This window comes from Hetaerina americana, unplaced genomic scaffold, assembly GCF_022747635.1.
Source record: "Hetaerina americana unplaced genomic scaffold, ioHetAmer1.1.p SCAF_88, whole genome shotgun sequence".
NCBI lineage: Eukaryota > Metazoa > Arthropoda > Insecta > Odonata > Calopterygidae > Hetaerina > Hetaerina americana.
Genome location: NW_027287516.1, coordinates 1,299,508 through 1,371,596, shown reverse-complemented (window position 1 = coordinate 1,371,596; position 72,089 = coordinate 1,299,508). Strand labels below are relative to the sequence as shown.

The window sequence follows — 72,089 nt, the reverse complement described above, 5'->3', positions numbered from 1 at the left end:
CTCCTGCTTCAATGACCACGTTTCCCCACTGTACATAGCTTCGCTCCATATCAAAGTTTTTACTAGTCTTTTCTTAATATCCTTGCTCAACGTCCCTCTCATCAACTCCCTCCTCCTTGAGAAAGCCTCTTTGCCTAGCGCAATTCTTCTCCTTACGTCCCTACTACTTTGACCGTGTTGGTCCAAAACAATTCCGAGGTACGAAAATGTTCTACCTGCTCTAGTTTTTGCCCTCTTATTTTAATGTTTAGCTTAGCCTTTTTCTTTCCAGAGAAGCGCATAACCTTTGTTTTATTAATATTGATTTTCATCCCATACCTGTCGCATTGAATATCCAATTCACTAAGCAATGCTTGCGGCCCTTTGGCTGACTGACAAACTAAAACTTGGTCATCAGCAAACCTAACTGATTTTACGAATTCCCCGCCCACTTTCATTCCTACCTCTAGTTCTTCCCATGCCTCTTTGATCATTTCCTCTGCATACAGGTTGAACAGCAACGGTGATAATGGGCAACCCTGCCTTAGACCCCTTCCTAACACTGCCCATCCGGACTCCCCGTTCCCCACCCGCACTCGTAATCATTAGTTATTCTCAATTCTCTCTACTAAAATCCTTTTTCGAAGTCTACGAAACAGGTTCTAATTCTATTCTTTATTCCTGTCGCTTAGTGATCTCATTACTGCAAAGGCATCGCCAAACTGATCATATCCCTTAGCAATTTCTTTGCCCTCCTCTCCTTACCCTCAGATGGAAGATCCTTATTACGGCTATTGCTTCATGTGAAATCAATATGGTGGTTGTGCAGTCCTTGCGTTCGACTTCTTTTTCCTTTTCTCGCTATTTGAACTAACAGTGTCCTAAAGATTTCTTTCTAAAAAAATTAAACCCCATGTTATTGCTATGGGTTAGCTAAAAATATGTAATAAACCCAAAAATTAAATTGATCAAATGCTTACAAATGTTGTTAGCTTTATATTTTCTTAAATTGTGTTTCTCTCACGTTAATTTTGAAATTTATAGGAATTCACTTATCGTCGACAGCGATTTAACTTCTGATGGTTTAAAATGAAGGAAAAATTTGTAAACATTATTACATATAACATCGTCACACTGAAATAATCATGAACAGATAATTGTGCTACATCTAAATAACGTAAAAAGAAATCGATGAGTCGTGTCTTCAAAATTAATATATCGATTAATTTTTACATCAATCGATTATTCATTTATTATATCCATTTATTTCTGTGTAATTTGAAATAATATCAATTCGATATATAGTCATATCGCTCATTTCTATCTAGTAAAACTCGAAAGGATACCGCACAGACACACACCGTGTTATGAGATTTGCAACGGTTGGGACCGAAGTGCTTCGAGAGGAGGATTATTTTTACGTTTTTTGTGTGTGAGAATGAAAAAAATAGGTTAAAAAACCTCCAGCCAGAGGTCATTTCGGGTGACAGTAGGTGGGTAATCAGTTTTTCGAGAAAATGTTAGTTTCCGACTAATCTATGTGAATTTCCTGGAATTTTCTGAGGGAATTCTATGAAATATTTCTCCTGTTAAAAAAAGCTATTCGTAAGTCAGTTCCTTTTCCTTCTTCTGGTTAATGTACGCGAGATTTCTGCTTTCTGCTACTACGTGCGACGGACGGAATGTCTGCATCTGGCGGCTGGATGCAGCGCGCGAACGGGAAGATGTTTACTCTAGACGGGGAGAAGGTTTCCAGGGAGGGGGAGTGGAGTTATCGGAAAGCTCACAAACCCCTTCCTCTTTGGGCCTCCATGAAACACTCTGCCACGGTGCTGCCATCTCTTAGAGGCCGTCGTCCATACAAATCAGCTCTTAGCGTTTAAATATGTCGTCTGCTGACGATGCAAATTTCGATTTTTAATCCTTTCACAGACATTTTTGGCCTTTTGTGACAAGATCATGTTTATCTTGTTTTTGTGAGCCTCAAGTATTGCAAATTGGCCACCTTTTTATCAAAAGCAATGGTATTTCACTTGAAATTTTTTTTGCGAACTGGTGCAATCTGGCGGTCATGAGGCGGATCTGTCTGTGCTTAGGGGATCGTCGAGCTGTGCGTTTGGTGAAAGTTATGTCATTTTCTGTTGTCCTTATTTTTACTGTGTGCCGAAAATGGAAATTGACGAAATCACGGAGAAACGAATTAACATCAAGTTTCTGGTGAAGTGCGGAGAAAAAGTTATTAGGCTATTACTGAAATATTGATAGCTGTTTACTTTGATTATGCTCTGGAGAAAATATCGTTTTAAAGTGGATTAAGCGTTTTTATAGATAGCCGGCAAGACGCTAAAGATGATGCAAGGCCGGGACGACCTTCAACCACCTGTGATGACGACAACATTGATCGTGTGCGGTCCCTTGTCCTTCTTACTGATCCTCGAAAAGCTGTCCGAATGATAGCTGATGAACTGAATTTAGGAAAATCAGCCGTGCACACTATTTTAACCAAACATGATGGATTGGTCCTTCACCATGACAATGCACGTGCACATTCAGCATTGATTTTTCGCCAGTTTCCGGCAAAAAATGTAATCACCTTGATCATTGATCACCCTCTTTATTCGCCAGATCTCGCCCCATGCGAATTTTTCCTATTCCCCCAAGATGCAAAAATGAGATGAGGGGACATCACTGCGAAGATGTGGACACAATAAAGCAAGAAGAGACTGGAAAAATAAAAAGCCTAACAGCGGAGGACTTCCAAGGGTTGAGAATAAATTTAATTTTTCAGGAAAAGGGAACATAACTTTTCGAATCGCCCTCGTGTGTGTATATACTACCTTGACCAAAAAGTTCCTGGAATAAACACCGTGTGGCGCTCCCATCGTTCCGATTTGAGTTCTGTTTTTTTGTTAAATTGGTACATCTGTTGTTGATATTCCCTTTATATCTTAGTGTCATAACTTGACATTTGCAAAAGTTACAGTCGGTTTTCGGTATGTCCATCAGTGCTTCCTGCGATTTTTCCATTACTTCCTCTCGGCTGCTAAAACGCGTTCCCCGTAATGGTTTTTTAACTCGATTGAACAGAAAGAAGTCACAGGGAGCCAAATCAGGTGAATTCGGTGGCTGTTGGATGGTATTAGTTGCATTTTTCGTCAAAAAATTACGAATAATGATAGCACTGTGCGACGGTGCGTTATCATGGTGCAAAATCCACGAGTTTTCTGCCCACATTTCTGGTCTCTTTCGGCGAATTGCTTCACGCAAACGTCTCATAACGCCCAAATAATACTCTTTGTTTACTGTCTGGCCTTCTGGCAAAAATTCATGATGCACTACACCGTTGTAATCCATGAAAACCGTCAGCATTGCCTTCTTTTTTGACTGAAAACGACGTGGTTTTTTTGGTCTCGGCTCATTTGGTGAACGCCATTCACTTGCCTGATGTCTGGATTGCGTGTCGTACTCATAAACCCACGTCTCGTCTCCAGTAATGATCCTTTTGATGCATGTGGGATCGGATTCAGCCTCGCAAATCATGTCTTTTGCGACGTCAACACGGTCTCTTTTTTGCTTGAAATTGAGGTCTTTTGGCACCAACTTTGCTGCTACACGACGGAAACCCAAATCATTAACCACAATGCCTTGGGCGGATCCATAGGCAATGTTCAAGTCCTCCGCTATTTCTCTGATGATTAATTTGCGGTTATTGACCAACATTTCTTTTACTTTATCAATTTTTTCACCGACTTTCGATGTCGATGGTCTGCCACTGCGTTCATCATCTTCGATTGACTCACGACCACTTCTGAACCGCTCGTGCCACTGGTAAACGACCGTTTTTTTTAGAGAATCGTTGCCGAAACACTTTTCCAACATTTCCAACGTCCGTGCGCCACTAAATCCGTTTTTTACGCAAAATTTAATACAAGTTCGTTGTTGCAAATTTAAATCCATTTCTGAAATTGTAAAAAATCGCCAACACACACAGAGATAGATGTACTCTTGGCTTTTTTTTGCAACTTTTGCAAATGTCAAGTTATGACACTAAGATTTAAAGGGAATATCAACAACAGATGTACCAATTTAACAAAAAAAACAGAACTCAAATCGGAACGATGGGAGCGCCACACGGTGGTTATTCCGGGAACTTTTTGATCAAAATAGTATATATATATATATATATATATATATATATATATATATATATATATATATATATATATATATATATGCTTTCGTCGAAGTAACACGGAAGTGTTGAATAACGAGCTTTGACAGCAACAAACAATATAAAAACACATAAAAAGAGCACTCACACGTTATTTCTTGATCATTTCGACGGAATTAAATCCGTCTTCATCGGAAGAAATAAAAGTAATCCTTACTTGAAGTAATATTTACTTCTATTTCTTCCAATGATTACGGAGTTGAATTCCGTCGAAATAATCAAGAAATAGCGTATGAGTGATCTTTTTATGTGTTTTTATATTGTTTGTTGCTGTGAAAGCTTGTTTTATATATGTATTTATATATATATATATATATATATATATATATATATATATATATATATGTATGTATGTATATATATCGATGATGTAGAAACACTCACAAGAGCAGTATAACATTTGGAATTTGGACGGCAAAACAGAACACAATGTAGATTCTCACATTGTAGATTCTTTATACATATGTTTGTGTGTGTATTTTTGTGTATATATACATATATCTGGCGCAAACAACCCAGCCTATCCTTTTCCATCTTCCAAGCCACGCCGCAGTAATTAAATTAATGATTACAATGATGACCAACAGAGCAGGAAAGGACATGAAGGGGCTATAAATACACAAATGGAGGTCGGGTCAGCCCCAAACCCACACACACACACAGACACACAAACGCGAGTGTTTTTTTGTGTGACCCAGCGAATGGCGGAATGGTCTCAATTGCGTCGGTCAAACAAGGCCCTTTCTTCCATCTGTCGACTTACAAAGAGTTCCTGGCGCACTTCCGTCTTTCCGCCACGACCCTCTCCATTTCTGTCCTAACTGCTGGGACCTCAGTGAGGGAAGGGGTCAAGGGTAAGGAGGGAGGATGGAGAGGCAGGGACAATCATATGTACAGTTGAGTGAGGGTGCGGGGATTCTCATATGCAAAATAAAAACAAAAATGTCTTTAAATATTTGTATTATAATTTAAAGGATTCATCATTTACTGGGAGACGGTGGTAGTTCAGTAGTTAGCGGTAGGCTTTTGAGCAGAGGGGCAGTGTTCGACTTCCGGAGACGCCTTTGCGCGTCTGTGATAAATGAATTGCCCTATATGACGGGCCCTATATATTGCCCTATATATATGTATATATATATATATATATATATATATATATATATATATTCTGAAGACGACAGCCGTGCTGTCGAAACGTCAAATAACAAATTGTGAGTGTCCTTTCTTTGTGTCTCTATATTCTAAAAATCTACATCTGTGTTTATATATATATATATATATATATATAAATGATATATATATATATTATATATATCCTATATGTATATATATATATATATATATATATATATATATATATATATATACATATAGACACACACACACATACTGACTCATATCAGACGGTCCCTGGGCGTTCCTCAGTGCGATAGTTCGCTTACCAATGTTCTTGACAAACCACGGCCGCATCATGGAATAAGAACCGGACCCCCACTATTGCGCTGTTCATGTGTGAATTAATCAGTATAAAATGAGATCCATCTTACCATTCCAACCAACTTTTGAGTCGCTAACTGCAGTGATCATCTTTAAAATATCATATGTAATATATGGAAGACCGCCACCAAAGTATAACAGCTAAAAATTCTCCGTTAAACAATAGCCGAATTTATGTTATACGCGAGAGACAACAAAACCAATGTGTGTGTATATATATATATAGTATATACATATATATAAATATTTATCATTTTGATTTTTCTTTCTCTAGGTTTTCGTCACATGGGCAAGCATCGAGAGTTGAATTCATGTCCAAATGTGTTCACGAATAGTTTAAGAAAACTCACAGAAGCCTAGCATGCGTCCGCCAACAATCAGTGAAATTCGGTAAATATAGGGAACTTGGATGAACTCTTAATGGACCGACACAGCTGATTGGTCCTTCTACGCGCGTGCGCACCGGCCGTTTAACAATTTCGCGTGCACGCCATATTGATGATCGTTCAATAAAAGAAATTTTAATTATATATCTATTATTTATTTTAAAAAATGAAAGATATTTTATTCGTAAAATAGAAGCAGTCTAATTTTTTTCCAAACGATTATTCTAAATCGTATATTGGATTAACCATTCGCTATATATGTTATTAACCGAGGAAGATGATATTTTTATGTCAATTACGATTGACTGAATACGGCAAACAATTTCAACCTTTTTTTCATGGATATATTCATGACGAAATGATCGCTTAGAAATATTTGCTTACATATTATTTTGCCAACTGCCTGGTCTGGGGACGGCATCGTCAATACTATTTGACCATAGTGATCGAAAAAACGATCCGACGATACGAAAAGCCGATATCTATGTATTTATTTCAGAGTTACTTTTCTTATTATGCAAACTAATACTAGCGTAAAGTAATAGTGGAGTAGCAGTACAGTAAGAGGCAGCTTGCAGCTTGATTTGAATTTTTAAAATTAATAATATATTAAAAACTCCTATTTTGCTAATTCGTACGAAAGTAAGAAAGCTTTTACAGTTTGCGCTCCGATATAAAATGGAAAATTGAAGTTCGATCTTATTGTTGGCTACACGAACACGCGAATTTTGTTTATTTTCGTTCTCCCTGGAGACGAGGCTCAGTTCCTTCGTTTTATTTTCTGGGAATCGAATTTTAGTACATTTTTACTGCACGCTTACCACACAATTTCCAAGAAAAGTGCTCTTTTGATGCGACAGAGCGCAGATGAAAACGCTATGGTCCCCCTTCTGAACAGCCGCGATACGAATCACAAAGAGAAGTTCGCTCTGACAAAGGAATGCTTTTCTGCAAACATGGCGGGCCGCGTCCAATAACCTAAAGTGCTTCTTCCCTTCAGGGTGCATTACGGCGAGACTAATTTTGTTTCTCCTCTCTCACCACTTAAACAGGTCTCGCCCTCCCCCACCCCTTCCCTTGGACCAACACCGGCTCAAAAGCTCGTTCCTTCTTTCCCCGGGATTAAATTTGAAAATATAGTAGCCATCTTGACAAACGAAGCCATGACTTCCACTACGCTCCAATGGGAAAATTCACCGAACATTTTACCCCACAAATGCACACAAAATTATGTCATCAATAGTTCTTAGGAGATAAGTGAAGTGAAGTGGAAATCAATGAAATGGAAAAAAAATCACCTTTTCTCACACACGTCACGTAGCTAAAAGACTTAAGGCAATAAATTCAATGTATATATTATCAATATTCTGCCGGATGTGGGTGTGTTTTTAACTAACCCTGACCCTACTGACATCACTGTACCCCTGAACCCTGATTAATACTGAAAATATCCTTAGAGCCCATCTAATATGATACGAGGGTTGCTATTTATATTTTCAGCCTAATAATGGAAAAACAGTAATTTAAGTTTGAAAATGGCTTCGTTGTTTTTGAAAGTATTCTCCATGATAATCAATACAATTTTGCATACGCTCCAACCGAGTTTCGTAATACTTTTTCCACTCCGATTGATGAAACGCCAAACCATGGTTTTTGAATGCATCAACGGCTTCTTAAGGCGCCGAAATAAGTTGGCCACGCGTTTTTTTTCTTGAACTGAAATAAAAAGAAATCATTTGGTGGAAAATCAGGGTTGAATGGAGGATGACCCTTCAAATTCGACGTTTTGGCCAGTCAACTAGGTAGTTGTTTCAGCCGATATGTGAGAGCTTGCATTGTCATTGTGAAGAATGATCCTTCGTTGCCGATTCTTCTTCCGTACTCCACCAAGCACTTCTGGCAAACACGTGTGCCATTCAGAATTCACGGTTATACGTTGCTCTAACGATACGGGTGCCACATGTCCAGTTACTCCGTAGAAACGGGTGATCATTTGCTTCGATATGTTTCGTGCACGAATCACTTTTGTCGGATTTGGCTCGTTTTGGAGGATCCATACAGTGGATTGCTGTTTTTTTTCGGGCTCATACGCATAGATCCAAGATTCTTCACCTGTGTAGATGTTATGCGCAGCTTTTGATGAACCGCGATTGGATTTCTTGAGCATTTCTTTGCACCAATTGACACGAGCATCTTTTTGAGCTTTTGTCAAATTATGCGGGATCCAAATCGCGAACAAATAGTTAAATGTCCATGCAATATCTTATCGATGCTCGTCATACTAATCCCCAAGGATGCCTCATTCTCACGATAAGTCATATGACGATCTTCCTTCACTAGTTCTTGAGCAGCATCAATGTTTTCTGGTACAACAATTGAATTTGGACGACCTTCACGACTTTCGTCGCAGAACGAACGGCGGCCATGATGGATTTCGTTGTACCAGGGTTTCACAGTGGCAAAGGATGGGGCTTCATCGCCAAAAGTGGAAGTAAGTTGATCGATGCACCCATGTCTTGTTAATCCACGTCAAAAATCGTAAAAAATCATCGCACGACATTGCTCACGAGTTAGCTCAATTTTTTCGCCCAGACAAAACTTTCTAAGCACTGTAAACAACACAAGTTATGGCCAAACATTAAAATATTCTGAAAAAAGTTAGCGGTAAAAGGGACAAACTTTCAGATGGAAACGTCGAATGGCGCCTTAAGTGCTTAGTATTGCCAAGACTCAACATATAAATAGCAGCTCTTGTACAACAACTAATTATTTAGCTTCGCATATTTTCTACCCGCTTTAATACTCCATTCTGCCTGCCGATTCTACTTTTCTCAATGTATTTCCTTTTTCCATCATTCCCCTCTCTTTTTTATCAATCTTCGTCATCCGAATGCCTCCCTCAGTATCCCCTCCACCCATTTGTCGTATTCTTCTCCGAATTTATCAATTTTTATTCGCCTCTTACCATTACCCAGAAATTGATCGTTGGTTTTTCTTTCTGTCCATTTAACCACCTCAATCGCCACCACACCCAATCCACCAAAATCCTACCATCTCTAAACTTATTATCCTCTTGTCCTAATAGGCCAAGTTTCCGAGCCATATAAAAAACATGCCACATGTAAGTAGGGTTTTAAATGATGGCAACATTTAAAAAATCCCAGGACATCCAACGATTGTTTGCCGTGGCTGTTAATATAACGCACGAAAAATTACCTTGCATGCAAAATTTAAGGAGTTTTGCCCTTTAATATTAAAATCGTAAAAATATATTATCGTTTCATTTTATCTTATATGAGATTTTTGAAAATAACAGTTTAAAAAAATATGCCTGCTAAAGCTCCATGAAAAATATTTTATTGAAATGTCTATTGATTTTAATGCGCGGGAATAAATGCAATCCCAGCCGTGTTTTAATCCAGTATTACATCGGATTAAAGAAGATATAACTTTGTATTGAATATGTTTGCATAAAATATCTAATTTCACCTGGTATTATTCCTTATGTGAAATAGGTCAATGGTTAATGATAAAAGATTAAAAATTCTATTCATAATATTTCCTGGATGAAACAACTCAATAAGATAGCCATCGAAGTTTGTAAATACGACACATTTATAGAGAAAACGGCATTCATTTGCTGTTTCGATGACTATCGCTATGCGAAAATATACTCTCGTGATCTTGAATAATGCGCATATAGTGTATTCTCACGTTGGGTCGATTGGAGTTGTGAAAACAGTAATGATGATTGAATTAGATTTAAATATAAAAAAATATTTTAAACGCCGCTGGCATTCGACATTATCACCCAGATAAGTAAATTTAACGAACACACTTAGAATTTCCATTACGTCAATGTGCCGCCATTTTGTGATGAGGAAGGCAGCGTTGCCGAAAAGATAAATTTTTGGAGGGAAAGTATCAAGTGTTGTATAGTGTTGGAGGAGAATTGGAATATTTTAATTCTCATATTGTTTACAGTAATTCATTATTAATTATCTCTGCGCATCAATATAACAATGAATTCAGGATTAGACCAAAAATACTACGTTATGGGTGGTACTGAAAGTTGTTTAATAAACTCGTAATTTTGCGTATGTTCCGCCATTTTGTGATGAGGAAGGCAGCGTTGCCAAATAGATAAATTATTGGAGGTAAAGCATTTGGTGATGTATATTATTGCAGGCGGATTGGAACATTTTAATGCTGGTATTGTTTTCAGATATTCATTATTTCTATTGATCAATATTCACCAATATAGCAATGAATACTGGATTAGACCATAAATACTAATTTATAAGCGATACTGAAATTTGTTTGATTATCTCATATTTTTTAATGAAATTATACCTTAAATAGCACCTACATAGTATTAATAAACTAAAAAAAACAAAAATCACCCCCACTAATATCTTTATTCTTATCAATTCAATCGTTAAAAAAGTAGGCTCCTCTTTAATGGTAGACCAACTTAATATGCTTAAGGGGATTGAAATCATGAGTACTCATTGAACGATAGGTTGGATTCATTTTTCCATTCATAACAGAGACTTCAGTGCCTCATTATAAATTGCAAATTTACATAAATATGGATCAAATAGGTACCCATCTTCATTTATCATGTTTTTCACGTAGTTCCCATCTTCCGCAGTTTATGGGGTGGAAAATTGCCTTGATATTTTTATTGTCCTTTTTTTATACTTTAACCTTAGGACTTGAGTATGCACTCGTGTTTCTTTTCTTGGATTAGGAACGCCCGAGGACTTCCTTCCTTACATTGGCATCGCGTTAGCTTCAATCTTCTACCGCTTGGAAAATAGGACCGCGGGACAATTACAGAAGCCCGACGAAAGTGGTTGGTGACTCGAATTATTCGGGCAGCGAGCAAATACCTTCAGCGCCCTTTTGCGATGAATGAATGCATTCCAAATAACGGGCCCTTGTGTAAAAAATGCACTCATCGCTATTTGCGTATTTATTTGCGCCGCATTTAATGAACGAAATTCCCACTGATCAATAACCTTTCTCCTTGTATCTCTCGATCACGGGCATTGAAGATGGAATGAGTAAATTTTTCTTGGGAAACTATATACAGCTGCCGTTTAAATTAATCTAATTTGCTGAGCTTACGTACGTGCGTTATGTAAATATATATATATATATATATATATATATATATATATATATATATATATATATATTTTAAAGGTAATCTACCGGTTAAGGTAGGTTTTTAAATGGACACAACTACCAAACAAACATTTCATTATTCCTAACAAAACAAAAAATCCATCATCCTACTCTATTTCAGGTCCCTCTTCATCTCTGAGTACTTTCTTCCTCCCTTTCTTCCTTCCTGGGAAACCATAACCGGCACAGGGAAAGGTCCCCCTACCCTGATGTGTGAATTTCACACGCCGTAAAGGGCTTAGTACTGGGTGAACTCAACCATCACCTACCAAACCGACCTTCGGGTTGATTACTGTGTTTATGGTTATATATATATATGTGTGTGTGTGTATATATATATATATATATATATATATATATATATATATATATAGTATTATTATTAGGTAATCTACAGGTTAAGGTAGGTTTTTGGATGGACGTAATTACTAATTAAATAATTTGTGGCCCCTAGCAAAACACAACATCCTACTCTACATCAGGTCCCTCTTCAGCTCTGAGTACTTTCTTCCTCCCTTCATCCTGTCCAACATCCCTATCCTGTTCCTTCCCTTTCCTCTTTTGCCCAACAATCTACCCTCTATCACAGTCTTCAACATCCCAATGCCGGTCATTACCCCCTTCATCCACTTTTCCTGCCTACATAGGATTTCTCCCAACAAACCCCTCTCTTCGCCCACCATACCAAGTACTTCCTCATTTGTTTTCTTCTCTGTCCATTTCACCTTCTCCATTCTTCTCCACACCCACATTTCAAAAGCCTCCAATCTGCGTCAATACTCCTGCTTCAATGACCACGTTTCCGCACCGTACATAGCTACCGAGATACGTAAACTGTTCTACCTGCTCTAGTTTTTGCCCTCCTATTTTAATGTTAAGCTTAGCCTTTTTCTTTCTAGAAAATCGAATAACCTTTGTTTTATTAATGTTGATTCTCATCCCATACCTGTCGCACTGAATTTCCAATTCACTCAGCAATGCTTGCAGCCCCTTGGCTGACTGACAAACTAAAGCTTGGTCATCAGCAAACCTAACTGATTTTACGAATTCCCCGCCCACTTTCATTCCTACCTCCAGTTCTTCTTATGCCTCTTTAATCATATCCTCTGCATACAGGTTGAACAGCATCGGTGATAATGGGCAACCCTGCCTTACACCTCTTCCTAACACTGCCCATCCGGACTCCCCGTTCCCTACTCGCACCTGTGCAGTCTGAGACATGTACAGGTTGTGGATTAGCCTCCTTTCCCTCCATTCTATTCCTATTTTCTGCAATATGCTCATTAGTTTTTCCCAATTCACTCCATCAAACGTTTTTTGAAATCTACGAAACAGGTAAATACCTCCTGGTTGTGTTCTATATTCCTCTCGATTAATAATCTCATTACTGCAATGGTATCACGTGTACCTCTCCCCTTCCTAAACCCAAACTGGTCATCCCCTAGGTAATCATTTGCCCTACTCTCTATCCTTTTGTTTATGATCCTGAGAACAACTTTAGCTGCGTGGGATATCAAACTTATAGTCCTGTGGTCCTCACATGATGTAGCCTTTACCTTTCTCGGAATAGGAACTAAAACTGATCTCACGAAGTCTTCCGGCCAGATTCCTTCGTCATAGATACAACGAATCAGCCCATATAGCCTCTTCCTCCCACATTTTCCTAAGCATATATATGTTTTGTTATATATAAGTATATTTAAATACGTATATATGTACATATATGTATATATATAAATATAAATATATATATAAATAAATATATATATACATATATATATACATATACATATATATATATATATATATATATATATATATATATATATATATATATATATATATATATATATATATATATATATATGCGGGTCGCGGTAGTCCAGAGCGTTGGACTGCTGACCGGAGGGTTCCGGGTTCAATTCCCGGGCAAGGCACTCTGGGCACCTGCAGCTCCACCTCCAGCTTTGTGATTTTTCGGGTACCAGGTCTTCCTCGGAAACCATAACCGGCACAGGGAAAGGAACTGGCTACCTACCCTGATGTGTGGATTTTAACTCGCCGTATAGGGCTTAGTACTGGGTGATCTCTACCATCACCTACTAAACCGACCTTCGGGTTGATTACTGTGTTTATGGTTTATATATATTATACATATATATATATATATATATATATATATATATATATATATATATATTTATATATATATATATATACACAGGGTTCGTCCGGAAAATAAGTGTACTGATTTTTTCCCGCCGCTCCAGGCGCGCCAAGCACCGCTCTGACGGGCTGCGATTGGAGGGGGGTATGTTGGCAAGCGACGCTGAAAAAGGCAGTCGGCTCTGAGCTGTGGCGTAGTGAGGAGCTCTTTTAACGCGAACCTCCTCGCTCGACCCACGTCACGGAACGCGATGCCGAAGTTTTTGGAGCAGCGTTATTCCATCAAATTTGCGGTAAAGCTTGGGAAATCGTCTACCGAAAATTTCGGTATGATTAACCAGGCTTACGGGGAGTCAGCCATGTCCAGAAACATGATCTTTCGGTGGCACAAGATGTTCGTGGAGGGCAGAGAAGAGGTCGACGACGAACCACGGCCTGGACGCCCATCAACGACACTCACCGACGAAAATGTGCGAAAAGTTCGCGATGTACTGAACTCTGATCGTCGTCTTAGTGTTCGGATGATAGCAGAGCAGTGTAATGTGCCAAAAACAATAGTGCACGAGATTATTAGGGAGCAATTACAGATGCGAAAAATTTGTGCAAATTTGGTGCCGAAAGTGCTCAGTGATGATCAAAGACTCAATCGTTTGGAAATCGCGACACAACTTGCGGATCACTGCAAAAATGATCCACATTTTTTAGAGAACGTTGTTTCGGGTGACGAGACGTGGATCTTTGAGTACGACCCGGAGTCGAAGAGATAAAGTGCGGAGTGGCACACCCCATCATCACCCCGTCAAAAGAAAGCTCGCATGAGCAAATCTCGGATCAAGGCGATGCTCATTGTCTTTTTTGACAAAAGGGGAGTCGTCCACTACGAATTTGTACCTGAACGACAAACTGTAAATGCTGCATTTTACGTCCAAGTGCTCGACAGGCTTCGAAAACGAGTCGCCCGCGTCCGGCCAGCGATCAAAAACATCTGGCGACTGCATCACGACAATGCGCCGTCTCACACCGCGCTTGTCGTTTCGGACTTCTTGGCCAAGCACGGCGTGGCAACGCTGCCGCACCCGCCCTACAGCCCGGACTTGGCACCACCGGACTTCTTTCTGTTCCCGAAGATAAAGAGGAGTTTGAAAGGAACGCGATACGGGACTTTGGACGCCATCAATGAGGCCGTGACGACGTGTCTTCGAGAGGTTCCCGATGATGCCTTCGCGGGAGCGTTCCAGGAATGGGAACGCCGCTGGAACAAGTGTATCGACTCACAAGGGTCCACATTTTGAGGAATATTAGCTTAAGATATTTAAAAGTGTAATACATTTTTTTTCCTGAGCTCAGTACACTTATTTTCCGGACGAACCCCATATATATGGGTGTGTGTGTATAACATAACATTTGTAATATATATATATATATATATATATATATATATATATATATATATATATATATATATATATATATATATATATATATATTTATAACGAAACATTTGAATTAAGCTATCACGTTCTTACAGCAGGCGCAATCATGCGCAACTGTTTAAATGGAGCGAACATTCCGTTTGTTCATTTAAAAGCAAACTAGAACTGCCTTCAAGGAAGTTCGTCCGTTTATCATCATCTAAATTGATTAATTGATCCATCGAAAATATTCATTTTTAACTTAAAATTCATTTATATAAAATATATTAATAGACTTAATTATTAATATATAATAATTTAAAAATCCATCCATATTTTCTGTGGGAAATACAATGTTAGATGGCGAACTTTATATTCATTCAAATAAGATTTAAATAGAAATTTCTCATATCAATGCGATGGGTATGACAACTTACGCGCGCATTTCTTAATTTTTTTGAGAGAAAAATTAATTTTTAAATATTCGTCTCAATAACAAAATAAAAGTTTTATACCAACAGATGAATAAAATTTAAGTAAATGAAACATATCAAATGATATGATATTTAATTCTGCTTACATTCTTTCACATTTTATGCCACAATTGGCAACAGACATTATATGTATAACAGAATTTGACGCGGACACGACATTTTTACCAATTAAATTCCTTTGTCTTCTCCATTTTACATTTTTTTCTCTTTTTTAAGCTTCAGATATTTGATATTTTATTTTTAAATGAAAAACTTCTTCTTTCTGTTTCTCCGCTCGTTTTTGAAGTTTTTTTTGAAATATCCGCTCTGCTCTTAAATTTAGATTGCTTCCTTTTCCAAAAAGCTTTCTCTCAATCTTAAGAGAGACAGAGAGAGAGAGAGAGTTTCAATATGAAGAGGTATTATCTGTTTAAGAATTTACACCCTTGAGGTAAAAGAAGGCTGAAATAGATTTAAAGTAATGCGAGAATAAATGCATGTACGGCCATCTGAATATTATGAGTAACTGATCGTAGAAGTTGTCCACTGGATTAAATTTATTTACGACCAGGTTTCGATGTATTACATCATCATCAGGACGTGATGTCATATAGGACCTGATGACATATGATGATGAAATACATCGTAACCTGGTCGTAAAATAATTTTTTTCAAGTGGAAAAGTGCTACGATCACTTGATTCATTATGTTCGACTACCACCACATTACGCCTAACGCTGCTCAATTTGTTCACCTGAATATCATTTCAATGCTAACTTCTCCTTCCAATCCCTCTTTTAAAATAAAATACGTCATCATTAGAAACGGCATTTGTGAAAATTTAATACATATAACTCACGATAATATTCATGCTACTCGTACGAGGTTAGGCCCATTAATACCAGGCCTAACCTTGAGAGGGCGGCAGCTGCTTGAAAAATATCACTCTATTACAAAGAATGCAATCTATATAGCATATTTTTTGAAGTTTGAAGACGCCACGTTGTTTAGTATCTGTTTGGCAGTCATGAATAGTGAACATTTTCAATAAATTTATGAAAATGGAGAAAATTGGTCATCGTTATGTGATACAATACTTTCATTTGAAAGGCCTCAGTCCTACCAATATAAAAGCTGAACTGGATTCTATTCTGGGTGAGTCTGCCCCTTTGTTAACATCAGTAAAATATTGGGTAGCAGAGTTTTAACGAGACCGTACGATCTGTCAAGACTAGCATCACATTGGTCGACCAAATGAGGTGACGACTTCAGAAACGGTTAAGAAAATCCACAAAGTGATACTGGAGGATCGTCGACTGAAAGTGTACGAGCTAGCAGATATAGTAGGCATTACAAAAAGTGCAGTAAATCGCATATTAACTGAAAATTTGGACATGAGAAAGCTGTGTGCAAGATGGGTGCTCACACTAGAGCAAAACCAGTGGCATGAAGATATTTCAATTGAGTGTGTAGCAAAGTTTCACAGCATTAAAGAAGAATTTTTGCGCCGTTTCATAACCATGGATGAAACATGGGTCCATGACTTCACACCCGAGACTAAAGAACAATCAAAACAATGGATTCAAAAGGGAGAACCGACTCCAAAGAAGGAGAAGACCGTTTCATCTGCGGCTGTCGGTTTTTTGGGATACGCGTGGGATAATTTTCATAGACTATCTTGAAAAAGGAAAAAATATCAACGGCGAGTATTATGCGATTTTATTGCAAGGGTTGAGTCGAGAAAACAAGCAAAAAAAGCCGCATTTGGCGAAGAAGAAAGTGCTGCCTCATCGAGGCAATGTATTAGCTCACAAATCCGTTATTGCACTGGCCAAAATTCATGAATTAAAGTTTGAATTGCTCCCTCATGCACCCCATTCCCCATATTTAGCCCCCATTGATTATTTTCTGTCCGCAAACTTGAAAAAGGGCTTGGTGGTCAAAGATTTTCCGACCGTGAACAAATGAAGTCGGCAGTTAATGGCTATTTTGAGCAGCAAGACAGTTCTTATTATAAAAAAGGGTATAGAAATTATTGAATATCGCTGGGCAAAGTGTTTAGAGCTTAAAGGAGATAATGTTGAGAAATAAATTCATTTTTTTCGAAAAATTTTGTGTTTTCTCTGTTGGGTCGGCTACTTTTGGGACCACCCTCGTTCTTTCATTAAAATGACACGCGTTTGAAATTGATGACGCACTTAGAAGGTAAACTCACCATTGCCAGGGAATTTGAAATAAAAATAAAATTCGCTATTTGGTAACTATTAATCACTAATTGAGAAGTTTGACATACCGATGCTATGGAAGTTTTAGGCATAAATATAATTTGCTCCGCGGTAATTTCGTTGTATTATGAATTACAATGTTCTACTGGAGCAAACTTTTCTGTAAACAGGAACAAATTAAATGCGCGACCCGTATTAAAATGAAGGATTATCGGCTTTAGGTGTCAACATAAACAGAAGGTGTGGTCGCTGCTCGATGATGTTTACATTTATTGAAGTTCGTGGCTTGTCTTTTGTTTTTCGGTGTTGCTGTAACTGTTTGGGGTAATGAATTATTGCCATTATTGATGTATTGTCATAAATGCATGAAATGAAAACACTTTCTCTCTCAATCGTATGTAATTATCAAATAAATATAAAGCATATGTTGAATTCATTGGAATTTTAGATCGAAAAATAAAACTAAATAATTATTTTTCATTAAACGAACGAAACACGCAGCGGTGTTAAGGACTACCAAATAGTAACTCCAACAGATAATTAAAAATCTGCAGTTTACTCTCATATTGGCAGGGCGTCTGTATTATTTTTATTCTTAAGATACGGTATTGAAAAGCTTGTGCACTGTTATACTAAATGACTCAATTTGAGTGGCGAATATGTAGAACTATAGTTTAAGAATGTGCCTTTCAATTGTATATAATACTCGCTGACAACACGCGGGTTTTTTTATTGTAGCGCGCATTTTTTTAACAGCTTTAGCAGTTAGCAGTGAGCAAAGTATAATAACCATAGTTTGCACACTACCACTGGAGGATGAGTACTGAATGTAGGGTCGTTTACACACCAAGATGGTGGTCCTAGCCTTATCCATCGCCCAATTAGGTCAAAACGTAAGTTTCTCTCTTGACAAGGCTGACATTAATTAAAAAATCGGAGGTTTCACAGTGCATTTAAGAAAGTTATGAAATTTTTGCTAAATGTCTCGGTTACCTAAGAGACCACTATGATAGACTCTTTCTTTCAAGTAGGATTCACTCAGAAATTGCGGTTAAGTGACGGCGTTTAAACTACAACAGATATAGTGTGTGGCAGCATAACTTACTTTTTGATGAAAGAGGTTTTGCTTTAGCTCTTTAGCACTTATAACTCTACTCATTAATGGTAAATTCCGAAAGTATTGCTATTGCTTTTTTTAAATAATATATTGAACAGATTTTCACAAACACTTAAAATTCTTCAAAGTACTTTTCTTTGGCCTCTACACATTTTTTCCAGCGACTCTGCCATGACCGGTACGCGCCCTGGAAGGCGTCTTTGGGGACCTCTCTCGCAAGGTCTTCGTCAGGGCTGATTGGATGCCCTCTATGGTTGGAAAACGGGTTCCTTTCAGGGCTGCCTTCATCCGGGGAAAGATAAAGAAGTCTGCTGGGGCGACGCCTGAAGAGTCGTTTTTTCTCCCACTCACTTTATCTGAAATGAAGTTTTGAGACATTTATTCAATTATATTATGTGTACTTCTTCAATTTTTCTTCCGGGTCTTAAGTCTTCAGAATGCAGAGAGGAGGGGAGAGAACGGTGCCGACATTGAAGAGGTGAAGTACTAGATGAAGACCTGAGACACGTAGTACGAGGTCTATGCAATAAATGCGCGAAGTGACACCATAAAAGCCTTATTTTGCAAAATTTAATCTTCATCAATTTTATCCCCTTCAGAATACTCTCCATTCGTTGCTATGCACTTATTCCATCTTCTTTTCTACTGTTTAAAGCAACCTTGTTGACGTCCTCGGTAGCAAGGCTTTTTATTTTTCTCGACGTTTCTTTTTTTATTGTGTCCACTTCTTCCCAGTGATGTCCCCTCATCACATTTTTGCATTTTGGGTATAGGAAAAAGTCGCAGGGGGGCAAGATCTGGCGAATAAGGAGGATGATCAAGGGTGGTGATTGAAGTTTCTGCCGGAAACTGGCGATCAATCAATGCTGAATGTGCAGGTGCATTGTCATGGTGAAGGGTCCATCCATCATGTCCGATTAAAATATGTAGTGTGCATTGTTGATTTTCCTCATTTCAGTTCATCAGCTATCATTAAGATAGTTTCTCGGCAATCGATAAGGACAAGGGACCGCACACGATCAATGTTGTCGTCAACAAAGGTGGTTGAAGTTCATCCCGACCTTGCATCATCCGTGGCATCTTGTCGGCCATCTTCAAAACGCTTAATTCACTTGAAAACGGATGTTTTCTTCGGAGCATTATCACCGTAAACAGCTGTCAACATTTCAGTGATTTCTTTATAACTTTTACACCGCCCTTCACCAAAAACTTGATGTTGATTCATTGCTCCGCGATTTCGTCTATTTCCATTTTGGACAAACAGTAAAAAACAAGGACAACAGAAACTAACATAACTGGCACCAGGCGCACAGCTCGACGATCCGCCAAGCACATACGGTTCATTGGGTCTCAGGCAAATAGCGCCGCTAGTCGGCGGGGCTAAAGTCCACGTCATTGCCGCCAGATTGCACCAGTTCGCGTATTTTTGGGCATACTACGTACACTCCTCACTGTTACAGCGCATGATGGTAACTTACCTGGGTAGAGGAAAAACTTTAGAACCCAGGGTGTCGAATGAGACCACTCTTACCTAGCCTCACCTTACCTACGACCTCTACAGCCTGATGGGCACGCATTTAAAAAAAGGAAGTTATACTGCCACACCCTGTAAAATGATAATTAAGATTAAGGAGGGGGAAAGGTAGAAGGAAGGAGTCTGGAGGAGGCGGAGAGGTGGTGGGAGAAGGTAATAATGGGTGATTCATCACCAAATAATCCACTTCAATTTTGATTGCTTATTAAATACGAGTTGAAAAAAACAACAATTCACATGCAATGCAGAATCTAACGTTAAAAAATAAAAGCCCAGTCTTCACAGTGGACCATCTCTCCCCGACTCAAAAAAAATCCAAAACGGATTTTGCGATCGAACGTGAAGGCGATATTGATCTTTTTCTTCGATGGGGGCGGGACTATTCGTTGTGAATGTCCCCAGAGGATAAGCAGTGAATGGACAGCACTATGTAGAGGTTTTGAGAAGGTAAAGACACGCCATGTATCGGAAGAGACCACAAAAGTGGAAAAATAAGTCTTTGTGTTTTCATCACGACAACGCACCGGCATCACTGATTGTTACTGAGTTTTGGGCCAAAAACAGCACACCGGTGATCCCCCAGCCAGCCTACTCTACGGATATTGCTTCAGCGGACCTTCTTCCTATTTCCCAGGCTGAAAATCACCTTGATAGGATTTGAATCTATCGAAGACATCCAACAAAATTGTATCGAAGACTTGAAGGTTATCCTGAGATAAGCGTTCCATTTGGAATTCCAAAATTTAGAACATTGTATTAGCAGCCAAGGGCTGTATTTTGAAGGCGATAAGCAAAATTAAAGGATAGCTAATATAATCTAGAATTTATTCAAGCAGTCTCATCTTTATTTGAACACGCCTTATATCAGCCAACGTATTCGGTGGCTACATACTAGAATTCCAACAAATTTGAACTAAACAACTAACAAAATTTGTTGTCCCAGGCGTAACTTTATGGATTTTGCATAACATAGTAAAAGTGTGTGGAATTACAAAGTCAATTATTTCATTACATTTCAATATAAACAAATAACTATCAAGGAAGTGAGTTTTTTAGTTCTATTTGTGATATTTTTACACTGTGGATATTAGGTGATGGTAATCGTATTCATGACTAGAATTATAGAAGGAATGGAATAAAAGAGAATAAAGATTGTGGATAGGAGATGTAGCGTGAAGAAAGAGGCGGAAGGAGAGATGAATGGAAGGAAGATAGGAGAGAGGACTGGGAAGGATAAGACCGTGAAATGTATTCACGTTCAATCGGATATGCAAACTTCTCAGACTTAGCCCCGTATCTCTGCATCCCTGGAGTGCAATTTCCCGCTGAAATTGGTTCGCCACCAATAGACACATTTATGGTTAAATCCTTGCCCCTTAGGGCATCCAATCTGACCCTGGAGGAGTAAAATGAGGAGGATTGCTGCAGCCAGACAGCTGTTGGATAGAAAAAAAAACAATGACCCAATTTTGGGGTCTCAAATAAAGAACGAAAGCTTTTAATGAGAAATGTTAAGCGCGAGTAATAATTAACCCAGAAAAAAGTGTCCTCCTACGTTTGGCAGGAGGTTAAGGGTAGGGTTTGAGGTATTAAAAAAAAATAGAACGAAATCAAACGAAAAGAGTTTTCCGTTGAAATCCACGCTTTATAAATTTAGATCGATATCCTTTTGGTTTACGATATCGATTCGTATATGATTAATTAAATGGATGCAATGAAAAATCAATCGATTTGCTTTTTCCTGTATTATATTTTCTAGTATATTTATTGATGAAATCAATAAGCACACGTGATTCACATAATTCTAAAATAAATATATTCCTTATATATATATATATATATATATATATATATATATATATATACATATAGACACACACGCATATTTATATAAATATATTTATACATATATTTATATAAATATATTTATACATATATTTATATAAATATATTTATATAAATATGCGTGTGTGTATATATGTATATACATATACATATATATATATACATATAAATATATTTATACATATATTTATATAAATATATTTATATAAATATGCGTGTGTGTATATATGTATATATATACATATATATATATATACATATACATATATTTATATAAATATATTTATATAAATATGCGTGTGTGTATATATGTATATATATACATATATATATAAGTATATATATACATACATATATATATACACACACCTATATATTTATATTTATAAGCCTACACCGCTCACCTATCTCGCTTGACATTTACAACCAAACCTCGTCGTGTTAATGAAACTTAAAATTTGTCTACCATGAAAATATTGTATTAAATCTTCTAAATATTTCAGCGAGAATACGTATTTTTTCCGTCTGACGTTTCCAGACCTAATCCAGTTATCAGCTTGGATACATTTCCATCCTTTCTTTAAAGAATAGACTTTCACACCTTTTTCAACACAACACTAGCACTATTCCATATTTTATTAATCCCTAATCTTTTTGAGTGTATAAAATGTAGTACATGGGTTGTCATAACGAAAGCTCTCTATGGTGACACGCGCATTGTAATCAACTGAAATCCGTGCAAAACAGGTCTCTCTTTGAAGTTGTACCTGTATGACGTATGCAAAGGGATAAGGTATGAGGTATACAAAGAGCAACGAGAGAAAATCACAAAGGATTAATTTTATGCGCGGGAATTCCTTAGTCTCCTTGTTTAAATTTATATTATTTTTTATCTCATAATTTACAATTGCGGCAATATTTTTTCCTTCCATCTGTCATGGAGCTATTTTACTTACATAAACATTTTAGTCAAGTCTCCTATAATTGTTAAAGAGTCATACATTTTTGAACTACTTTAATTAAACTCCCCAAACATTGATTCACTAGAGTGACGCCACGGGAATAAACAATGCGGGGGCTCTTATGAGAAGGAAGGAACTGGTTTTTATTTCCGAAGATTTTGAATAAATAAATAACTATATATATAGTTATATAAAAGGGTTAGAGCCCTCGCCTGGCAAGTGGAAAGATCCGGGGTTCAAGTCCCGGTCAAGGAAATATTTTTGCGCTTTACAAAGGCTAGATTCTGCCTTCCTCACCTCTCCTGTGCTTGTCCTTTATGTGTGTTGCTATCCCTTTCCCTTCTATCTATCTCCATGTGAATGAATGAATATATTGGTGGGGTTTCCTTTTATATATATATATATATATATATATATATATATATATATATATATATATATATATATATATACATACATACATATAGATGATGTCATCGAAGTAACACGGAAGTGTTGAATAACAAAATTGGACAGCAACAAACAATTTAAGAACACATAAAAAGATCACTCACACGTTATTTCTTAATAATTTCGACGGAATTCAGCTCCGACTTCATCGGAAGAGATTACTTATAAAGTTAAGGACCGGTACCCCTGTAACGTTTTAATATCACACCGTAACTGTGAAAGAAACTTCTAAGATTTAATCAATTTTCGGAGTTCTTGACGTGGGAATAGGATTCACTAACCTTTTGATGCCATGAAGAGAAAATCCCATTCGGGGTAAAACCAATGAGATGAAATAATTGAATTGATTCAACAGATTAAAAAACTCATCACTCAAAGGACGTTTGAAAGTTAGTATGATAAAGAAACTTATTAAAGGAGAGTTGCGTACTTGCAATTGAGGATATATTAAAGTCATCATTAATTTTCAATGTGGAAATATTCGTTAAAAAATCATTTGGATATTTGAATTGGAAAGTCCTCCGGTGGGATATTATATACAGCACAATCCTTGTTAATGACATCGGGAGTTTTTTATTTCGACGTTCAACTACTTCAGTCTCCCTTTTTTCTCGAACCCGTCATAAAAAGAGGAATTGGCTCTTTTAAAAATACAACCTTGTAACACTGGACTTGCTCCCTAATTATATAGCTTGGGTCGGGGTTCTGCTGAAGAGTTCGCTACAGTTAAGCCTCAACGAAAAAAAATGAAATACACATTGACGGTAAATACAAAAATGTATTAATGAGAATACTCTTTGCAGAAAACACGAAATTTTAAGGTGAATAAAAAACTTTTTGTGGGATCCTTATTATACTCTGCATTCATTTTACGAGTCACCTCACGAAATAATGCCGCCATTTTTATTTTTGTGTTGCAGTTTTTCATAGCATCAAATCAGAGAATGAAAATTTATGAAAAGTAAGGAATACGCGAAGTTTTTAGATTAAATGACGTAATAGACGACCTAAGCACGTAAGTACATCCGGGACTGATTGTGCTTCAAGGCTTCCATTGTTGATTTTTTGAGTCTGCGGATTGACCGATTGTTTTCTACCATGTCAAACCTTGCTGTTTTCTTCATGATGTCGAACGAAGGATATTAATGGTACCAGGAAATTTCCACTGCATTCATAGCAAAATTCATTTCAGGATGAGATTCGCGAAATCGACCAGTGTATTTTTCCATCCCATTAAGATAGCCCAACCGCGCTGGTGCGGCTCGTATCAATGTATCCCCGTTAGGGCGTCCGAGGGGATGAATCTGCTCCCCCTCAGGATAAATCTGGTTAAAAACAAATGAGATGAACCGTTGAAATGGATAGCAACAAAATATTGTATTATTTGAACTACGGGACGAACATTGAGGGCATTTAAACCGCGTGGGCCTATTGTTTTCAATGAAAACTGATATGGCAGAACCAGGTATGCAGTTTTCGAATCTCGTATTTTCCAATAAGTTAAGGTGAACAAGTGAATACAGGGTTCGTCCGGAAAATAAGTGTACTGAGCTCAGGAAAAAAAAATTATTACACTTTTACATATCTTAAGCTAATATTCCTCAAAATAGGACCCTTGTGAGTCGATACACTTGTTCCAGCGGCGTTCCCATTCCTGGAACGCTCCCGCGAAGGCATCATCGGGAACCTCTCGAGACTCGTCTCTCGAAAAAAAATGTATTACACTTTTACATATCTTAAGCTAATATTCCTCAAAATAGGACCCTTGTGAGTCGATACACTTGTTCCAGCGGCGTTCCCATTCCTGGAACGCTCCCGCGAAGGCATCATCGGGAACCTCTCGAAGACGCGTCGTCACGGCCTCTTTGACGGCGTCCAAAGTCCCGTATCGCGTTCCTTTCAAACTCCTCTTTATCTTCGGGAACAGAAAGAAGTCCGGTGGTGCCAAGTCCGGGCTGTAGGGCGGGTGCGGCAGCGTTGCCACGCCGTGCTTGGCCAAGAAGTCCGACACGACAAGCGCGGTTTGAGACGGCGCATTGTCGTGATGCAGCCGCCAGATGTTTTTGATCGCTCGCCAGATGTTTTTAATCTCGTGCACTATTGTTTTTGGCACATTGCACTGCTTTGCTATCATCCGAACACTAAGACGACGATCAGAGTTCAGTACATCGCGAACTTTTCGCACATTTTCGTCGGTGAGTGTCGTTGATGGGCGTCCAGGCCGTGGTTCGTCGTCGACCTCTTCTCTGCCCTCCACGAACATCTTGTGCCACCGAAAGATCATGTTTCTGGACATGGCTGACTCCCCATAAGCCTGGTTAATCATACCGACAGTTTCGGTAGACGATTTCCCAAGCTTTACCGCAAATTTGATGGAATAACGCTGCTCCAAAAACTTCGGCATCGCGTTCCGTGACGTGGGTCGAGCGTGGAGGTTCGCGTTAACAGAGCTCCTCACTACACCATAGCTCAGAGCCGACTGCCTTTTTCAGCGTCGCTTGCCAACATACCCCCCTCCAATTGCAGCCCGTCAGAGCGGTGCTGGCCGCGCCTGGAGCGGCGCGCCCAGCCCAGGAGTCAGTACACTTATTTTCCGGACGAACCCTGTAGGTCTTCGCGAAAGTAATGACCAATCCAACTGGTCAGTTCCAATATTACCTACCCTATTCCTACCACCCCTTCCTCGTTTCCATAACATCCTTCCCTTTATCATAGTATTCAGCATCCCATTGCCTATCAGTTTGATAGTAATGCTACTATGCTAATCTACTCCTCTCATTCTGCTTCAATGACCATGTTTCCGCGCCGTACATACAGGGTGGGTTCCGAAAGTAATATAATTATTTTTTCAAAGTAATTTATTGAAAAGATTTGCACAAACACTTAAAATTCTTCAAAGTACTGTCCTTGGACCCAGACACATATTTTCCATCGACTCTGCCATGACTGGTACACGCCTTGGAAGGCGTCTTCGGGGACCTCTCGCCAGGTCTTCGTCGCGGCTGACTGGATCTCTCCTATGAACGGGAAACGGGTTCCTATCAGGGCTTATTCATTCCGAGGGAACAAAAAGAAGTCTGCTGGAACAACGTCAGGACTTAAAGGGGGGCTGGGGCAGCGTAAGCACCTGGTGTGTGGCCAGGAACTTGCAGACTCGTAGCGCGTTGTGACAAGGGGTGACGATAGGTTGTATCTCCGACAGGTCGCGGAGATACTACCTATCATCACCCCTTAATACTTTTTCTCGTCATAACGACCCTTTTAACAAGTAACAATGTGAAACACAACAGTAGATGACAAGTTCAGTCCATTGGCAGCCATCTTGATACTCAGAGTCAGAGTCAAACAATTGTCGAACACGAGCCAAATTCTGGTCGGTTTTGATCAGTTTGTTAGTGTCTTAAAGAGATTATTTCAGTTTAGCACAAAATTTAGTAAGAGCGTAAAGTTGCTCGATCGTCGATTCCATTTTTTTGGTGACACGGTCGGCGCGCACAGGTTTACAATAACTGATGTCCTGCCACATCTACATCTTGGAGAGCACTAAGACTGGTTTCGTGGCAAAGCTCAGCGCCCACTTCACCTATTCCAAGTAGTTTAATCCCACTTTGATTAATTGGAGAGTCGCGGGAAATTTAATTGCATTACTTTTGGAATGCACCCTGTATAAGAGTCTATGAACCCTCCATTTGACCTGGCCCTCACATGTCCTAGCACCCAAGAAATGGTTGAAAACTAAGTGGATACCTTCACGGTAAGGGTTGAGTAATGGAAATGGGGCGGGGGGATGTAATGTGCAATGTGGGTCAGAAGGACGAGTGGTGGACGTTGCGATAAATTTTTCAAGAGGATGATGGAGAGGTTGGGGAGAAGAGGATGGGGGGATGGATGAAATGAATATTCTTGTTTTACTAACGTGTTCCCTGCCTTTCCTGATAAAGATATATAGCACGGTATACCAGCATTGAGCCAGCGGAAAAGTGGAGGAAATTCTGCCCCCCTCCTCACCAAGGACCAAAACGACATAAAAATTCTCTGAAAAAGGACTTTGCGAATGACACTCGACGTTGTTCAAGTCTAGAGAGAAGGGAAAGAGTAAATACTACACCTCGTCATTTGAGGGAAGGGTAAAAATATTTATTTAGACTAGACCAGATGGAACTTCGGTTCGACAGTAAAATTGGATGTGTGACTTTTACGATATTGTTCTTTATAATTTGAATGTTCTCATTTTGAAGGGTCAAAATTCATCCATTTTCCAGAAAAATTAGTTTCATATTTTTTTTACAGCTACTACCGCTTATTTTGTTGGTAATAGTGGTGAATGAAGTATCACTGAGTCTCTTACAAATTTTCTTTTTGAATCATGCAATCTTACCGAGAAAATTAAACACGCTTTTTCATCGATGATTTTCTCACTGGTAAGATTTTAATACCATGGCAGTAATATTTTCCATGTCTTCTATCTTTATCTGAATCTATTACTTTCATCAAATACTTCGCGGTACGTGTGCCATTAAAACTTATTTAACCTCATATTTTCATTTGTTTGAATCTTTCAGGTTGGCTTATTTTTTTATTCTCCAGTCTTATGGAGCATGTCCTCGTTTGTGATCCGCTCTACACAGCTCACTCTAGAACGTTTTTTTGTTCAATCGCTGTCAATTTAGAAGTCTATGGAGATTGCACACATGACATGGAAATCGTAAATGACTGATAAAATCTTTTTTTTTCCAGATATATTTCTTTTCTATGCGATGGATCTATCTCATCATCATAGTGACTTGTGCCACTTCGAGGGATGTCAATTAATCAAGTAATTCTTCTAATTTTGCTATCAATAATATATCCATTTCAGTCCAAAATAATCCTTTTTCGCTTGGAAAAGTTTCAATCCCTTCAATAATCTGTTCCCTTCCTCCTTAACGTTTAACTGCTAACCCCTCCCAACATTAGAATAATCTCATTAACTCGGTTGTCTTTAAGATTTATCTCTCCACCCCATTACTCTCTCACGCTTATCCTTTCATTCGCTGAACCATGACAACTATCTCCCTTTGTTGACTTATCCACCGAAGAGATCTCCTTTCATCCGCAGATATAAGCAAGCGACTTAATCGTCTGTTCGCCTAAATTTCATTTCTGCGCAAATCTCTAAACATGTTACACTTTTAACATTTCCATAGAGAGTTGGATTGAACTCAATAAGGCAGAAATCTTTGAGGAAAATGGACACAATAAGAGTTTTCATTTTTTCCCAAGAAAAATTAGAGTTTAATTTAACTGCAAAATACTGGGCTGAGAAAAGAAATTTTGTTTTTTTTTAAGCTAAGTACTGCATAAAATAAAAGCACAGTAAAAAGTATAAAACATTGCAATAAAAATTTATAATGTACAAGGAAGTCACTTTTTGTTACCGCGGAGAATTTAGTAACTGAAACTTCACACCACTTGAGGGAAGTTGAGGGTGTCCAGGAAACTAACCCGGCCCCTCCGGGATGTAGTCCAACGCTTTACCCCGTGGTATGCCGCGTTCCGTCGGGTAAGATGGTTGGACCTCCGATATTTTCAATCAATAAACCGGGAGAATTCTCTTTATTTTGTAAACTTTTTATACACCATCGCCACACTTGTGACGGACCTCATATCGGTACGAGTATGTGTGGGTATCTATAAGCAATATCTGACCTTATCATTGTTATTGGTATGTGTCTGTATGTATGTATGTACAGGAATGTATGTATGCATGTACGTATGTATGTATGCATGTACATTTAAATATATATATGTATATATTTTCTTTAATCATCGAAATGGAACGCTCTTTGGCGACGCCCAGACATAAAAAGCAATAATATAGATTTTTAAAACGTAGAAACACAAACAAAGTACACTCAAATATGTAGTTTTGACGTTTCGCCGTCACAGTCGTCATCATCAGAATGCTATCAAGGTATATATATAGGTATATCGAATGCTATCAAGGTATATACCTTGATAGCATTCGATAGTCTAGGTATATATATATATATATATATATATATATATATATATATATATATATATATATATACACATATATATACATACATACATATATATATATATATATATATATATATATATATATATATATACACATATATATATATCATATATATATATATATATAGGTAAAAAGGTGAAATGGACCGAAGGAAAACAAACGATGGACTAATAGGCGGGGTGGGGGAGGACAGTGGATTGTTGGGAGAAGTCAAGAAGAGACAGGAAAGATGGGCGCAAAGCTTATTGATCGGCAGTGGGATGTTGAAGACTGTAATAGAGGGGAGAATGTCAGGCAAAGGAGGAAAGGGCAGGAATAGGATAGGGATGTTGGACGGGGTGAAGGGAGGAAGGAAGTTCATGGAAATTAAGGGGATAGTTTCTAGAGTAGGACTTTGGTTTGTGTGTTGTTGGGAGGGACCATGTATTTATTTGGTAGCTGTGTCAATCCAAAACACTATCTGAACCATAGATTAACTATTATATATACTTATATATATGTGGGTCGTGGTAGTCCAGTGGGTAGAGCGTTGGAATGCTGACCAGAGGGTCCCGGGTTCAATTCCCGGGCAAGGAACTCTGGGCACCTGCAGCTTCACCCAAGCTAAAGTGATTTTTCGGTTACCAGGCCTTCCTGGGAAACCATAACCGGCACAGGGAAAGGAACTGGCCCCCCTACCCTGATCTGTGCATTTTCACACGCTGTATAGGGCTTAGTACTGGGTGATCTCTACCATCACTACCTACTAAACCGACCTTCGGGTTGATTACTGTGTTTATGGTTTACATATATACCCTCTTTCCTCTCTTCACCCTCTTTGCCCTCTGTTCTACTTTGGTATATACCACCCTTCTTTCCCCACCGACCACGACCGCTACTCCACTTAATCACCCGCCTCCTTTCATCATTACTAACCTACACTAACACGCTTCCCACGACTAATCGTTTGGAAACCGCTTCTCTGTTTCGGTGATATAAACCCTCTCCGTATCCGCAAGCAACATAAAGGCCAGAACACGTGATATGGCCCACACATTGGCAGTTAAATCTTTCAAACCGCCCGCCCTCTACAATTATTAAATAGCCACCACACCCTCTCACTTTTTCTCCCTCAATTCGCCCCCTACAAATCCATTTCCCCTCCCTTCAAGTCTACACTCCGATCTCTCCCCGACAACGACATTCTTAAGATAAGCCAGCTTTACAGTCGAAACGTTTACCATAATAGAGAGAGATGGGGATTGAGATGGTGCAGAGGCTAACGTAAAGACCTCTCACCGAGAGGGCCCGGGTTCAAAACCTGGAGACAAGAAATTTTTTCAGTGGTATTCCGATCCCTAGTTAAGGTGCTTTGTGGAGGGCCTTTTGAGTGAGTATGTCGTCCGTCGGATGGGACTTTAAACCGCGAACCCTTTGGGGCCTTCCGATTAGAGTAGACAAATACCGACGCCGGGTTTCTCTCCACCCTTCGTCCTTTCCCGTCCATCCCTAATGGCGCAAATGACCTTAGTTGTCGGTCGCCTCCCCAAATAATCTACAACTACATATTTGAGTGTGTCCTTTCTTCGTGTAACAATGTTTAATTATATATTAAGGAGATTCAGGGGAGATCTGGCGGAAGCTCTTCATTATGAGAAACAGATTTGCACTTTTCCACAAATTTATTGTAACGTACAAAAATCAAATAAAATAAAATACAAATTGTAGGTTGTAATTAATCTGTGGAAAACTGAAAATTTTGCTTCTCATATGTTTAGTTATGCTTATAACCCTTTACTTGTATATTTTTGTCCCGCTGCTGAGCAGCGTTTGTTTAATGCTGATTATGGAACGGGAATTAAACAGGTAGAGATAAAGATAGAGAGAAAAACAGAGGAATATGGAGGAAAAAGTAGTCGATGCAGCCCCGGGGTGGGTTTGGATTGGAGTGGCAATAGAGGACACAGAATCCGTCTACTAGACGTCTGGCAGAGGGATGGAGGAAGCTTGCGGGGGAGGGGAGAGTGAGGGGGAGGGTATAAGGCTTACGGGATACGTGGCCCGAATTCGCTTCGGAGACGTATGCGGCCATTTAATCTTGGCACGCCCCTCAGGCTGCTTGTCCCTGGCTCTCAGCCCTTCCAATCCTCCGGGCGCCCTTCCCCCCCATCCCTCCCTCCTTCCCCCTGCTACTTCGCTGGCCTCTCTCCACTTTGTTATATCGCTGTCCTCCCTCCAGAGAGTACCTGGTCTCTTTCGAATTGGGCGCGCTCTCAGGAGAACGTACTCATCATTAATATTATGAAGCAGTAGTCTACCAGTTAGGGTATGCCTTCAATGGACCCAGTATCTTCTCACTGTCCCGCAATTCTAAGCCCCGTATAAGACGACGAAATAGCAACGCTTGCTCATAATCTTCAGCTTCACATAATAATAATTATTATTATTAAAAGTCACATGTGCAGATAGACAATCTCAGGTGGCACACAAGTCCCAAGTATTACAATCAAACTTGCCTTGGTAAAAATAATATGGCATCTCTAATCCAATCAATATCACTGAGGGTAATAAATAAAATCAGTCAGAAAAAAATACATGCAAAAGAAACTTCCAAGCACCAATCGCTAACACAGAAAAACAAGAAAATTTCCATCTCATTAACATCAGTTTCCACAATCAACTAGAAAAAAATCAAAATTACGCTGTTCATATCATTTTATACAACAAATCAATCAAATCATTACATGTATTCCTCACATATTGTCTTAAAAGTATTTACCGTGTTAGGAAAGGGCTCCAATAGATTTGCAGGTTACTTGTTCCAATCAACAATTGTTTAATTAAAAAATGAAAAAAAAATTATTTGTTCTTTCTGCCCGGCATTTTACCTTGTGCCCGACATTTCACATCATCTTCGGCCACCTTCATTTAGTCCAGCAAACTAAAACATTTTCAACCCTTCCAAACCCCCCCCTCTAATATCAGTTCAAACATTTATTAAATTGCCTCTCAGTACCAGCGGCATAAAAAGAAGACTTTTGTAAGGAAAAAAGCGTTGAAAAAGAGGTTGGATTTAATGATTAGCATCTTAAAGTAAAGATGAAAAGAAAGACAAACTTAAAACTTTAATATGGAGGGTAATTTTGTATAGCTCAGAAATTTGGTTGTTTATAGAGTAGGATGAGGGTAGATAGGAGTGCTTTGATATGTGGGTGTGGAGAGAAGAATGGATAAAATAAAAATGAAGGAAAGAAAAAAATAGAAAAAAAACTTGCTAACAAATTATTTACTGGGGTTCGGGGAAATGGGAAAATAATTGTTAAAATTCACTTATAAAGCATAAATACGCTTCCAAACCAAATTATCCTGGACCTAAAATATTTTCTATCAAATCAATAATTAATTTCGCCATAGAAATGTTTACAGCGTACTGAAAATAGCCATACCTGGTCTCATAAATTGACAATTAGTCTCATAGTACAACGCTGAAAATATTTACCGATTTGAATTCCTATTTAAACAAATTGTTATCCCTTTTAAAAAGTACACTCAAATGACAGGATAAAGAAAAAAAACGTTTGCATGAATAAAATAGGCATTCGAACTACGTTTGTGCGAATTCTAAAACCACAGACACAATATTACTCGCCAACAGGTTCCTGGAAAGGATATTGAGCCAGAATAACAACCGCTAAAGTTTTTTGAGAATATCCTTTGACTGACAGGGACTCATGCGCTGCTGCTAGGGTATTGCTGCGAAACGAAATAGCCGGGAAACATACGTTCTCTATTATTCCCTGAAATTTCAACGCTATGCTACTTCTGACATCTTATCCGTGGACTTTGTTTATCAAAGTGACAAATAAATGAACTAAAAGGATAAATCACGCCGTGATGAAAAACGTTGAATACAAAAAATGACAAAGTATTAATGTGAGTATTATATGAATGATCCTCGGGAAACTTTAGACCTTTGACTGAAAAAAAAACGTATCATGAAGGGCTGAGTTCAAAAACATCATTTTTCATTAAATCGAGGACAATTTTGCAGAGCGGACACACGATGTTTAATTTTAATCAAATGTGTTTGGAAAACCCGTTTGTTACTTGTCTCGAATGGCAGATATTAGTACTAAATTAAAATCTGAGGATTAACTCCTGAACTGAGCCTGAACTAGAAAGAATGGAAAAATAACTGACTAATTTATTGAGAACCATTGATGAAGATGGACAGGGAAATTAAAAGAAGTATGTAAGGAGGTTGAAAGAAGAAGGATGCAGCTGCTCAAATGAGTAAGGAGCTATAATAAAAACTTCGTTGCAATTTTCTACAGTTAAAACTTTATTTCCGACCATGGTTTCGATACACTGTATCATCATCAGGTGATGATGATACAGTGTATCGAAACCATGGTCGGAAATAAAGTTTTAACTGTGGAAAATTGCAACGAAGTTTTTATTATGTCTCGATTCCACAACATCACGCCTAACTCTTCACTTTTCGTGAGTAAGGAGCTGTTGCTAATAACCTTGATGTAAGGTGCGAACGAATGACATGGAAAAACTTTGATAAGGGACTGATTTTTTTAAGGCTCGGAAACTTGGTCATATATACTGGTGGTTAAGCTTATAAGTTTTGGTTGTAGAAGGTTGAAGGTTGTTGGGAGACGCACAAAGAAATCAGCCAAATTAAACGCTGGGCATTTTGAGTTTCACTATCGGAGGTTGCTATGAAGGAGAGAGTTGAGTAGGCTAGGTTTATCATAAGCCTAGTTTATATGTACGTCTATAGTTTATATGTACGTCTAGTATATACGAGGTGTGTCCGAAATAAAATCCGACCAGAGTTTTTTTCATTCTTATTTTTTTTATTGCGAGGGTGTTGTGCACTAAGAACTTGCTCCAAGAGGTCAGGCGATCAACAGAGAATATTACGTTAACGATCTGAAAAGATTGTGTGTTGCCGTGAGAAGAAAACGACCTTGTCTCTGGTCAAGCGGTGACCGGTCTCTTCACCACTTTAATGCGCCAGCACATTCATCGAACCTTTTGCGGCAATTTGTGGCGAAACGCAAGATTGTAGAGCTTCGCCAGCCTCCGTACAGTCCCGACATAGCTCCCTTCGACTCTTGGATGTTCCCAAAATTGAAAAAAGTACTCAAAGGATTAGCAGTTCGATCACAACGAGACGATTCAGAGTCCAAATCTGCATTCGAGGACTAATTTAAGACCGCTGGGAGCGTGTGGTTCAATCAAATGGGGACTACTTCGAAGGATGCCACGGCCCGGATGACGAAGATTAGCACCAATGCGGAGATATGATCGCAGGTCGGATAGCTTTCGGACACACCTCGTGAATAGGTTTATTGTAGCCTATTGGTAAAGGAAGTTTTATGATTTAAACACTAGTTAACCATTTCCATATTTCTAAACCCAACGTAACACGGCAATACGTGAAACCAGACATTAAAAACACCCCTTCTTCAACCCAGGAATATTTTTTGCTTCCCGTCATTCCGTATAACATGAGCAAACGTTAAGGGGCCACGTCCAGAAAGTAGACGCCATTGGATTTCAGTTTAAATTCTCTAGATTTCAACACAGGAGCACGATTTTAAAACCATCCTACCTTAAAGAGATTAATAAACAAACCGTTCAGAATTATTTGCTCGAAATATTCCTTTCCAGCGTATCGTTAATTCACACAGATTTGAAACAAGGAGGGCTCTTTAGTGTTTTAGTTTTATTTAGTAGCCTGCAGGACACAGCTAGTGTGTATGGATGGCATGGGTTGTGATTACACAACACACTATCCTTCACCCACAACTTTCCTCCTAGCACCTGTTGGACAATTGTTAATTTATAATGATCAGATGGCCCTTAGACGTAACACACCACGTCCTTTCTTCCAAATGCAAGGGCTCACAGACTAATCTTTGTGAAACTCTTGACCGAAGACTCAGCTAAACACAAAATAGAACACTATCAAATTAGAAGTGATAAGACAAGATATATGACAGAGCATCAAGGAGAAGAAACTTTTTCTACGAGAAATTTCGCTTGGTAGTTATTTAGTCATTTAACAAAGCAGCCAAAAACGGCACAAAGACTTTTACATTGGCTGACAGGCAATACACATCATATACATTAAGAGAAAGAAAGGGTAAGGGCAATAAACAATAATGAAAAATTAACAAACTAAACGCCAAGAACAACTATAAGATAGTAGGAGGGCACATATGCAAGCAGAGAGGGCTAAGTTACTACGAACGTTGCTATTTATATTTTCAACCGTGACAACACGAAGTGACTTAGGAGCCATCTAACGTTTCCATCTGAAAGGTTGACCCTTTTAAAGCTAACTTTCTTTAGAGCATTTTGTCGTTTGATCATAACTTGTGTTATCTCGTACAGTGACTCAAAAATTTTGTTTCGGCGAAAAAATGGAGTTAACTCGTAAACACTTTTAAGCAAAGATTTTGACGTGGATTATCAAGACAGGAGTGCATCGATCAACTTACTTCCACATTTGGCGATGAAGCTCCACGCTTCTGGCGTTTGAGGAAAAATGAGAACTAAACAAAATGATCCTAAAAATGAAAATTGAACTTTAACTGAAAGATAACTTAAGTACCAAAGCAGAACAAAGGGAAAGCGGGAACCTCCTCACCATATCTTGTAATACTCTATGTATGCATAAATGCTTTTCTAATAAGCATGGGGCGGAGCGCTCAGTGTCCTCCCTTTTCCTTTTTTTTATTTTTTAGTCCTTCAAGTGAAGATATTGCACAAAGTGTACGTTCCAGTATCCGTGCATAAAAATTCTCACACAATGCACCAATTTCAGAGTGTACAAAATCATATGCCTTGACAGGGACTCGAACCCGGACCCCTGGTTTCCCGACCGAGTGCTTTAGCCGGTTAATCTATGGAGGCATCCAGCTTAACTGCCTAAAGCAGTCGGCCGGACATCGAGAGATCCGGGTTCGAATCCCGGTCAAGGCAAATGATTTTTTACACCCTGAAATTGTTGCATTGAAATTTATATTAGCGGATGTCTCCGTTGAAAGTTACTGCCGCGACATCTCCCGCAGAGTCTGGGAATTCTTACAGTATTTCACACTTAAATGCATGAAAGTGTAGCCTTGAAGATAAGAAATACCAATAAAACTTGCCGAAAAATGTAATACTATTATTTTTCTTGAACGGATAAATTATTTAATAATATTCGATTTTTTAAAGAAACTTGAATATGGCATATTTTCTACTGAAACTGCACATAAAATTAATGTGATGTGTGTTTACCCCCTGCCACACACCTTAGCGGTGGCTTGCAGGGTACTAAATAATGATTTAAAAAAAATTAACGATAGTTTTCAAAATTTATTTTGCTAATCTCCAACCAAGTATCCATTCTTAAGAAATGCATGAATACGCAAAGATCTTTTATAACGTGGCAATTTCTCCTCATTATTAAGTGAAAAACTCATTTCGTAGTCCTTGATTACAAATTCTTGAAGAGTGTGAGAAATCTATTAATCCGTAGGGACCAATAATCCTTTATTTATCTGTTAGCTTTCTTTTTATTGGAAGTAAACTCATTGAGTGTAATGTTTATCCCGTCAAATATTGAGATATTTATTTTTTTATCGACTTAATTGGGCGTGGTTAAGACTTATAATCTCTTCTTCCAACTAACCCTTACATTACAGACATTGCATTGAAGACAATGACATGCAACCAAGCCCCAGATTTAGGAAAATCCACTTAGGCGGGTATCGAATCCGCGACCTCTGGGATGGTAGGCGAGGACGTTACCCCGCCACCACAGGCCGGCCGACGGAGATACGAAAGGAAACAAGAAAATAAAAAAAATGATCACAGAACCACTGCCAAAGAAGCAAATGACGTCCTCTGTCTGCAAAAAAACCCAAATTTTTGGTGAAAGGGAAGGAAATTATGTAAAGTTTAAAAGATGATTTATAATTTAATTTTTGAAATATTTTCTGTAATTTATTTCGCATTAAAAAACTTCGTATCAATATAATATATAATATATTTGCACAGAATCTAAATCATGTAAAATAGTGGTCTAATCTACATCATACATGATATGCAATAGGATTACAGGCATGCAATTACAGACGATTAATACAGATATACAATTACAGACAATCAATATGAATAAAAAAATGCAGGCAATATTTAATAACTTCCACAGGAGTATGATCTTCCCAATATCCAATATGTGGTCATAAATTCAATATTATAAATGTAATACTCCTTCTGGTTCTGCTAAGGCAGTCAGTTCTGGCTTGACAGCAGGAACCAAGTAAATTAAACAGATTGCTGAAATTATACAGCTACATATATTAGGTGTCAAGTTTTGCTTCAAGTTCTAAACCATTCTAAGTAATAGCCCGTTTCTTTATTCTCCATTTCACAGCATTTACTAACTTTAATATTCTTAAATCCATAGATTATTCATTGAATATTAAAAGGTACAGTAACCTCCAATTTCTACCTATATTTGTATGATATGTTTTGTTATACACTTAATATTGTCACTTAATGGTGATTCCTTTTTATTTAAATGTTTTTTTATATTTGTCATTAAAATAGTTTCCTGTTATGATGACATATCTATTACAGTCTGTCCACACGCAGAATTCCCAATTTATGAAAGATATTTCTCCCTTCTAGAATATTTTTATTTTTTGGCCTAGCCTCGGACTTTCTCTCTAGGATTTTTTTCCGTTTATTTTTTGGTATATTAATTCTTGTAGAACCAGTGGATCCCCAGAATGTTATACCATATTTTAAAATACTCTCAACCAGGGCAAAATACACTATCTTGATGGCATTCAAAGTTACAAAAACTAGTGATATAGTGAACTTGACGAAGGTTGTAATTTCATTGTCAATGATTAACCCCAATTAATTATATTCACTCGCTTGTTCCAGGATGGGGCAATAACAGTTATTGGTGGGTAATGTAGAGAGTAATGTGAATATATCTGTAATATCTATGAATTCAAAGGTTTTGTGTTTTACACATGACTTCGGAATTTTTTTTTCATTGATAACCATATCTTGGACCCAATTTCTAAAATTATTCATGTCGAGTTTCATACCTTGAATAGCTGCTTTAATATGCTATTCATCGATATGAGTGCTGTTTATCGGCATACAATACTAACTCCCAGAAGTGACAGCACTTGATAGTGTCATATACGAGGGTAATCCCAGAAGTATCCGACCCAACAAAGCATACACAAACATTTGGGAAAAAATGTATTTATTTTTCAACATAATCTCCTTTCAGCTCTATACATTTCACCCAGCGATGCTTAATAAGTTCGATACCCTTTTTGTAGTAAGAACTGTCTTGCTCCTCAAAATAGCCATTAACTGCCGACATCACGTTTGGAAAAATTTTTTCACCGAACCATTTGTTTACGAACGGAAAATAATCCATGGGGGCTTCATCTAGGGAATGGGGTGCATGAGGTAGCAATTCAAACTTTAATTCATGAATTTTGACCAATTTAATAACGGATTTGTGAGCTAATGCATTGCCTTGATGAAACAACACTATCTTCTTAGACAAAAGCGGCCGCTTTTGCTTGATTTTCTCGCTAAAAACGATTCAATAAGTTCGCATAATACTCGTCGTTGATAGTTTGTCCTTTTTAAATATATTCAATGAAATTTATCGTATATATCTATATATATATGTATAAAAAAACCATAAACCCAGTAATCAACCCGAAGGTCGGTTTAGTAGGTGATGGTAGAGTTCACCCAGTACTAAGCCCTACACGGCGTGTGAAATTCACTCATCAGGGTAGGGGGGCCAGTTCCTTTCCCTGTGCCTGTTATGGTTTATCGTATATATATATATACAAATATATATATATATATATATATATATATATATATATATATATATACGTATATATATATATAAATGTATACATATTTGTATATATATTTGTATATATATTTGTTATTTGTATATATATTTGTATATATATACATATATTCTGATGACGACGGCAGTGCCTTCGAAACGTCAAAACAACATATTTGAGTGTCCTTTCTTTGTGTATCTATGTTTTAAAAATCCGCATGTGTTTTATATATATTTGTTCGTCGCCGAAGACCGTTCCATTTCGGATATATATATATATATATAATAAATTGCATAGGGCAAAAAATAGAGAGAACATATCAGTATTTAGTGTCCGTCGTATTTGGTTGAAATAAAAATTTTAGCAGTACTTAGTCACACGTGCACAAGGAAAGCCTATCGCGATCTGTAGACTACAGTGAAAAAACAGCCAACTTCAACAGAGCGAAGCCTTAGCTGAATGATATGCCGCGCGGGAGGTTATCGCTCTTCGGAAGGCCATCGACCAGCCGGAAGCGCTTCAGAAAGAAATGCATGTGCTCTTTGCTACGTTTAAGCTTCGAGTGGTGCTTAACCTTTTAAAGCAGGCAACTGTAACTTCAGTCCAGTTGTGGATGGGTGTTGGGGGGGATGGGGAGAGAGAAGAGCATTGATAAGAAGAAGTGACTGGTCAAACGCGACAATCTTTAAGAAATTTAGACTCGCGTCCAAGTCAAGACGTTTCTCATGTGGGTCACGTATTTGATTTGTCTTCACGTATACATTCATATGATGCCTACAACTTGGCTGAATAAAATTGGGATGCAGGTGTTAGTATTGATATATTAATGTAATAATGCCATGGGTGTAACCTAACTTACTATAAGCTGAAGAAAATTGACAAAATTGAACAAGACAACATGGTGGAACTAAACCCTTTACTTGCTGTTTTAGATGATATATGCACATTACTACACCGTTTTGCTTTAGTTGCTTCATAGTTTGATTAATGAATGGTTCACCTAACTTTGAAAATCGAATTAGAACATATGTAACATTCATATTGTACTAATTATTTTAACTTTAATAACAACTTTTAATCTATTTTCCGGGTTACACTTTTAAGTACAACTTTTCTTTTTTCCTGGAATATTCTTGAAAGATATTTATAGAGATCAACACTTATAATTGCGAATGACACTGAATGACTGCCAAAATATCGGCACTTAATAAATATCAGCAAAAAAAAGTAGTATATTATTATTAGCAAAGCATAAGAAAGTAATTAAAGAGGTCATTATTGCTAAAAGTTATAAATTAAGAATAAATGTTTCATCGTGGAATCCAATATTGGCAGGATATAATTTTATTTGGCTAGAACCATCAAACCTGGCTTCCAACCTGTTACTCGTGCCATAACGTACTGAGGTAAATTCCCACATTTTTCTTTGAGAAAGACCAATATTTTGTTTTACAACTTCTCATTAATTTTTTTTATCATATTTTTTCACGAAATTCATATGCAAATTAGATATTGGTAATCAAAAATTTTAAGAAGAAATAATATTTATTGGGGTTTTTTTCAGACAATCCTAGATTACTAAGGATTGTATGCCTGTGGCTGCCAAGAGCCAAGGTAGCTTGATCACATAGCTTGGGTGGAGCTGCAGGTGCCCAGAGACTTGCCCGGGAATCGAACCCGGGACCCTCCCGTCAGTTGTCCAAAGCTCTACTCTTATGCTCTTATGCTATGAGGGATATATACGAGGGTCATCCGGAAAGTAGTACCCGTTCGTGCCGCATGAAGTGCTGATGACGCGAGTAGCCGCTGGACGAGGTCAGATAGCTTCAGTGGCTTGTCTGCCTTCTCTGAGCCAAGTTGCGTGACGCTAGCATTGCCTGTGTTGTTTCTGTGATTGTTTACAATGTTTAAAAAAATTGAGAACGCCGCCAGTTGTGAAGTGAGGGCAGTGATTAAATTCCTCAATGCAAGAAACGTTCGCCCATGTGATATTCATCGCCAATTAAAGGAGGTGTATGGAGACAATGTAATGGACGAGTCGTCTGTTCGGCGGTGGTGTCGCAACTTCAACATGGGGAGGGGGAACACACACGACGATGAGCGTTCGGAGAGACCGTCTGTCATTACAGACCAACTGGTGAGCTCAGTTGACGAATTCGTGAGGAACGATCGGCGCGTCACAATTGATGACATCTGTGAGCATTTTCCCAATGTTTCTCGAACAATTGTTCATGAAATTGTTAAACACCATCTGCATTATGCAAAAATTTGTGCAAGATGGGTCCCTCGCGTATCTCAATGAGCTGGCGGCGAAGGACTATGCAGCAGGAATACAGAAACTTGTCACACGTTATGACAAATGCCTTAATTTGCTTGGAGATTATGTTGAGAAGTAGTTTAAAGTATCCTCTTTCAAATAAAATTTTTTATGTTTGTTAATATTTACTTTTGTGTCTTTATTTCACGAACGGGTACTACTTTCCGGATGACCCTCGTGTATATAAATATATATATATATATATATTTATGTACACATATGTATATATTCCAGCAACGGGGAAGCAAAAAGAGCCGGCACTACGTAGACCCTTGAAAAAAACAAAATAGCGATGATTCTTATCACATTTTAAAGTGTGTCATACCCATGTAAAGTAAATATCAAATGGCTAATCCTGAAGGGAGTCATCCATCTCTCATATCTTCCACGGAACCTCAGGCGCGACGCATCACCACCCCTTCAACGGCGAGTCGAATGCGAAAGAGTAGGCTTCGCTCTGTATCAAAGGTCCCTCCCCCTCATCCTTAAAGCCCCCTCCACCTGCCCACCTCCTCCCCCAATACTCCCCCGAATTTCCCTCCCTATCCCCTCTCATCCACCTCTCGATCTCTCAAAAGACCGACCGGAGAACGTCTCCTTCACTGAGTTCATTTTTTTTTCTCAAAAGATTCCGACCGAAAGGTATCATGAAAGGTGGGAAAAAAATCGATTCGGCCGCCACCTTTCGGGTCTGTAAGGAAAAAAAATAAAATCAAAAGAAAAGGGAAGAGAGGAAGGAACGCCGCGGAAGGAGAGAGAAATTTAAAACTTGAGGAGTACTGTATGGGATGGAGGGAGGGTAAGGAGAGGAATAAGGTGAGGAGGAAACTTCGGGGGCGAAACTCAATTGGGGAGGATTTTCTTATTTTCGTTTGAAAAAAGGGGGTGGGGAGAGGGAAGGAGTAAAGGGGGGTTTGGAGGACGATGATGAAAGGGAGAATGGATGGGAGAGAAGGTGAGGATTGATGAGAGATGGAAAGGAGGAGGGGGAGGAATCGATGATTCGTCACGTACGGCTGATTGGCGAGGTGACGGAAGGGAAGAGGGCAAGCAGGGGGGGGGTCGGTGGTGTTGCCGCGGGGGGGGGGGGCGGTGGGAATGGTAGTGGGTGTTGTTGAACTGATGGGGTGGGTCGTAGAGGGTGGAAGAGTGAGGGATTGGCCAGAGGAGAAGGCGGTGAGGGGATATTGGCGGTTCGGAGGGTAGTGAAAACGCGGAAGGCGGAGAGGGAATTTGCGGTGGGTAATTTAATCTTTCGCGGAGGGGATGATAAGGGGTGGGGGTGAAATAAGGTCTGTGCGGGGAAGAGAAGGGATTGTGGGAGGGGGTTTCGGGAGTGGGGGGAGTGTGTGGGTGATGAGCAAAGAGAGGCGAATGCGCGGGAGAATGAAGGAAAGGGGGGGGGGAGCGGAATGATTAAGGGGATAATAGAGCTGGGAGAATCAAAGATGGTACGAGAAACGGTTCAGATATTGCGTGCGCGAAAAAAATTCTTCCGACAAAAAAAATGAAGGTAATTTTTCCACGGCATCAACCGAATGGACCGACTCGGAGATGTCGGACGATTCGAAGGGAAGAAACAGAACAAAAAGGGTATCGATTCACCCCGTGTGCGATGAATGGTTATGATGTGCAATTACTACAGTTTCCAAAGAGGGATTGGCAAATGTAAAGATTTTATTATTGTCCAGTAATATACCGGTTGGGGTAGGTTTTGGATGGACACAGCAACCAATTAATTCTCTTTTCTCTCCCAACAAATCACGACCCAACATTCTACTCTACAACAAGCCTCTCTTCATCTCTCTGTCCTTCTTTCCACCCTTCATCCTGTCCAACATCCCTATCCTGTTCCTTTCCTTTCCTCGTTTGCCTAACATTCTCCCCTCTATTACAGTCTTCAACATCCCACAACCGATCAATATGCTTTGCACCCAATTTTCCTACCTCCTTAGGATTTCTCCCAACAATCCCCTCTCTTCACCCACCATACCAAGTACTCCCTCATTTGTTTTCCTTCCAGTCCATATCACCTTCTCCATCCTTCTCCACACCCACATTTCAAAAGCCTCCAATCTACTTCTATCCTCCTGCTTCAGTTACCACGTTTCCGCGCCGTACATAGCTACGCTCCATATCAAAGTTTTCATGAGCCTTTTCTTAACATATTTACTCAACGTCCCTGTCATCAACTTCCTCTTCCCTGTGAAAGTTTCTTTGCCTAGCGAAATTCTTCTCCTTACGTCCATTACACTGGGACCATTTTGGTTCCAAAGAACTTCCAAGATACTTAAACTCTTCCACTTGCTGTAGTTTTTGCCCTCCAACTTAAACGTTCAACTTAGCGTTTCTCTCCCTAGAAAACCACAACATCTTTGTTTTATTTACATTGATTCTTATCTCATGCCAATTGCACTGAATTTTCAATTCACTTAAATACGCGTTCAACACCTTGGGTAACAAAATAGAGGTTCATTAAATGAAGAACAAAATGTATTTTTCCACTGTTCTTTATTTTTGTACAACTAGTTTCAACGCTTAGGCGTCATCATCAGGTGATAAAATAACCTGTTCATGACGTCTCAGTGTTGAAACTAGTAGTCAAAAAATAAAGAACAGTGGAAAAATACATTGTGTTCTTCATTTAATGGTCATGAACTTCAACAAAGTTGATCCAGAAACCATCGAATACAAACTAGCGCTTGGTTATCAGCAAACCTAAATGATTTTATGAATTCCCCGCCGACTGAGGTACATTCCTATCTTTAGTTCTTCTCATGCCTCTTTAATCATTTCCGCCTCATTTATGTTGAACAGCACAGGTGATAATAGACAATATTCCCACCAAAAATATTGCAAGTTAGCCTAAAGATTTTGCAAATACATTAAATTATGAATGTATACGAAAAAGGAGCACATAAGAAAGATGGAGGTAACTCGATATTCGAATGATTTACCGGAAAAAAGTTTTTACCGTGGAGGGAAACTCGGACCCAGAGCAGTCAGGGGGAATACCTAACCTTGGAAAACATCCCAGTTCATGTAACCTAGCGTTTGGCATTGAAACACTAAGTTAAAATACTCTAAAATTATATAAAACCATAGTAATCAACCGGTAGGTCGGTTACGGGTTGGAGTCCACTTAACTTCATGCCTGAATGCGTTTGAAATGCAAACAGTAAAAGGGTATTACGGTTTAGGGGACAGACTCTACCTGTTTCTGCGATGTAAGAACCATGCTCTCTTTAAAAGTGTTGACGAGGCCTTTGTTAACATTCCTAGTCAACGTCCCTACGATCAATTACCTCCGCCTCGTAGAAACTTCTCTACCTGACACAATTCTTCTTCACATGTACCTACCAATTTGACCATTTTGGCCCAGAGCATTTCCGAGATAAGTAAACTGTTCCGCCTTAGGCTGTCGTAAGCTTTCGCAGCCGTCTCCTCCCTCCATCTCCATCTCTCTCTACATTTCTTGCCCCCAGCATCGTCCTAATATCCCCAGTTCCTATGATCACTGATTCGTATCTTCTGCACTGCTACTGTTGACTTCACTTTGCAAGGATTTCGTGCGACGACGACCGCGATCGACTTGTTTCTCCCAATGCCGGGCACAACACATGTCCCTGTGGGCCGAGTCCCGTAGTTCTTAAGACTCATCCTCAAATCTATGTACGTATTCTTATATTTTGGCGTTCTCTTTGCCTTTCTAAATAATGTTTTTAACGTGACACCATGGTCACCCCTCTTGGATCAGACGTCTTTGCAGCCGCCTCACTGAGAAACAGACACTGCTTGAACTACCTTTCGTCTGACTCCTAACCTTCGACCCATCTAGCATGAGTGACCCTAACAGGAGCAATCGTCATTGTTCTCGCCAACACAGCTCTAGGGGTCATTGGAACGTACAAGCCTTCCCACAAAGGCAAGGTTGAAGTTCATGGGGAGAGATACAGGTATTTACCATTATCTAGACGATATTTTGTAAAAATATTGTTCGTAAAAGTGTAACATGACCTACGTAAATACATTCCAGAATTGGATTTTCATAGTTTGACATAACACTCGTGTTTTGAATTATGACTAACACACCCAATCCTCCGTAGATCCGATGTTCCCTCATCTGAGAGGCGACTGCTTTGGTGCACCAGATGATAATCCAGCGCTTCGTGTGCAAGTTTGTGGATAAATATTTTCTAACGGTGTTAATGATCTGAAGGGAATAAGTTAAAGTTTATTGTGATGATGCACTGATATTGCCCCACATTTTACATTTGCCACCTTAAGCGTAATTAACGATATAATATATGATACGATTCAACGCCATGATTACATAATAATGAAAGAGTTAAAAGATAATTCCCAAAAAGAAGTGAAGCAAAATTGGAATTCGAAGAATAAGTAAATTGATAAGAAAACAATAACTCTTGGAATCGAACCGACAATATTAGCACTGGAAGTGAGAGTCTTATGATTCAGGAAAATATTGACGAAATGGAGTGACCACAAACTGGTTGCCACGGGTGATGTGGGAATGAGAAGTCGATTGGGCAAACAGTTTCTTTTATGGCATAAATATTTGGCTAATTTATAAAATTACGATTTCGACCTGAGGTTCACAATTGTAAACAGTATCTGTTTCACAGTTTTTACATAAGTTGTTTTTATTTATCCCGGAAGAAAACACTTCCTCTACCTAGATACACACCCTGCCCTAAGAGACGCAAACCAAGAGTTTGGCATGGAATGAACTGGCCAACATCCAAGGGGTCATCATCATATAGAACCACGGATATACGCGAAGCGTTTTCGCGATGAATCTAAAATAAAATTTGGTTTTCGATTAAAATTTTTAGCTCAATAGAGCAGAAAAGTCAGACAGAGGAAGAAAATATAATGTAGATGTGAATAGCTTAGGTACAGTTATATTAGATTGCGAGATTGAAAGGATATTGCGAGAATTGAGATCAAATTAAGCGGGGAAGTTAAATAATATTCCAGACATTCAAACCACGGAACAACTCAAAGGTTTAAAAAAACGCACGAAGAAGAGTTTCTATGGACTAATTCGTACGTACCATTAACGAGGGAGGAGATTTCATTAGATTAGTGTTAGTTTTTATTTCAGAGAAGGGAAAGGCAATGGACAATAGAACAATAAAATTTATTGCTTACGTAGCTAAAGTGGCTATGAGGATGAAGAGATGGGCAAACGATTAATTAGAAGATGATGAATTTAGGTTCAGGAAGGGGTTAGTCAGGCTAATATCATTGCAGCAATGATATAACTAATAGAGAGGAATATATAATACAATCAGTACGTATTTGCCTGTTTCGTAGATTTCTAAAAGGTGTTTGATAGAGTGAATTGGGATAAAATAATGAATATATTGAAGGAAATTGGAATAGATTGGAAGGATAGGAGGATAATCCGCAGCCTTTACATACAGGTATCTCGGACTACTCCGGGGGGAGTGACGGATGTCAGAATCCGTATGGGTATTTTTAGTGAGAATAAGGCAGGGGTATTCACCTGTCATTTGTAATAAAATTGCAAAATATATTGTAGAATATGCATGGGAAAGGGATGGAAATAAATGGTGAACACATTAAAGCGGTTAGATTAGTGTATGACTAATAGTTAGTTAGTCAGTCAGCCATAGTGTTCCAATCATTACTTAGGAAATTGCATAATCATCGTGAAGGATATGGGATAGGAATTAATCATGAGTAGACGAAGTTAATAATATTCTCGAAATATATGAAAGCTAAGATACTCATTAAAGTGGGAAACAGGAACTGAAAAAGACGAAACAGTTAATTTATTTCGGAAGTGTTTTGATGAGGGTGGTGGGTAGTAGAGCGGTGGGGATATTTGAGGAAGAATTGCTTTTTGGCAAAGAATCGCTAACAAAGAGACGGAGGTTGATAACGGGCACCTAAAGTAAATATGTAACGAAAACACGGGTGAAAAATTTAATATGAAGCTTTATGAGAGAATTTTAATTAGGGAGGTGGTTTCGTATGGTTGAGAAAATGATAGTTGAAGAAGGAGGATAAACGAAGATTTTGAAGGCGTATGATATTGAGAATGGAGGAGAATAGAAAAAAATATAATTGAATGGAAGGGAAATAAACAATGCTCTAGAAAAATAGTTCTAGGCATGGTAGTGATGATTGTTTAGATACATTGGAAGAAGGTAGGACAGGTGGAGGAGATACTGAGAGAGGCTTTTGGATGATGATGAATATTGTGTATTGTAAGTATATTAATGTATAATGCCAGGGCCCATAACAAATATACCCTATGCTGATAGACTAATGCTAAAAACATCTTAGAATCGAATGATATAAGACAAAAGTATCGATTTATTATGGAGGTGGCACATATCGAAGTGGCATTTCTAATATATGCCAAATTCTGTCGCATATATTGGAACAGGACAGATAATGCGTTTGGGGAAACAAGGCAATATATATCCCGAGTCTTGAAACCAAACCCTTGGATGGAGTTTTAATGCACAAAAAGGCTCATCAACTCAAGTTTCACTGTGAACGCAATGACAAGATATTCTTTCCAGCTGAGAAAGGAGGTCTTTCCTGTCAGATATACTTGATGACTCACGACAAACTGGGCATGGCCAACTGATGAGTCACCAGATGCACTAGCTGGGGGCTCAATCGTCAGACTTAGCTGCTGGTGCTTCACACAGATAGCCGGGAGGAACAACTATGCATCACGCTTTTCTGCCATCAAAAGAGGTTGAGGTAGCAACCTGCATTCAGGGGATGATGCTGTTAATTGTTCCAAGACGCATGCAGTTATCCATTTATCCAGAATTTTGCTGAGTGGAGCACGAATTAAACTCAGGGAGGCCGGGAGGGACAACTCAGGGCCCATTGTTTTGGTAGCCTGGACGGAATAAACATCTTTCCAAAAGTTAAGAGGGCTATATTTTTATATATTTATTACAATTTCATGTAATGGATTCATTCACCCATTTATCGGATGCCTAAAGAGCAATTCACTTGCTTCTGTGTGTGTGCATGTATATATATATATATATATATATATATATATATATATATATATATATATATATATATATATATATATATATATATACATTCAAACACGAAATCCCGCCAAACGGCGAATAAATACTCATATATACAGAAACATATATAAGGAAAAGGGATAGGAACACGTATAAAGGACGAACACAATAGAGGTGGGGAAGGCGGAATCGAACGGATCACAAGAGTAAAAATATCTCCTCAACCGGGACTCGAACACCGGATCTTTCCACTTGCCGGGCGGATGCTCTTAACCACTTGAGCTATCGAGGATATGTAATTTACCCTGAGATCCGTGGGTCTTAAATGTCGCCAAGCGCCCCGATTCTTTAGCCAAGAGATGGCGTCAGGGGGCTGTTTCACCCACCAAAGGAGAAATAGACAATACACAAGAGGAAAGGTAGGTGGTTACAATTCATACAACATCATACAGGAAAAGAACAGTGCGTTTCGTGGCACGCATAGCCAGAAGAAAGAGATGAGCCACATTGGCCAAATACACATTCAAACACGAAATCCCGCCAAACGGCGAATAAATACTCATATATACAGAAACATATATAAGGAAAAGGGATAGGAACACGTATAAAGGACGGACACAATAGAGGTGGGGAAGGCGGAATCGAACGGATCACAAGAGTAAAAATATTCTCTATTTTATTCTCTATTCTATTCTATTCTAGTCTATTTCTCCTTTGGTGGGTGAAACAGCCCCCTGACGCCATCTCTTGGCTAAAGAATCGGGGCGCTTGGCGACATTTAAGACCCACGGATCTCAGGGTAAATTACATATCCTCGATAGCTCAAGTGGTTAAGAGCATCCGCCCGGCAAGTGGAAAGATCCGGTGTTCGAGTCCCGGTTGAGGAGATATTTTAGACGAGGCCGTACGATCTGTAGAGACAAGCAAAGTTTAAATTCACCCTATTCACCAGATTTAGCCCTCTCGGATTGTTTTCTTCTCGCAAACTTGAAAAAATGGTCAAAGATTTTCCAACCACGAAAAACTGATGTCGGCAGTGAATAGCTATTTTGAGGAGTAAGACAGTTCTCATTATAAAAAGGCCATCGCAGTTATTGATAATGGCTGGGAAATGTGTATAGAGCTGAAAGGAGATTGTTTGGAAAATAAATAAATTTTTTTCCAAAATATTTGTGTTTTCTTTGTCGGGTCGGCTACTTTTGGGAATTTCTTTTTACGTGTTATCCATTTTATTTTTGTGCTCTGTTCTGCCGTCCAAATGTTATATTTCTCTCGTGAGTGCGTGTACATATATATATATATATATATATATATATATATATATATATATATATATATATATATATATATATATGAACACAGTAATAAACCCGAAGGTCGGTTTAGTAGGTAATGATAGAGTTCACCCAGTACTAAGCCCTATACGGCGTGTGAAATTCACACATCAGGGTAGGGGGGCCAGTTCCTTTCCCTGTGCGGGTTATGGTTTCCCAGGAAGATCTGGTACCCGAAAAATCACATAGCTTGGGTGGAGCTGCAGGTGCCCAGAGTGCCTTGCCCGGGAATCGACCCCGGGACACTCCGGTCCAACGCTGTACCCCCTGGACTACCACGATCCACATAGTTTTATATATATATATTTATATACTTCGGCTACGAAATAATAATTCAATAAACCATTGAGTAGCACAGTGACGCACAGTGAACGTGTGGAGACAGAGCCGTGAGAAAGGGGTGGTCCAAGCCATGCTCTTTTGGCGTCACTCGCGTAGGGAGAGGTAGAGAAACATGGCCAATGGATTTGCGTTCAATGGATTATGGATGGTCCCTAGGTATGCATAATCATCAACAATACGGTCGCTTAGGTGCGCCGGAGCTCATGAATTTACAAAACGCGGATGATTCGGTTGGGCCAAATTTAGATCCCAAAACGTGAGCTGTGGTTCCCTGGAGCAACACGAAATTACGCGAGAGCAGGGATAAAAATATTTGGGCAGAGATTAAAAACGAAAATTGACGTCCAATGAATTGATATTTTTTTCTCAATTAAATACCGACGACAGGGCTTGGAGGTGGGCCAGTGGTTTTAATATTGATATAATCAATTATTAAGTTTTAAAATTATGTATAAGTGAGTATTATAAATCAGTGATTTGAATAATTTAAATAAAGATACTATAAGTTATATGCGTGTGTGTGTATATATATATATATATATATATATATATATATATATATATATATATATATATAACTCATATTCTATTTCTATCATACCATCTACTTCTATCATATATCATCCGAATTGAATCGCGTGCAGCGTAGAGGAGCTAAATTTGTAAAACGCTGTTGTGATAAACTTAGAAGCGTATCCAAAATATTAGAGCAGCTATGCTGGGAATCATTCACGAAGCGATGGTTAATTTACAGATTGAAGCTCTTGCATTAATTGGAAGAGTCTTTCTCTATCGATGTAGTTAAACATCTATCATTATCCCTGTTGCAATACGGTAGGAGAGATCGTGCCAATAAAATTAGAGAGATTAATTGTAGAACAAATAGATTTAAGTTGTCATTTTTTACACGAACCATAAGGGATCAGAATAACATTGTCCGACCGAAGTAGGGTTCATATTCGGTTCAAAATAAGTCTGGTGTATATTCATCCCCTGCCACATACCCTAGCCTTGGCTTGCAGGGTACTAAATTACAGTTAAATAAATAAATATAAAAGAAGGCATCAGAGAAGGCATAATGCTTAAACTTTCTGAAATATTTTTGGCCATTTACTTGAAATCTATTTTAATTTTGTGTTCTATTGTGCCGTCCAAAAGTTATATTTCTCTCGTGAGTGCTTCTACATCATCGATATATCTATGTGTGTGCAAAATTAAGTAATATTATAAGGTTATTTTTTAACTATTTATTTTTTACTCGTATGATACGCATAAAAAATAGTTAATTTGCTTAAAATACAGCTCTTTCTGTAGGATATTGATACTTTCTTCTTCAACGGAAAGTGACAATGAAAGTAATAAAGAAAATTGTTTTGGTTCACATTAATATACACGTATTTGAATTATTTCTTACCTACTGGAATGAGATTAGGGCTAATAGCATGTTTGGTGTTTTCGTAGTTTAGGAAAACGATGACCTCGCACAACAGACCAAAGGCGGAAAAAGCAAGCCAAGAATGCATAAGTGTTATGTTTCTCCGTAAATAGAAACATAACGTGGTATAGGTAATAATTGGGAGATGTGGTATTGCATTGCTATTGTCATAACATTTGTAATTATTTGGTATTCGACCGTTTTAAGTAGGCTTTGTTCTAACATAGACTTGACTCTATGTCTCATCCTGGCTAAACAGGACAACCTGACATCCGACAATACAACAGGTCCCTCATCAGCCGCATATTCTTCCTTCATTCCGTCCAACATCCATATCCTATTCTTGCCCCTTCCTGATTTGCCTAAATTCCCCCCTTCCCCCCATCAGAGTCTACAGCATCCCATTACAAATCAAAATACTCTGTTATCCATCTTAATTGCCTTCATTAGATTTCTCCGAACAACCCCCTGTCCTCCCCCAGCATGCTTAACTCTTCCTCGTTTGTTTTCCTTTCCCTCCATGGAATGCACATATTTTACGTATTTAAATATGCTGGGTTGCAATTTTGATTTGATTTCACAATCAATTTTCCTAATAATCGTCAAAGTGAAACTGATTCTGGTCTCTTTGAATGAAAATTGCTGAGTAAACGACGAAATTACATTATAAAATAGTAGTTTTGCTTCCAGCAGGTGGTAGTGGTATCAGAATTTTTTGGAATCTATTTTAAATGTTATGCAAAAAAAAACATACGTATTCTGGTTACAGTCAATTGTAACACAAAAGAATAAAATTGATGATTAGTTTTGCCGCGGATCTGGACAGACCTTCTTTTTTTAATAATTCTTGATTAACTGAAAAAATATTATAAAACTAAATTTAAATGAAAAATTGCAACTGTCGACGAAACTAATATGAAAACTGATGTCTCTATTTCCTGACTCCAATCGGGAAATGTATTTCACAGTGATGCGGTAATGTGATGTAATGATGTAGTTCAGGCTACAATGCTCCTAAATGGTGAATTGCATCCTGTGGGAGTTCAATATTACACCCATCGATATAAAAATGAATTACATCAGTAGAAAATTATTTTCTTTTCTAGTCGGTAGAGGGATGAAATACAGATGATACTAAATCGAACTATTATTTACAGGCACTGGAGAAAGTAATACTTTCTTTTCAAATCTTTACTTAGTCTTTGGAAGTGTACATGTAGTTTAATGGATAACATGCATGCGTTGTACGTATTTAGCGGTGACACAGAAACCAACATAATGTTTGCCAACATCATGTAGGCCAACATTATGTTGGTAGGTGACAACGAGGGGTGACACTTTTGAAATGAAACTGACCTCAGGACAAAGAATCCTTTTTCCGACACAAAATCCTTGATCGTTGCAAAATAAAGTAATACATTCTTGGAAATCAAAGGCATCCGAATGCTCTATCAGGATTAAATCCCTTAATTATCCTAATGTGCGGCGGAAAGCTAAGATAAATCTCCCCAAAAGAGTGGTATAGCAAAAAGATGAGAAATACATAACATGGAAAAAGCTCAGTAGAAAGAAAATAAAACAAAAGGCTAAAATAATTAGTTGATGAAAAGGATCTAATCTCTAGAATTGAGTCCCTTTGAATAAAACCCTGAAAGGGATGGCGTGCCCCACCAAGAAAAGTTCGAAGGTCAAGGCTAAAAAAGGGAAGAGCCCTAGCCATTCAAAATAAAACGAATTGACCCAGGATTTTTACTTGTCAAAACCGACTTTGAGGAAAGGTCCTAATATCGCACTCAATTAAAAATTTACTAATGTTCGTATGATTCCCACATTTTGGATTTAAATTTGGATTGTTGGGGATTCAAGATGAGTTGTGATAAATCTAAAAAAATATAGTTTTTTATTTCCATCCATCATGATGCCGGACAAATTACCGATACTGAGGTTGATTACCCAAGATTCCAATGGGCTGCCCTTCTTGCTCGTGAACTTCACATAGTTGCAAATCTACAGTTACTTAATACCCTAGAAGCCAATCCAGGAGCGTGTGGAGGTGGGTCTTAGGTCGTAAAATGTAATAAAACCGCTTAATGTTACATCTACACAAATATAAGTTCGTTCATGCACTCGACAAACCTTAATTACACGAAAGGAAGTACTTACATGCAGCAATATTTAATAGCAGGATACGTACATTCTAACCATGTTGTAGAGCTGTTAAAAGGTTGGGTCTATTAAATTGAAAGGATAACATGGAGGAATAAACATGCAGGATATCGACAAATACAAAAATATATGTACAATACTGATTCTAATTATCTTTTACGAGATTACGGTCATGTCTATTATGATCTCTAATGGTTCGAGGAAAAACGATATTTTTAATCTACCCGTTCAACTAATAAATCTCCCTGATTTAAAGTCATTGGTCATCTGATCTCCCATAGTAAGTCACAAATGTCGTGATTATCACGTTAATAAATAGCATTCACTCCCATGGATAATTATCGATGGTTTACCAGATAGTGGATCTCATTTTCATTGATATTAATATTGATAACCATATCTCCAGGTAAATAAGCATCCCGTGATACACCAAAAGGTGTGATGCAGGGAGAACAAGCAAAGAATATTAAAGGAAAGAATTAGGGGGAAGAAGTAAGAGGGAGAATGAGGATGGGTGTTTTATTGGCTATGAAAAGGAAAAAAACCTTGTATATAAAAAAACCCGACAAATGCGCAAATCCAAACACATACTGGGGAAAAAATATAAGCTCCAAACAAGTGTCAATAAACGATAGACCTCCACCAGACCATGGCTATTACGAGGCAGTTTGAGACATTATTGATGCATTAGTGAATCTCCAATAAGATCTGAAAAATTACAATTTATAATTGTAAGACATTTTATTTGGAAATGGTAGATCTAACCAAAATGAAATGTATAATAAAAAAACTATATTTGTATTATTTAGTATTGAAACTGTGAATTCAACTTTAAAATAAATAAGAAAATGGACAACGTAAAATAGACCACGTATCTCAACTATTAACTTTGGTAGGAATATAAATCAACGTTTGTAACGGGGTTGCTTCAGTTTTTGCAATTTCTTTGAACCATTTTACGAATTCTCATCTTCTTATGGTCAAAAATCATTTCTGCGCAATTTCTATTTAAGTTATATATTAGTACTTAGATTTGTAAAAATTTTAACAATTCTTATTATCACCTACGCTATTGAATGAGGTAGCAGTGTCACAACACTATCGGAGGTATCAGGAGGGGAGCCACTAGTTGACCTTAGACTTAAATACAGGTCAAATATACTGCGTAAATTTGAGGCAGGTCTCTCTCTCCCCCAAGAAAAAAAACCCTACATTCTACAACAAGCAGATGTTCATTTTCGTATAAATCGTCAGAAATGTTCAACAGGCAGTCGTGGCCGAGTGGTTAAGGCGTCTGACTAGAAATCAGATTCCCTCTGGGAGCGTAGGTTCGAATCCTACCGACTGCGAAATTTTTTACGGGTGACATGTAGGTTGTCATCTCCCTCAAAATAAACGTGACTACTTCCTATCTGTTCCCTTCCTGCCCCTTTCTGTTTTGCCTATTATTATCCCCTCTTTTACAACCTTAACCATTCCTTTGCCAACAAATATGTTTGGCATCTATTTTTTCTGTCCCCTTATGATTTCTCCCAACAATCCCCTCTCCTCCCCCCCACCAAATTTCCTTCTGTTCCGCATACTTCCTTCCTCTCTCCATTCCGTCCAATATCCTTATCCTATTCCTCTCCTTTCCATGTTTGCCTAACGTCCTACTCTCTATCACACCCTTTCATTCACCGCAATTATTAATCCCAAGGTTGCTATGATGGACCTTCTGTATACTTGGTCGAATTTTCCTCTCGCATAAGTTGGAAGTTGGCCCCTTTAGCGTCGATGTTGGAAATTAATCATTTATTTCCGTCGTACAACGACAAAAGGTATTTGAAAATGTGGAGTGTAATCGTAGATTTGAAATATAACGAACGATGAGGGATTAGAATAATTGTATCCGATTGCGCTACCGAATTATTTTCACGCCATGAAGCCTAGTATGTTATCTATACTATATATCATCTCTTTGTTAATGACTTTCCTGTAATTCATAGCTTCTCTTGTTTGCGAGTAGATGTATATCACGTAGATACCATAGTGCAGATACATTTCATTATCATGAGTTACATTATCTGAACAACTTTACCGATATCATCATCATCTCTAAGGCCGGAGCCTTGTCGTTGCAGCCATTGGTCTTTCTCTCCATTTCCGTTCTTTTCAGTTCATTGTACGTTGTTACTCTCACAGCAATTTTTGCATCAACAGTATATTTCTTTCTTGGCGTCTCTATTACTTTTTTCCTATTGTTTTCCCCTCCATTATATTTACCCTGGGAGTTGTTATGTCTGAGAACATTTCCAATAAATTCACTTTTCCTTTTCTCCGTCTCTTTTATTAGATTCCTTTGCCCTTTAATTTCTCTCACTATTTCTATTTTTTACTCATTTTTTTCCCGTCCATCTTGTTCTTGTAATTCTTCTCCAAATCCACATTTCCATTTCCTCCAGCCGAGTCTTTTGCCTCTTTCCCAATGCCCAGGTTTCGCATCCATATGATAATGTACTAAAAAACGCTTTTGTAGTATTTTCTACATTCCAATTTCATGTATTAGTTTCATAAAAGATTCTTTTTATTTTTACTTGCCTTCTTCGCCAAGGCTATCCTTCATCTACATCTACATCTACATAATACCCCGCAAGCCGCCGCAAGGGCGTGTGGCGGGGGGTGTTAGGTCACCAACCGTAAAAACGAAAAATACCACATGCAAAAAACAACACGGAAAATTACACCCCAGCAGCGCACACACTCATGCAAAACTCCCTCCATCCAATACTCATGCAAACACACACCGCAAAACAACAAAAAACTGCACCCCAGGATACAGCACGAAAGCCATCCTAAAACACGCAAGCCAGGACACAACAAGCAAGAATGTGAAACATCACTACCACATGAAAATGCACCACAAAACACTCTACCCCCCAAAGAGACAGTAAAAGGAAGGGAATGCGACCCAACGTTGCAGGTAGCAGGAATTCCCCCCCGCCGGGAGGGAAGAGGGACTGAAAGGGAAACTTAAAAACAGATGAACAGAACACGAATGATGTCATGCGGAAAGAATGGGTTATTATAACAAAACACATAAGGTTAGTGGAGGAGCATGCATTTAAGTAGAACTAATTATTTTTTAGACACGGAGGGTGGCAAGTGGATTTTTACTATCTATAACCCTACAGTTGTTATCCCGTATTGTCCGTGGGAAGAAGGAGTCCTTGAGTCGGCTAGTTCTGGCATCTATTTCCCGAATTTTATATACATGATCCAAGCGACCAATGTATGTAGGAGTACGAATAATCTGCGAGACCTCGGTGCTGAAACATGCGGATCTGAATTTATTTAATAATTTCAGTCTTGCATTGAATCGTCTCTCTTCTAATGATTCCCACCCCAAATCCATGAGCATTTCGGTAACGCTTTGCGTTTTATCGTAGGAATTTTTTACAAAACGGGCTGCCCGGCGTTGAACCTTCTCAATTTCCCGAATGAGACCTTTTTCACTCGGGTCACACACGCTGCATGCGTATTCTAAATGAGGCCTTACAAGAGCGTGGTAACAACGTTCCTTGACCTTTGAGTCACTTTTGCCGACAATGCGTCTAATGAATCCCAATTTTTTATTTGCTTGACCGCAGACTTTACGTATGTGAGTCCCCCAAGTTAAGTCTTTAGTGAATGTGACACCTAGGTATTTTACCGTATCAACTACTGCTAGGTCACCTCCAGCTAATTTGTAAGCAAATCCCGTTGATCTTTTAAAGAAATTTACCACTGAACATTTATTATAATTTTCTCCTCTTCCTTCTCTTCACTTTCCTTCTTTCACTTTAATTTCCTTTCCCTCTTTCACTTCAATTTCCTTCTCTTCACTGCAGCAGTGTATCTGTTGTTTCTTGTAATTACACTCCCAAGATAGCAGAACTCTTCTACATACTTAGCTTATCATTGATTTCCCTATCAATCAACTTTCATGGGTTTCTGTGTTATTACTAGAAACTATCATAGCTTTGGTTATCATCACATTTATTTTCAGTTTCCATTTTTTCAAAGCTATGGACAGGGTTTTGAGCATTCTATTGATAACTTTGGCTGATTCTGCCAGGGTCACAATATCTTCAGCAAACCTAATGCAGTGTATCGTTCTTCCATTTATCTTCATACCATTTGTTTTCTCGTCCTTATTAAAAGTGTTTGTAATTTTTCACAGACTAAGTCTGCGGAAATTTACAAACTTACATTTAATGGACAGTTAAATTTTAATATGGACATCAAAAAATTACACGAATTGAAGTCTGAAAGTGTAATATATTTGTTTACTCCTTCAATGTGTCTGTAATCTACTCAGTATGTAAGTTAAATAGAGATGGCAAAAGTGAACCTTCTTGTCTTCCTCCTTTTCTAATCTTTGTTCTTCCTTCTCAAATCCCTTTTAAATATATATTGTGACTAAAACTAAAAAAAACAACGTAATATTTTAAAAATTCCAAATCAAATGCGGGAGATGCCGCAACAGTAAATTTTAACGGAGTCATCCGCTAATGTGCATTTCAATAGAACAATTTTGATTCCTTCTGTGGCATTCCTACTCTTGCTTCATACCACAGTGGTAGTATTCAGAGCACAATTTAGAAGTAGAAGTCCCAAATACTATACTAAATTACGAAGCCAAACAATAAACGGCTCTGCAGTATATCGTGCCTTGAAAAGCTATTTACAGTACGAGAGTGCACTCGACGTTGGCGGCGTTGGGGATCGAGGTGGCTAACCTACAGGCTTTCCACCGAGAGGGCCCGGGTTCAAATCCTGGAGCCAACTTATACTTTTCCGTGGTATCCCGATCCCTACTTGAAGTGCTTTGTGGAGAGCACTTTGAATGAGTATGACGTCCATCGCATGGGACGTTAAGCTGTGGACCCATTGGCGCCTTTCGAAAAGAGTAGGCTAATGCCGACGCCGGGTTTCCCTCCACCCTTCCTTTCCATCCCTAATGGCGCAAGTGACCTTAGCTGTCGGTCGCCTCCGAAATAAACTACAACATACTCGGCGTTGGCCGACTGGGTCTTACGTAAAAGTGTATGTAACACCGACCTATCATCCTCAACGGTGTAAATGTCTTCTGCTTTCGATCGCATTCCTCAATAACTACACGTCCGTTTCTGGATTTACTATCACCGGTCACATGCATATACTATGCCTTGTTGCCTCGGTCACCACCGCGTCCACGTGCTGCTGACTCCACCCCCTCTCTTCCCTCGAAACCCCAAACGCACGCCAAGCTCCCCTCCTTCCTTCCTCCTCAGCCCAAGCTATTATATTTTCTCACCCCCGTCAAAGGGCCAGATACTTCCACACCCCCCCCCCGACCTTCAACAGGAACAGCACATTCCTATCCGACCCCCTCGCCAAACACCAGAGAGTGTGTGCCCTCTCGCATTCCAGGGCAGCCGCAGTTCCCTGAGTCCGTGCCGGAATCTATCCCTCCCCCTCAGGACCTCACCCTCTCTCGACCCGTGCACCCTCTCTCCTCATATCTACTTGCACGTGTGGAGATTCCTGAGGGGGTTGAGGGTATGGCAGGGACTCGGGTGGTTGAGGAGACGACCGAATTCCCAAACCACCGTATACCTTTCCTCAGCCTTTCCATGAGGATGCCCCCCCCCCCTTCACCCTTAGGTGACCGCACACCTCTCCCCCCTTCCACTATCCTTCCGGTGTGGGGGGAACTTGGCCGTCCCATTATTATACGTCGGTGGCACAAGGGATGAACCACCACCTCCACCCCCCCCGCATACCCCTCGTCCCCACGGAGAGAGATCAACCCCTTCTCACCCCCACCGAGGTGCTTGGGCGTCCCATTATAAACGCCGAGGATATTCCACCCTTACCAACCCCACCCCATCAAGAAGCCTGAGATGCTGGACGCGCCTTCGCTCCCGGCCTGTGGACCACTGTGTTGCATGCCCAACAGCCGGAGTAGCTTCGTCTCTTGGATAAAACTACCTGGAATCCGATTGTCCCTATCCTCCCAGTGCTGCACCCCAATGCCTCCCCTATCACCACCACCCTACCACCCCGTTCAGAGCCAATCAAGGTCCAGATGCTCACCCGTACATCTCTCTCTTATTGTACCGGGACACGGGTACAAACAAGGTTTAACCTCGTAATTGATTAAGGTTTCCACCATGGGGAAATTGTTCTATATATGGATATATATATATTAGAACAGGAAAATATTTATCGAACGAAATAAATGCGCTGAGTGTTCTGCGTTTCACTGTGATTACTAACGTGAAAAGCCTCAGTAAGCGTTAGGGATAAATAAATGAAAGGACTAACTTTGTAGTTCCACACGAAAACGGTTTTCGTGTGGAACTACAAAGTTAGTCCTTTCATTTATTTATAATGAATCGGTTCCACAAAGTTACGCCAGAAACCATTAATTATATTAAGCGTTAGGGATATTATAAAAACGATAAACGTTAAGTTAGACTTGTAAAGAAAATATTTTTCTATCGGTCTGTGCTGACTTATCAAAATAAAAACTCCCTTGGCAAAATGTCCCTTGGCAAATGCAAAGGAGGATAATGCAATTGGTCAAAACTAATAAATGGACGATGGGCACTCTACAGATGAGAGGCATGGAGCGTTTGGAGAGTAGACCGGTGAAAAATAGAAGAAGCTTTCGAAACATGGTAATGAAGAGGAAAATGCTGAAGATTAAATGTTCAGACAAATTGAGAGGAACGAGAAAATACAGTAAATATCAGAAGAGGAGAAGAGGTAAGGACCATATGGATAGAATTCTACGGCAAAGAAGAAAAACTAGACGGGTTGGACACCCCTTGAGGCACAGTGGATTAGTGTAGAAACATAATACGAGTGGAAAGAAATATCCCGTGTAGGAATACGAAGAGACAAGTATGTATACTACAAATCTACATCTACATAATACCCCTCAAGTCGCCGCAAGGGCGTGTGGCGGGCGGTGTTGGGTCACCACCCGTAAAAAGTAACACAACCCCATGAATAATCTACACATACAAGGAAACCGGACCCCCCGGTGGCATTTATATTCATGCAAAAATCCTTTCATTCTACACGCATGCAAATACACACACATCTAACAAATAATGGCGCCATAGGATGCCGTAAGAAATTTATCCAATGACGTGCAGTTTGAAAAGTAGGAAGGCGAAATTTCACCAACACACGGACATGCAACATAAAACGCTCTCCTCTCCAAGGAAACAGGGAGGGAATGAGACCCAACGCTGCAGGTAGCAGGAGGGCCCCCCATTGTGAGAAACTAGGGACAAATTGAGAAGGGACAAGAAGGGTGTAAAAAAAGAAGCAATCAGGGATTTGAACACTGAATAGAGAAGAATGGAGGGCTGTAGTATATCAATATTGAGTTTTAAACACAGATGATGATGACCCTCAGGCTGGAAGAAATCTCTCGTCAACTTTCACCAAGAAAATGTCTTTTTCTTTCTTCCGCACAGAAAGGGAAAACACTGCCGGAGTTTGTCCCCATCATACGTACGCGGAAGGCGATGACAGACTTTCGGCTTTTCTCAGCCGCCTTTTGTGACACCCACCCCATCCATCTATTTCCACTATCTTTTGTGAAAGCGGAGCCTATTATGGCTTAACTTCTCACGGTTCTTACATCTTAAACAGAAGACGGATGACGAATCCTCTCAAGCTCGTTACGCAACTGAATGTTAAAAGTCTTCATTCTTTTCTGAATGAGAAAATACTATCGTCGTCCACGCAAAATATCTCGACCACCTAACTCGCACGAAGGGAATAAATATATAAATAAATATATAATATTGTAGTTATCACGAATTTGTATAGATACTGCGCGCCCAGGGCTTCACCTGTATGTCTATATATATATATATATTTAAAAAAATATATCTATATATATATACACATATATATATTCCGGTTGAGTGATCTTCTTATGCGTTCTTATATTGTTTGTTGCTGTCCAAGTTTCCGTGTTTCTACGACGAAATCATCTATATATATATATATATATATATATATATATATATATATATATATATAATGGGCTGACACAATATAACACAAATAGAATAGAATAGCAACATTTAAAAGGACACTCACACGGTAAATTGTTCGAGCTTTCGGCCCTCTCAGAGGCCTCATTCAAGAGAATCTCAAGAAGAGTCTACTATATATATATATATATATATATATATATATATATATATATATATATATATATATATATATATATATATATATCTGTGTGTGTGTGTGTGTGCGTGCGCGCGTAAAAATTGCATGTAGTGTGTGTAAAAATACGTCTATGTTTGGATTTTTCAATATTCATTACATAACGCGCATCGTCATTTATGCGATCATCTGAACATTTTTGTATAGATGACGCGCGCCTTATCGATGGGAAAATAAGGTAATATTGAAAGTTTTTCATGTCTACATTTCATTGGTTATTTCTGCCAAGACATTCAAAACTTGCCCTTTTTTGTCTCTATTTAATGTTTAAGGAGGATCCGTACATGTCCCTTTTACCCAGAGCTTTTATTCACCATCTTGAATGAAGTTATACCTGTAGGCAATAAGTGGGCAGTAGGGAGAGAATTCCACTCGACGACCTAAGTTACCAATGAAATAAATGGGTGAGCAAGTTATCCGGGTTTTAAAAGTAACAGGAGGCGATAAAATTAATTCTAAACGTGTAGAGATTATGTCATTATAATTATCATCCTTTCATCGCTCCATATTTGTGTCCAGAGTAGGATATTTAATTATAAAGAAGAAGAATCAATTATCGTTCGATGAGTACATTAAGCGGTACTTTTGTTCTGCACCAACTTTCAAAGTTAAATACGATTTTGTCAAAGATATTTTACTGCTTTAAAAACGCGAATTCCAAACTGCTATGTATTCAACCGTATCAACGAAATGAAACTATTTCAGGAAATATAAATGTTATCACAGCTGTTCTACAATTACGGAGATAGTCGATCTTCTATCACAAAACCTGGAAATTCCTGTCTTATTTGAATCAAATGTAATCCAAATTATCTTGTGCATGAGCCACTAGAAACCGGAATTGGAGGTATCCTTGTATTAATTTTAATTACGGAATAAGTATTTAAGAAGGAATATTATGTAAAATGTATAGCTACCATATTGCCGCCGTTTATCAATGAAGATAGCAGTTATTTATGCTTTATCAGCATAGTACATTTTATTGTCTCGATTCCACAACATCAAGCCTCACTCTTCACTTTTCATAGTACATTTTGTTCGTATGCTTGCTAATAAAATATTTAAGAGAAAGGCAGCAAGATATGTACTCGGAAGGTACAAAAAACAGATAGTTTCACAGAAATGTTAGATCCATTGAAATAGGAGAGTTTGAAAAATAGAAGAAAAAGGAGTAGTTCAGGCGCGATGCATAGAATTGTTGAAAATGACGAAGCGTGGAAATATTTATGGAAAGAGATAGAAAAATAAAACTATAAGGGAAAAACCGACCTTAGTTTCAAAATAAAAATAAGAACGCCAAAAACAAATAAGAAAAAATACTCTTTTTTTAAATAGAACTGTTATTATCTCAATAGTTTCAGCCTCAACTTTGTGGAAGTTCATTTTAATAAATGAAAAAGAAAAACTTTGTTCCAATCCACCACTTTATTTCAGGTACGACTAGTTTCGACGCTACGGCGTCATCCTCAGGTACAAAGTTTAAAGTCACAATCATTGTATATATACCCTCTTCAAGAAAGGGTGGGGGAGTTGTGGGAAGAGGGGGCGGGGAGGGGAGTACGGGGGTAGGTACGAAGGAATGTGGGAGAGGGTAGGAAAAACCAGGAAAAGCGTTAGTGAGCGGGGGGGATGGGAAGGTGGGTTAAGAAAGGGGAAAATTTCGTTGGTCGGTATAATTTGAGTCAATGGCTAATGGGGATAAAGGTACGGGTTAGGACTGTTATTGATTGGAGCCAGCTATCTGGAAGTTTGTTTGGGCCAGTTTCATCCAATTTTAGGAGTTTTAAGTATAAATGTAAAGCAGCCACTGGGTGATAAACTTCATTGTAGTTATTGAAATATTGTTTGTATGTGATGTGGACGGCATTTTGTATGTGATGTGGAAGTTTGTTTGCATGTGATGTAGAAGTGTCATTATATGTAAAAATATTTTGTCTCTTATCTGTTTTTATAGTGCGTGTATGTATGTAATTTGCGTTGTAAGAGTGATCATTGACCAAACTTGACCGTTGCCACCAGGACAATTACCCCGTTGTTAAAAGAGTTTGGAGATGTTATTTCCACTGCCACTTCTTCTGATCCCTCCTGTCGTTGTGCGACGGGGATAAGAATACATTGCCAACATCAACACTAGAGAGACCAGCTTCCAATTTATGCGAGAGGAAAATTCGACCAAGTATACAGAAGGTCCATCAGAGCAACCTTGGGATTAATAATTGCGGTGAATGAAAGAGTGCGATAGAGAGTAGGACGTTAGGCAAACAAAATAAGGGTAGGAATAGGATAAGATTATGAGACGGAATGAAGAGAGGAAGGAAATGTGCGAAACAGAAGGAAATTTGGTGGGGGGGAGGAGAGGGGATTGTTGGGAGAAATCATAAGGGGACAGAAAAAATAGATGCCAAACATATTTGTTGGCAAAGGAATGGTTAAGGTTGTAAAAGAGGGGATGATAATAGGCAAAATAGGAATGGGCAGGAAAAGAACAGATAGTAAATAGTCACGTTTACTTTGAGGGAGATGACAACCACCACGTAACACATAAAAAATTCGCAGTCGGTAGGATTCGAACCTACGCTCCCAGAGGGAATCTGATTTCTAGTCAGACGCCTTAACCACTCGGCCACGACTGCCTGTTTCAACAATTGGGGAATTATAACATTTGGCTATTGTTGAAAAGGATATTGGGTTTTCTGAGGGGGGAGAGAATAAATTAATTTGGTAATTGTGTACATCCATAACCTACCTTGACCGGCAGATTACCTACTTCCAATCAAGATTATCAGATGAGGAAAGGACCATATGGAGGAATTCTAGATTGGACACACCTTGAGGCACAATAGGTTAGTTAGAAACATAACTGTGACAATTGACAGAAGATCCCTCAAGGAAGATCAAGAGACAGGTGCGACATGAGACAGTTTAAGAAGGACATAAAACAACAGAAGATATCAGAGGGTGAGAGAATATTAATTACATCTGGAGGCATAGAGAATATAGAAGAGCTACGCTAAATGAATATTAGGATTGAAATATATTTATGATGATTAAGAAATCATAAAAGAAATGAGGCATGAGAAATATAGTATTGCATGATTTTTTTATCACCTCAAATAACCAGTGATTATATAATTCGTTTGACAGACTAACATGCCATATACCCTTCTGTTCATCGAAACGAAAAACGTGAAGACGCAGATAAAATCACTGATAAAAATAACTTCTGTATTCATTTTTTTTCAAACCGTCTCTTGTACATTTGCCGTGAAACCAATCCAAAATGAAAAACAACAGAATCTAAAAAAAATCATAATATTAAACTGCGAGATTTTAAATGATCAAATACTTAAACCAACTCCATGATTATTCTTACACCTGAAGTCTTTTGGCTTCAAGGAATAACGAACAAATCTTTGAAGGACGGAGCATAACAAACAAACCGTCGATGATTCCTTTGAGTCTCCATTCATGTGAGGAACACACACCACGGTGACTCTGAGCATAGGAATTTTGCAGGGTTTTTATGCGAGGGTTTTGGAATACCAGCGTCAGCAGACGGTAGGCAGGTGCTGTTTTGGTAAAAACCGTGGGAATTCATTCACGAGCAAATAGCTTCAGTTTAACGGCCATGAAAGCCGCCGTCAAAAACTACCGCAGAAAAAAAAGAAGACCGATAAATATCGGCGCTTCGCGGAAGAGGAGGTATTGAGGTGGCGGGGAAATTGGGGTGGGAGAAATGGGAGACACTTTTATTGCAGTTTTTTAAATTTTACTTCCAAAAAACTACTTGCATAATCTCCCTTCCTCTATCTTTCTCTCTCCCGTCACTGTGGTAACCCTTATAAGTATATATGTGTGTGTGGGTATATATATATACTCAATTATACTTATTTAGACATATATATGTATATATAAATACATAGCGTTGGGTTATATATATACATATTTATATACTATATATATATATATATATATATATATGTGTGTGGGTCGCGGTAGTCCAGTGGGTAGAGCGTTGGACTGCTGACCGGAGGGTCCCGAGTTCTATTCCCGGGCAAGGCACTCTGGGCACCTGCAGCTCCACCCAAGCTAAAGTGATTTTTCGGGTACCAGGTCTTCCTGGGAAACCATAACCGGCACAGGGAAAGGAACTGGCCCCCCTACCCTGATTTGTGAATTTCACACGTCGTATAGGGCTTAGTACTGGGTGATCTCATCCATCACCTACTAAACTGACCTTCCAGGGTTGATTACTGTGTTTATGGTATGTGGTTTTATATATATATATCATATATATTTATCACATTTATTATACATATATTTATATATATATATATAATATATATATATATATATATATATATATATATATATATATATATATATATATATATATATATATATATATATCCCCTCCCCGGACTACAACCTTGACGTGGTGGAAGGGCTTGTGCGTTCCGATGACCCCTAGAGCTGTGCTGGCGGGAGTAATAATTATTGCTCCTGGTAGGGTCACCCATGCCAGATAGGTCGAAGGTTAGGAGCCAGACGAAAGGTAGTCCACGCAGCGTCTGTTCCTCAGTGAGGCGGCTGCAATGGCGTCTGACCCCAGTGGGGCGGCCAGTAAGTGATGGTGTCACGTTAAAAACACTATTGAGGAAGGCAACGGGAAACCACCTCAATTATCATTCCCTAGAAAAATATGATGGACAATAGAGATATTTTGAGTCCTGGCAACCACGGGGCTCGGCCCAATCAGCCGTGTGTCGTGCCCGGCAGCGGGGGAGGCAAGGCTTCCGCGGTCGTCATCTCACGAAACCCTTGCAGGGGAAAACCAGCAGCAGCAGGACAGAAGACGCAGGAGAAGAAGACCAAATTAGTTAGAATAGGAACGTGGAATGTTAGGACAATGATGAGGACAGGGAAATTGGAGAATGTTAAGCGAGAGATGGAAAGGGGAAATACAGATATTTTAGGTCTATGCGAGGTGAGATGGAAAGATAGCGGGGATTACTGGAGTGATAAGTATAGAATAATATACAGCGGTGGGGACGAGAGCCAACGAGGGGTTGCCATAGTATTAAATGAAGAGGTAGGAAGAAGCGTAGTCAACATAGAGCAGGTAACGGATAGAATACTACTAGTGGAGATAAAAGCAGAACCGACGAACTTAGTTATTATTCAGGTATACATGCCACCGAGCAACCATAAGGAAGAAGAGGTCGATAAGATATACGATCAGTTAGAGGACATGATCGCGTGTGTTCCTGCAGGGAAACATTTGATAGTGATGGGGGATTGGAATGCGACGGTAGGCGAAGGAAGAGATGGTGATGAGGTGGGCGACTACGGTTTAGGCACGAGGAATGACCGCGGGGAGAAAACAGTTGAGTTCTGCAGGAGACAGGGGTTAGTCATCACCAACACTTGGTTTAGACACCACAAAAGACGCAGGTATACATGGAAAATGCCAGGTGACTCAGGAAGATATCAGCTAGATTATATCCTGGTTAGACACAGGTTTAGGAATAGTGTGATAAATTCCCACAGCTTTCCGGGAGCGGATGCGGACTCAGACCACAATTTAGTTGTTATGAAATGTAGCGTACGTTTCAAAAGGATAAGGCAGGGGCGGCGAGTTAGAAAATGGAATGTAGAAGCATTAAATGGGTTGAAAAGGAAGGAATCCAAACAGGCGGTAGAGAAAATCATGGAGGATGGTAAAGGGCTTATTACTATCGAAGAAAAATGGGAAATGATCAAAAAAGGGTTGTCTAAAGCCGCAAAAGACACTATTGGAACCGTTAACGCTAAAAGGACTAGGAAACCATGGATCACGGATGAGATGATTACAAAGATGTATGAGCGGCGAAAATGGAAGAATATAAATACAGAATTAGGCAAAATGAAGTACAAAGAATTGAACAATAAATTGAGGCGGGCAACAAATAAGGCAAAAGACGCATGGTGGAAGACGCAGTGCGAGGATATGGAAAGTCTCCAGAGGAAGGGTGAAATCGGTGCGCTGTACAGCAAAGTTAAATCGTTATCGGGAAGTAAGAAAGGAAGAGCTATGCTAATAGTTAGAGATAAGGCGGGTAAGGTAATAGTTGACGCAGGAAAGATCCAAGAGAGATGGAAGGAGTATATAGAAGAACTGTATAGTAAAGAACTCAGACCAACACAGTTAGACATTGAAAAAGAAAATGACGTAGAGGAAGACAGCATAGGTCCAGGCATACTAGACAATGAGATAAAAAGGGCATTAAGGGAGATGAAACTAAATAAGGCCGTGGGGGTAGATAACATCCCCGTGGAACTTTTAAAATGCTTAGGAAAATGTTGGAGGAAGAGGCTATATGGGCTGATCCGTAGCATTTATGAGGAGGGAATCTGGCCGGAAGACTTTGTGAGATCAGTTTTAGTTCCGATTCCGAAAAAGGTAAAGGCCACGTCATGTGAGGACTAAAGGACAATTAGTTTGATATCCCACGCAGCTAAAGTTGTTCTCAGGATCATAAACAAACGGATAGAGAGTAGGGCAAATGATTACTTAGGGGATGATCAGTTTGGGTTTAGGAAGGGGAGAGGTACGCGTGATGCCATTGCAGTAATGAGATTATTAATCGAGAGGAATATAGAACACAACCAGGAGGTATTTGCCTGTTTCGTAGATTTCGAAAAAGCGTTTGATAGAGTGAATTGGGAAAAACTAATGAGTATATTGCAGAAAATAGGAATAGATTGGAGAGAAAGGAGGCTAATCCGCAACCTGTACATGTCTCAGACTGCTCAGGTGCGGGTGGGGAACGGGGAGTCAGGATGGGCAGTGTTAGGAAGGGGTGTAAGGCAGGGTTGCCCATTATCACCGTTGCTGTTCAACCTGTATGCAGAGGAAATGATCAAAGAGGCATGGGAAGAACTCGAGGTAGGAATGAAAGTGGGCGGGGAATTCGTAAAATCAGTTAGGTTTGCTGATAACCAAGCTTTAGTTTGTCAGTCAGCCAAGGGGCTGCAAGCATTGCTGAGTGAATTGGAAATTCAGTGCGACAGGTATGGGATGAGAATCAACATTAATAAAACAAAGGTTATGCGATTTTCTAGAAAGAAAAAGGGCAAGCTTAACATCAAAATAGGAGGGCAAAAACTAGAGCAGGTAGAACAGTTTACGTATCTCGGTAGTGTTTTGGACCAACACGGTCAAAGTAGTAGGGACGTAAGGAGAAGAATTGCGCAAGGCAAAGAGGCTTTCACGAGGAGGAGGGAGTTGATGACGGGGACTTTGAGTAAGGATGTTAAGAAAAGACTCGTAAAAACTTTGATATGGAGCGTAGCTATGTACGGCGCGGAAACGTGGTCAATGAAGCAGGAGGATAGCCGTAGACTGGAGGCTTTTGAAATGTGGGTGTGGAGAAGAATGGAGAAGGTGAAATGGACAGAGAAGAAAACAAATGAAGAAGTACTTAGTATGGTGGGCGAAGAGAGGGGTTTGTTGGGAGCAATCCTATGGAGGCAGGAAAAGTGGATGAAGGGGGTGTTGACCGGCAGTGGGATGTTGAAGACTGTGATAGAGGGTAGAATGTTGGGCAAAAGAGGAAAGGGAAGGAACAGGATAGGGATGTTGGACGGGATGAAGGGCGGAAGAAAGTACTCAGAGATGAAGAGGGACCTGGTGTAGAGTAGAATTTAGGGTTGTGTTTTGTTAGTAGTCACAAAATATTTGTTTGGTAGTTGTGTCCATCGAAAAACCTACCTTAACCGGTAGATTACCTCAAAAAAAAAAAAAAAAAAAAAAAAAAAAATATATATATATATATATATATATATATATATATATATATATATATATATATATATAACACCAAACGCTATGATAACCCTTGGAATATAAAAATGATACGATAATAATGAAAAAAAATCACCCAATGATCAAGTGAAACGAATCGAGCGGGGGAATTGAATTGTCGATAAAGGTGTTCGCAAATGAGAGCATAAAATAAAAAAAAATGTCAAGTGCGATAAAGCTTAAAGGGTCCATTAAACTCAGGTACTGAGCACGCGCGCGCACACACACACACACACACAAACGTACATAGTTACCCAGAGGAAGAGAGAGAGAGACAAGCATGCAACCAGGACCATGCAGCGCGCTACACTTCTCATACTATACTCCCTATCTACAGAACGAGGGTAGCAGGGGGAGGGTACGTAGGGAAGGAGGGGAAGGCTCGCTGGCATCCTTGCGCAGGCCCAATCCTTGGCTGGGACCCATACAGAGGCCGAAAAAAATGTGGGTGGAGTAAGAGAGGGGTGGTTGTGAAAAAAAACGAGCGACTTCCCCCCCTCTCTCCCTCTTTGCCCACGCGTCTCGAAAGCACGACTCATCGACCACTTCGTCCACGCGACGGTCCTTTTTGGATGTCCGCTCGTTGTCCCCTCCCCCCCCCTTTTAGTCCCGCGAGGGAGAGGAGGAAGGGTTGGGAAATTCGTACGGCTGTGGGGAAGGGTGTTCACATTCGACAATTTCGTCATCCATTTAACCCGGGCGAGGGATTCATTTAACGCCGGCAGTCTCCATCCCCCACACCTGGTCCAGCTGTGGTGTTTAGGACAGCACGTAATGTGACATAGTTGGAACGAGTTGGGAGAAAAATATGTTTGAGGCCATTACTGTATATACTAATCAGTTTATAAACACGGTGAATGCGAATGGAAAATGAAATATCACCTCGCTGAATGGCTCATGAAATCTTGTCCCAGAGCCTTTCCCACATTGTATATAATCTCTCATTCTCTCTTCTCCAACCAAACCACTTTAATTATTATTATTCTATTTTAAACTGTCATCTATTTTTTCCCACCACATGCAAATCATTGCCGTCGAAGTAAAATTTTCTCCACACCCCAAAAGGCTAAGAGAATACACAATCCCATTTCTGAAACACGCAATCTTTTTAAATATAGAAAGTTTTAAAAACTACTCTTCCCGCTCTACGGATGCATACAACAGTTCTGTCTAAGAAATAGTTAGAACAAATCTGGGGGATAAAATTATGGCCGATCAAAGCACAAATTGCTAAAATTCTTCTTCGTAAGAGCACCCTTATATATCGACACATCAATGCCAGTTCCTCTGCCAGTTGTGGTATGCTTCCTATAAGGCATCAACATGACCGTCGTTTAGGCACCTCTTATTGTGGCCTCTTTGACATCATCCATCGATGCAAAATGGCATTAAAAGGGGTTATACTTGGGTCGTACTCAAAGACCTATGTCTCGTCAACAGTAACCAACTAATTAAAAAATGTGGTTCACTTTCACAGTGGTCCAAGAGGTCCAAGGCAAGATTGTCACACAAGCAGTATTCCGACAGCAATCTTGGCTCATATTTTTCATGGTTAAATCTTCTGTAAGAATGCAATGCACTGTGATATTCTGAATATTGCACTCTTCTGCCAACATCCTGATACTAATAGGTCAATCACAATAGAGCATGTGTCTCACTTTTTGCATAAATTTCATGAGACTGTGTTGTTGATGGATGTCCAGGGCATTCATTCCACATCGTCAACCTCCTCTCTAACCTCTCAGAAAATCCTTTACAATCAGAAAACCATCACTTGGGACATTTCTTCATCTCCATAAGTATCATTAACCATGGTTATAGTCTGCGAACCCAGTTTCAAAGCTTAATGCACAATTTTATCGCATCTTGAATTCGTGAGGTGACCGTCGAACAGGAGTTCCAGTCTATTAGCAATCTGCA

General features: G+C 39.0%; 2 non-coding genes across 2 annotated transcripts; one reads left to right on the top strand and one right to left on the bottom strand.

Annotated features, from left to right (window-relative positions):
* The first annotated feature begins 55,328 nt into the window (after positions 1–55,328).
* TRNAS-AGA (transfer RNA serine (anticodon AGA)) lies at positions 55,329–55,410 on the top strand. Its single transcript has one exon. It is a non-coding gene; the product is annotated as a tRNA-Ser (tRNA).
* Positions 55,411–64,874: 9,464 nt separating this feature from the next.
* On the bottom strand, positions 64,875–64,956 carry TRNAS-AGA (transfer RNA serine (anticodon AGA)). The gene has a single exon. It is a non-coding gene; the product is annotated as a tRNA-Ser (tRNA).
* Positions 64,957–72,089: the final 7,133 nt, after the last annotated feature.